The sequence below is a fragment of the Notolepis coatsorum genome, assembly GCF_963971535.1.
Source record: "Notolepis coatsorum genome assembly, chromosome: 19".
Lineage (NCBI taxonomy): Eukaryota > Metazoa > Chordata > Actinopteri > Aulopiformes > Paralepididae > Notolepis > Notolepis coatsorum.
The window spans coordinates 61,855,441-61,927,529 of NC_140183.1; the positions used below are offsets into that span (position 1 = coordinate 61,855,441).

The following is a 72,089-nucleotide window of genomic DNA, read 5'->3' on the forward strand; positions in this document are numbered from 1 at the left end:
TTGCTCCTCAAGGCTCATAGCCAGAGGCCTACTTTTGAAACAACAACTTTTGAGCTTGTTGAACACAATAAAACAATTTAATCTAATCATTATACCTTTAAATAAAACAAAAAATTTTAAAAACCCATTCTTCTTAAGTTACAGCACTTTTGATTCCACATTCTTTCATAAGATCTGAGGAAGACACAGAAATTATTATTCATTCTTTCATACATTTTGCTTTTTTCTCTTGTTAATTCCTTTTCCAAGACAGCCCAATCACATTTGCTTAATCAACTCAGTTGGTCTTCTCACCTCTCCCCCCTTTATGAACATACCATGGACATAATACCTACCACCACGTCGGACAGGGAGGGCGGAGCATCACTCAAGGAATTTTTTTTTCACCAGCTCATTTCGGCCATAATCCACACCTAATATTCTACCTATGTGCATGTGTTTAGTACTCTTGCGTTGTGTCATAATCTATACCAGTTGTTACCGTTCAGTCACCTCCCGTTCAACATACCAATCACACCACATCCCATAGAGGCCCGTGCTCAACTCCAGTCTCTGACCGTTTTCGCCCCCCCCTCCACCCCATGTCGGCCAGCCTCAGCTGCAGCCACTGTTTGTAGGCCCGTGACCTCGTCATATTTTGACCCATGACTGTATTTCCTTGGATCTACAGACGACTCTGTCAGTCTGGCGGTTTGTCCCAAACCTCCGGCCGCTGTTCTCGGGGGTATTTCGAAGGAGGGGCCAGCGTCTACAAGCGACCTCTCTTCACAATCCAACAATCTCCCACAGGAACTGACTGAACGGGTTCACACCATTGTGTCATAATCTAATGAAATGTATTCCTACACATCTTCCATGATTCCTCCACCTGTGACGGTCCGCCCTCCCCCTCGACTGAAACTGCGAGGGAACAAAACACAAAACAAATTCTCTTTACATAATATGTCATATATTTCCAAGAGAAACCAAACGGTAATCATTATGCAAACGTGATGGGACCACTTAGCTCTTGTTGACATTCCGTTGACGTTGCCAACCTCAGCCTCCAGCCTTCTCCACTCACTCAGACCATAACAGAGAAATAAGAAACAAAAGGCAAATAATCAAAAAAAAACATTCCAACAGATGTGAAAGCAGATCAATGAAATTAACCAGCTCCAACCGCAGACCACCTCAATGGTTATTTAGAAAGAAAAGAAAAGAAATCCAAAACCCTACATCTAAACCTCATCACACCTATCATTGTGATTTTGACACCTTTCAAGCCAGCACAGTCACCCCCTACAGGCTCTATCCACACCCATACAGGCCACACAATCATAGATTAAAAATAGAAAAGAAATCTAAAAATCTAAATTCAAAGATTAAAACTAGAAAAGAAATCTAAAAATCTAAATTCAATCCCTCACCCATACAAGACATTCAAAAGAAATCAAATCAAAATGAAAGTAATAAAAACAAACTCCTTCAGTAAAACAAATGATATGAAACAAATGATAAGCGACAATAATTCCCAGGTCTATTTGTGGTATAACCCAAGTGGTTTGATACACTCCTTATTCTGATAGACAAGATAACAGCCCTACTACTCATTAACGTCATTATTGTCTTATTTTACCTAGATACGACTTATACTAAAAGTGGTCTGCTGGCTCACCCAGCTGACAATCTAACATCCTGTCTATTGTTAGGCCTTAACTAGATAACAGAATCGGTTTACGATGTCATCAACAGCTCAATCACTCACTGAAATCAAAAGGACATAGACAAACACCATCGCTTTCAACATATATTACACATATCATAAACAAATACATTCAAACTCCTCCACACTATAAACATATACTTTCACCACACTCGTTAATCACTTCACATCGTTGACAAACAAAGGTTAGTTTGCTTCTCCCTCTCCTGCTCTCTCATCAGGCTACACTCATCTCTGGCTAATACAATCCACACTTAATTTCTACACTCCTACCTACTGCCAGAAAGAGTCTAGGAACTCTCCCTCAACGACAGAACCTCAAAGCATTCCTAGTACTTTGAGAGCCTACCGCTATTCCCCCTAACCAAAAAGCTAGCCTTCCAAAAGTCATAACCCCATTGAACGACTACCTCCCTGATTGTCTCACTCACTGACCCAGCTGTGTTCTGTATTAGCACGCTTCCTGTCACACCTTCCATGTCCCTTGTTGTAAAAAACAACTGTCAACTGTTATCTCACTTTCTGAAATCTTCACCTCTGACCTCTACTTCCCCTGCTTCTCTCTGATTAGCTCCGCTCCATCTTCCTGTCGTATAAAACAACAGCCATTGTAACAGCTGCACATCTCGAGCCTTGAGACCTGTTACAAAAGGATTCCTACCCCCCTGGGCAATATAACCCTTCCTGTCCCCTGCTCTAAAAATAACTCCATCTGTTATCTCACTATGACTGTTCTCTCCTATCTCCACCTGTGACCTCTCTCCTGCTGCGTCCAGTCTCACTCCCTGCTTGGCCCCCCTTGGGCCGTTTACTGCTTAGCAAAGATAGCCTGGGTCACTCCTGTGAGTTTCCGTGACCTTTCCTAAATTGCTTTACCACCCGTCGACCCTCCTGAAATTCAACAAAAGGTTAGTCATTACACACACAAATCATTTATAATAACTGCTAAAACACAATCTTACATCAAAGCAGCTTCTAAACAACCCCCTGTCACTAAATTATCCCACTGTGACCCAAGGATTTGCAAATGGCATTTAAAGATATAACATTCTAACAGTATTTCAACATAGCAATGCAACCAAATAACATATACGCCCACAAGCCTACATCACAAAATTATCACCCCCATGACCTAAGGACTTGCAGCAACATTAATCATTTCATACACCTCACCCTGGGGGCAAGCCGCCCCCCCCAGGTTTGAATAAAACACACATTCCTACTGCCCCCAGGGGAGGCTAAATCCCTTCCCCCCAGAGGCTAAGTAGCACATATTTGCAATTACACCTAGTCACAGACATTGTCTTAAGTACAGATAAAAACAATCATTTCAATCACTGTAAACACAATCATATCAAAATTTGTCATTGCAGCAATAAAAGTGTATTTCAACACAGCAAGCCTCCATCAATAAACTATAATTCCCTATGATTCAGAGGCTTGTATCAAGCATTAAATGTCCTAACCCATATTAACAGTGTATTAAAGATCTAACAATCTAAAACAAGCATAAACCCAACCTCATTTATCTCAGAACAATTGCACTCTAAACAAATTTAAAAATCACATCTTTACAAAACTATTCATGCATATTATAAATATAAGCATTTTTATCAAAAGCCACCCTTTAGCAATAAAACATCATTAGTGGTTAGTTCCAACATGCTAAGACTAAAAATTGTACACAGGATTTTCTGGGAACGTTAACTCCGTACATATGTGACATATGATTCTAATGTAGATGTATTAATTAAATATAATGCAAGCAATATGTCTTTTTCAGTGTAGAGCGCTTCCCCAACTCAGCCTGTAGCTTCTCTCAAACCCCACTATGTCAAGACTATACACTTGTATAACATACTATTGCCTAGTTTACAAGTCCAATGTGTATCTGGTATATGAACCCCAGTGTAAATTAAGGGCATGTATCATCTAATCCTACTTTAACCTGTCTCATCACATACTACCCCTACACAATTTGCAGTAACGCCACCCCCAGAACATTGTCTACAATTACACAGAATGCACAATACACAACATACAAGCACAACCACTTACAAAATGCAGAATGTCCACTAGAATGTACAATATACAAACACAACCATTTTACAAAATGCAGTACATACCCTTACCCGTTATCCCTGGCCCCTGAGCGAACTACCACGAATGAAATAGACCCAATCCACGCTGTACCGCGCATGCGCAGTGGCCAACGTTGCTCCCCGGACGATGTATTACGGCAAAGCATAACTAATATCATAAACGCCTTGTTCCAACATAACACACTGCCACGACATTCACCACGTTATCTAACCCTTCCCAAACATCATTCTCAAAACTCGAAACGTAACATATGTCGCTCGCAAACTCCACAAAACAACGGCACGCAAGCTAACTAGCTTAGCCAGCTCTAATGCGACGTTCAAGGCCCTCACGGGAGCCGTGCCTTTCAAGATCCGTTCATCCACGCAATTCGCTCAGTATCAATCCAAGCATAAACAATTCACACAAGCTTAAAATAACCAACCACTCTAATAGAAAATAACTTTTTAAAACATTCTCACCATCCAACGCCGCACACATAGTCCAACACGAATCCTTTCTCCTACCTTCTCCGCCTCACTCCATAGTACCGCGAACGTTACACACTCTCTTCAACACCATGACGTCATCAAGCAGCGACTTCTTAATATCATACACTATCGCTACCGCATCAATAATAACCCTCAAAACGGCCACAATCTCTCCACCCTAACTCTCGATCCGCCTCTTACCTGCAATCGCCGCCACAGTGTTTAATCAATTCTCTCATAACGCCATCGTAACGTCCCCAGTTTCACCGCAGACTTTTCCACAGAGCTAAGCTAGCTAGCCCCCATCACCAGTAGGACTCGCCACAGACCTGTGTTCGTTGGTCATTAAAATATCATAACAATACAACAATAAGCTCCTACGTTTCGCCAATCATTCCTAACCATAGCCATAGTCCCCCATACAATTCCTAACCATAGCCATAGTCCCCCATACAATCATTACTGAATGTTTAAGCTTACCATAGCTCCGTTGGATTCCCACTAAGTACTTATCAGTCATCTCGACCGAATTGTTTTATTAAGTACATTGTTTTCGTATCACAGCGCACGTAATCGAATCAACAGGCCGGTTTCGCTCAAGATTAAAAAGGACCACCCGATCCGTTCGATACTATGCCTAAGGACGACATATATATCTTCATTTAAATTAGGCCGATTGGTCCCTGCAGACACGTATCATCCATTATCGAGCCTTCTTGAACACGCCGGCACCCTTATCTTCTATTAATTACTACGTGTTAATCCTGTAACCGCACAGACCCCATGCGCTGATCATGTTATCTCACTCATCTTTACCATACCTGACTTGCATGTTCTGAATAGTAACAGAGCTCTGCACTCTTTCCCATATTCTCTGTACTTCAGTTCTCCCGTGGAACTATTCCCTGTACCCAATTACACACAGCTCTCCTTCCATCCAGAACAATCAAACCAATCCAACTTACCCGCGCCCTCTTCCTGAGAATAATTTTAGGGCATTTATATACTCAGAACGCGCCCCTGTCGTACACACCAGACAACCGTGCTTCCTAGCCAGAAAAGCCTTTTATCTGCCGTCATGCGACGCTAATACCAATACACCATGACCAGATAGTCTGTGCCCCACCAATACGTCATCCCATTACATGCCGTATCTTCTTGGTGCAACCCCCACGTATAGTTCATAAAGTATATTCCATACGAGACCCAACCCCCGTGGCCCGCATAGGCCGGGACCGGCCTCCTGTGTCTGAACAAACACACAAACATAAAAAGCCCACGTTTGCATGTTTACTGCACAACAAGCGCGATCTTCATACCTCCGGACATCCTAACCTAAGTCACCGCTCCCCCATCCCTGCATGCAAAAGTCATATTCACCGTGGGTCCCAACAAGTGGCGTACACAACCAACCTTCATCCTGTCTCTCTCTCCTCCATTTCAGACAACAAGCCCCTCGTCTATAACTTCAAACGCAGCAACCCCCAGCTCTTTGCCCCGTACGTCCCCAACACACAGCAAGGTCCAGATTTGTTATGACAAGACCCTACCGCACCTCTTCAGGGGGAGACACAATAGGGTGGGAAGAACGGCACCATTTCTGTGGTAAATTCCCACAGAACTCTACAATAATTTGAGGTTATTGTAGTACAGTACAATGAGATTGATTATCTGGAAGGAGGAGAAAGGGATCATATTGATAGAATTTGTTGATCTCTTCATCTGACTTAAAGCAGATGAAGAATTAAACGTGTAGGCCAGACAAACCATGAACTATAGTCCAATTCAACATTTATTTGATCAGAGCCAGAAGCCAAGGTGAATAGGACAAAAGATTATCAGAGAACATTAACAGGGCTGTCTGTGTACAGAAATCACAATCAGGTTTGCATTCTCAAACCTCAATAATGTACATAAACAGTCACTTGGTAACATAATTTGAACATACATAATTTACTGTAGGCCCCTTTTTATATGAGTAAGCCTGGTTTCTAAGATAAGTATCTTTACATTCTATTCTAACCAACCATGGGTCCATGATTTACTCACATAAAAAGCAGCACAGTCTCTCTGGTGGTGTAGCGGTGGAGCCCACAGACCCCTGGGGTCGGTTTGGTCTGGGGCTCCCGAACTACCATTTAGTGTCCTCTTATATACTATAATTTCTAGCCAATAATGGTACATTTTACTAATACAGTTGATCCAATCATGCGTCTCCTGTGGGCGATCTCCTGTGGGGGCTGGCAGCCCCCACCTCTGGGTTGCTCTGTGTGTTCTTGTTGGGTCTTGTCGTCTCACGGGTGGGGGCTGGCATGATGTCCTCTGGTGGGGGGGGGGTGTGAATACTCTTTGACCCTTTGGGCCATTACCATACAGTACTAATCTGGTCACATTAGGTGTGACCTTTGTCTATTCAACTGTCCCTGCGTCTCGTTCCTCATTTAGCCCTGCAACCACTTCTGCTAAACAGTATACAAGGCATAATGTTATGGTTTCCTAATTATTCACACCTATTATTTATGAAATTCAACTCAATATTTACCACAGTATATTAGCAGTGCACAGAGCACAATGAGAGGTCTATTAGCAGTGCACAGAGCACATCGAGAGGTCTATTAGCAGTGCACGGAGCACATTGAGAGGTCTATTAGCAGTGCAGGGAGCACATCGAGAGGTCTATTAGCAGTGCATGGAGCACATCGAGAGGTCTATTAGCAGTGCATGGAGCACATCGAGAGGTCTATTAGCAGTGCAGGGAGCACATTGAGAGGTCTATTAGCAGTGCAGGGAGCACATTGAGAGGTCTATTAGCAGTGCACAGAGCACATCGAGAGGTCTATTAGCATGGCAGGGGGCACATCAAGAGGTCTATTAGAAGTGCAGGGAGCACAACGAGAGGTATATCCGCAGTGCACAGAGCACATCGAGAGGTCTTTTAGCAGTGCATGGAGCACATGAGTTCTACAGTATATTATCAGTGCACAGAGCACATCGAGAGGTCTATTCACAGTGCACGGAGCACATTGAGAGGTCTATAAGAAGTGTACGGAGCACATTGAGAGGTCTATAAGCAGTGCATGGAGCAGATTGAGAGGTCTATAATCAGTGCATGGAGCACATAGAGAGGTCTATAATCAGTTCACGGAGCACATTGCAAAATCTACAAGGAATGCAGTTAATCAACCACTCTAGGGGTCTTACTCTTGGACTTCTCTACGCTGAAGTTATCAGTGCAAAACTGTAATCTATTACCATGAAAATGTGCGATTTACCAACCGTTGATCCTGGAAAACATGGGGATCTGGGTGTGATTTTGTGTAAATGAAGGCGTGTTCTGCATGAAGGCTTCTTCCAGCTGAGGCCATTTGGAATTCATCAAACATAAGGTGTGCATACTTCATGAACCCCATGTATTCGGTCTCACATCAATTTTTCTCAATGAGAAAATTAAGTAAATATCCATGGATATGATGGTCTAAGCTTCCTTCTGTGCTTCTTTTTTGGGGGATTGATTTAGTTTTATATCTTTGAGGAATTAAAGCATCAGGTCAGTTGGGTTTGTGTGAACAAAGATCTTGTACAAAACTACCATGATGTGATCAAACTACCAAGGTGTGATCAAACTACCATGGTTTGATCAAACTACCATGGTGTGATCTCAAAGATTTGATCACACCTTGGTAGTTTGATCACACCTTGGTAGTTTGATCACATCAGGGTAGTTTGATCATATCAGGGTAGTTTGATCACACCTTGGAAGTTTGATCACACCATGGTAGTTTGATCAAACCATGGTAGTTTGATCACACCTTGGTAGTTTGATCACACCATGGTAGTTTGATCACACCTTGGTAGTTTGATCACATCAGGGTAGTTTGATCATATCAGGGTAGTTTGATCACACCTTGGAAGTTTGATCACACCATGGTAGTTTGATCACACCATGGTAGTTTGATCACATCATGGTAGTTTGATCACACCTTGGTAGTTTGATCACACCTTGGTAGTTTGATCACATCAGGGTAGTTTGATCATATCAGGGTAGTTTGATCACACCTTGGAAGTTTGATCACACCATGGTAGTTTGATCACACCATGGTAGTTTGATCAAACCATGGTAGTTTGATCACATCTTGGTAGTTTGATCACATCATGGTAGTTTGATCACATCATGGTAGTTTGATCACACCATGGTAGTTTGATCACACCTTGGTAGTTTGATCACATCATGGTCGTTTTATCACATCTTGGTAGTTTGATCACATCATGGTAGTTTTATCACATCATGGTAGTTTGATCACATCATGGTAGATTGATCACATCTTGGTAGTTTGATCACACCTTGGTAGTTTGATCACAATCATGGTAGTTTGATCACATCATGGTAGTTTGATCACATCTTGGTCGTTTGAACACACCATGGTAGTTTGATCACACCTTGGTAGTTTGATCACATCATGGTAGTTTGGTCACAACATTTGAACGTTTTACATTTTCAGAAAACATCTGAGTTCCCCTGCTGGCGAGCGAACCCAGGGCAGTTGCATGGGAGGCAAGACTACAGAGACGCACTTTTCTGAAACCCTAACCTTAACCAAACTGTTACTTTAACCATAACCTTAGCCCTAACCACACTGTTACCTTAAAATAACTATAACCTTAACCCTAAACGTAACCCTTACTTCATATCTTAACCATAACCGTTAAGCAAAGGTTAAAACTAACCATAACTCTAACCAAAATTATAGTATTGCTATGTATGCATAAGAGTGGGTGAGTTTAGTGGTGAGAGCACTCGCCTGCAGCCACAATCATTGATGGTTTAACTCCCGATTGCTGTGTTTGTTTGAGTTTTCCTGATAACGTAAATATATGACTTACACAACACATAAATGTATTACTTATGGCTATTGTATTAACATTATGTATGTTTCTTTCCTGTGGTCGATTAGTACTTTATTTACGTTTTCTGATGAGACCGCGTAGTGAAACCAGATGCAGCGGTACCGTGAACCACAAGCGAGTAAAACTGACGATGCTGCTTCGTCCCTCTAGGAATGCGACACCGAAACGGAGAGATGTGCCACTCTTTCTTTCTTCTCTTCCTCCCCCAGCGCTGCTGTCGGACAACAGAAGCAGAGAGAGAGCCGCCGGGGCAGATAGCGGCTCATTAGCATTCCGCTTTGTTTCTGGAGGTGAGCCCGGTAACCCACGCGTCCTCTGTCGCGCGTCCCGGGGGGAACGCCTGGAGGCCCGACCTCCACTGCCCTCCTCCCATCTCCCCCCCTGATTACCTGCCGCCATTAGCATAGCACGGGCAGATAGCGCACGTCTTGTTTTCCCCCAGTTCTCTCTCCCACTGACACCTCCAATGATGCGTCACTCGCCACAAGCCCTCCACTGTGCAGTAAACAGGCGCTTCAGGCTCCACAAGCATGTACTGCTGCCAGCAGCCGGAGAACTAACGTGTGTCTGATCACTAATGAGATTGAGTCTGACCACCTAACCTGCACGGACTACAACATATAACATATGGCGTATAATATCATGCCAATTAGGGTACCTTGTGTATACTGCACCTGTGTATACTGTATACATATATTTTTTATATTCAGATCTATATATATTTTTTTTATCCACTTTTTCTTCCATTTTCTATATTTTCTCCCATCCCAATTTCGTATCATCCAATTCAACCCTCCTCTGTCACGAACGCTGTTTCTTGCCTCCCACAAGCCGGCTGCAATGTGGACTAAGTCATACTTGAGGTAACAGCAGTCGCATCTTTTCACCTGCGCAGCTCGATCTCTCAGTGGCGAGGAGTAACGCGTGGGAGGCTCACGCTGCCCCCGACACTTCCTGATTCTACTGCGCAGGCGCACCAACCGACCTGTAGGAGTCGCTGTCCACAACGCCCGATCCCCACCCATCAGTTTCCCACCCCCTAATACGGCCAATGTGTATTAGTATGAACGACCAGCTAAACTGAAAGCAATGTGGAGCGCTGGGCTCGAACAGGCAAGCCCAGCGTCTCCGTCATTCGTGGCGAGCGCCTTGCCCACTACGCCACGTAGCCGCCATTATTCAGATCTATATTTATGTCTTTCTACTATTTTCCCTGGCCATACCTGTACCTCCCATCCCCCTCCCTCATGCTGCTATGACGCTTGAATTTCCCCAAGGGGATCAACAAAGGAGTATCTTATCTTATCTTAAAATACAAAAAAGTGGCATCCCTTCCCACTTTATCCAATCAGGATAAAGAGTGAACCCTAGATATTAAAACATTTTATTTCAAGAAATCTTGCCAAGCCAAATTTGCAGGCAGATTATTTGACTTGTTTCAGGCACATATTAACCTTGTTTTTATTTCTTATTTTTGCAGTGTGGAGTTATCTCTCCTGATTGGATAAAGTGGGAAGGGATACCAGAAAATGTATTTCCTGTTTACTGCAGAGCGGAGGGACTGAGAGACCCATGTTAGTGACCAAACTCTCTATACCAGTGATGGCTGTCGGAATGTAGAGCTATTATTTTAACATGTAGACGACTTATTCTAACTGTTATGTATTACTTTCACATGGTGGAGGGATACTTACTGTCTGTGGTGTATATTCACATTGTGGTTTAAGTGTGCTGTCACTAATTGGTGGTCTGTGATTGACACACTTTTTTTTTTTTTTTTATCTACTTTTTCTCCCATCCCAATTTCGTATTGTCCAATTATACCCTACCCTGTCTCGAACACTGTTAGGCCATGCCTCCCACAGGCCGGCTGCAATGTGGACGAAGCCTTGCATCACGTGTCCCCTCCGGATCTCTCAGCGGCGAGGGTCTGCGTGGGAGAGACACGCCGCCCCCGTTGCTTCCTAATTCTACTGCGCAGGCGCACCAACCGACCTGTAGGAGTCGCTGTCCACAACGTCCGATCCCCACCCACCAGCCTCCCACCCCTAACACTGCCAATTGTGTTAGTATGAACGACCAGCCAAGCTGGTAGCAATGCCGAGAGCTGTGCTCGAACCCAGCATCTCCTGCATTAGTGGCGAGCGCCTTGCCCACTGTGCCACTTAGCCACCCTTGACACACTGTTGCTTTGTTTTTTCTTGTCATTAAAATGGCCGCTTCTTGTATTTATCACAGGTGTGGTGATTGAGGCACCATGCCCTATGAAAGCAGCTCAGAGTGCAGTCTGTAGCTGTCTCTCATCACAGGCTGTCGCTCGTGTCGCATCACTTGGTCTCCAGAGCCTCACCAGAAGTGCTCCTTCACTTGTGCTCTGAACATTTCCACCATTTTGGCCATTGTTGCCCTTTTGCCCATGTGCTTCTTTTTGTCATTTATATTCCGAACCATGGAAGCTGGAGCACCCAGCTCTCCATTATTCTTTGTTCTTTAAATAGTTAGCTGTGCAAATAAATATTGCTATTTTTGGGTAACACTTGTCCATTGTCCTGTGTCCACCATTTTACATACAAGGCCTACCGGGGGGAAACAAGCCATAGTTTCCTGACTGCTCAGGCCTAGGGCAAGTCAATTTAGGATTGAATGTAACACTAACAAAGACCACACTTACAGCACCTTTAACCCTTTCACTACCACAAGCCACTGGTGGGATAAGAGGAGATAAGGCAGCGCTCAGCTTGCATCATTCCTCACCTAATCCCTCACCTGGTGGGGTGGTCATCAAAGAGAAGCAGGCTATTCTCTGTCCTCGCTCCACAATTTACATTTGACATTTTGTCATTTAGCTGTCGCTTTTATCTAAAGCAACTTACAAGTTCTGCATAACAGGTCAGCAGGAAGGGTACAACTCTGGCAGCTAAGGTTAAGTAACGTTGAAGAAGTGTGTCTCTAGTCGATAGCTGAGAATTGGGTGGGTTTTAGATGTCCTGACTGTGGTGGGAAGTTTGTTCGACCATTGTGGAGCAAAGACAGAGAATGGTGGAACGAACTTCCCACCACAGTCAGGACAGTTAAAACCCGCCCAATTCTCCGCCGTCTACACACTTCTTCAATCAATATCTGAAAAAAAAACTCTGCTACTAAGCAATCTACCTTGCCTATTACTACCTACTAGGCTAATATGTCTATACTACTATGCACTCAAGACCATAGCACTTGGGGCGCCAGGGTGGTGCACCACGTACAGCACTGCAGTGCAACACGGCCGTCCCGGGTTCGACTCCTGGACCCGGCGACCCTTGCCGAATGTCTTCCCCCTCTATCCTCCCATACTTCCTCTCTCTCTCCACCGGACTGCCCGGTAAAAACCAATAAAATATCTATAAAATAGCCATGTCGCGGCTGAGCGCGCTATGTGGTTCGCCACTGGGGCGCCCAAAATTAAACACTGTTTGACGAACACTGTTACTTCCCCTTAGCTGCCAGAGATGTAGGCTACCCTTGACTTGCCATATAGAACGTGTAAGTCGCTTTGGATAAAAGTGTCTGCTAAATGACTAAATGTAAATGCAGAGGAAACTTTCTGCCGTTCGTCTAGTCCAGGGGTCAGCAACCTTTACTATCAAAAGAGCCACTTTTCCCCGTCCCACAAAATAAAATGCTCAGGGAGCCGCACAACCTATTTACCCTTAAAATGAAGATAACACAGTGTATAACGTTTTATATATCCCCAAGCATACCCCACATTTAGCATAAAACGCCTGACAATTGCGTACCCAAAGTAATTTGCGATTTATTATACTTTATACTTATAGCACACAGTTTGTTGCATTAATGGGATTATAAAGCAACAAAAAGAAAGATTTTGACTTTTTAATTGCTGTTTTTACCTGTTATAACAAAGAAAAACCTCAAACTCTTATGAAGAAGAGAAAAAATACTGGCTGTGTAGACCTATTTTTTAATAAAACACAGAAGAGGAGACAAAACACTGGTGTCTGTAGACCGACTTTGAAATAAAACCCTGAACTATTCAGGTATATTTGAGTCCTTCCCTTATTTGTGGAACATTTATAAAATAAAAAGTAGTCCACTTTGAAAAAAGACTACCATGTGTAGACCTACTTTGAAATAAAACACAGAAAAAGAGAAATAAAACACTGGCATCTGTAGACCTACTTTGAAATAAAACCCTGAACTATGCAGCTCTATTAGAGTCCTTCCCTTATTTGTGGAAAATCTATCAAATAAAAAGTAAATTTTTCGTTGTTCGCAAATTTCGCACCACATATCAGGCATACAGGTAAGCCTTTTGTTGACTAAATATCTTAGTTGATGAAATATGTTTTCATTTCAGTGTCACAGTATGACATCGATCTCCAAAATAAGAGAGAAAAAAAAAGAAAAAGAAAAAGTTTTTTTTTTTATTATTTGTTTTGGGCCAGGGAGCCGCAGCTGATTGGCTAAAGAGCGGCATCCGCAGGTTGCCGACCCCTGGTCTAGTCTGTCTTTATATTATACAGTCCTGTATATTGTGTCCTATATGTTACTTTTGTCACCGTGGGAAGGGGGGAACGTAATTAAATTTGTCTGTATGTCTTGCACAAATGGGAAAATTACAATAAAGTTGACTTTGACTGTCTTGTCAGAACAGCAAGCGTTACAACAGCTAGGTCATCAAGACATACGGCAAGCATTTTGCTGCCCTCTGCTGCCCCTACTGGCTGCAATGGTATTACATATATGTATTAACACAAAGACCATGGAGGACTTTGTTACATCACTACTACCTAAATAGAAACTGTTACTTATACAAAATTAAATATAATATAATAAATATATATAAAATATCTTGTCGTAAATGTATGATTATTTTGTAATCTGGGACCTCCTTGAAAACGAGATGGTTCATCTCAAGGGGTTATTCCTAATAAAGAATTTCAATATAAATAATAATACGCATTATTTGTACAGCACCTTTCATACAGGAATTGCAGCTCAAAGTGCTTCACAGCAGAGATGTAGACACAAAATAGGCATCAAATGAGCAGAGAATTTATATTAAAACCTCCCGGAAAGAAAATAAATTGATTTCGGACATTAAAACCGATAAAAGACATTTTATGTGTGTCGGCAGGAGATAGAGCGGTCGTCTGGTAATCAGAAGGTTCCTGGTTAGATTCAAGCTCCTCTCGAGCGAGACACTTAACCCCTAACTGCTCCTGATGAGCAGTTTGGCACCTCGCATTGGTAGCATCTGGCGTCAGTGTGCGAATGTGAAGCATGAGTTGTGAAGCACTTTGGATGAAAGCCTTATATAAATGCAGTCCGTTTACTATATCAAGCCGTCTCTGCCTTTTGCCTTATGGACCACGTTCACCATTTGAATGAATGAATGAATGAATGAAGTTTATTTCGAGCCATTTAGCATGTACAAAAAAAACAACAACACACAAATCAAATTACAAGTTGGCCGAAAAGGTTAGGGCTGAAGCTACAAGCTTGTAAGTGCATCATCATACATGTATAGCTGATCTTCGTTATCAACAAATTTTTCTTTTATAATAATAATAATAATTAACAATCTAAATCAAATCAATAAACATGTTTAACAATTGATCTAATCAATTTGTTTCAAAACACATGGTTAACCATCATGGCCGTTGTAACAAGCTTGATAATAATAAACAAACCTGTTCAGCTATAAAGAATGAGAGTACTGGAACAGTGTTAAATTCAAAGTGTTGTATTTAACCAAAAAGAAGATCAAAATAAATGGGGCACCCCATAGCAACGTATGGTACAACAAAAATCATCTCAAACCAATAAGAACGGTCCCGTCATCTTTACAGTCCATTAGCCCCAACATAAATGTTTACCATGTCTAATGTACCGTGTATAATGTTACCATGTCTAATGTAACCTTGTATAATGTTACCATGTCTAATGTAACCATGTATAATGTTACCATGTCTAATGTACCGTGTATAATGTTACCATGTCTAATGTACCATGTATAATGTTACCATGTCTAATGTAACCATGTATAATGTTACCATGTCTAATGTAACCATGTATAATGTTACCATGTCTAATGTACTGTGTATAATGTTACCATGTCTAATGTAACCATGTATAATGTTACCATGTCTAATGTAACCATGTATAATGTTACCATGTCTAATGTACCGTGTATGTTACCATGTCTAATGTACCGTGTATAATGTTACCATGTCTAATGTAACCATGTATAATGTATAATGTTACCATGTCTAATGTAACCATGTATAATGTTACCATGTCTAATGTAACCATGTATAATGTTCAGGCCTACCAGACCATGCAGCCTGCATGGTAGAGCTAGTATTGTCCAGCAACACTCAAACCTTTGAGTGTCCAAAAGGTGATAAGTCCTGGGTTGATCCACATCTTAGAAAAAGGAAAGGCAAAAGAAGTAATCCACTGGGAAGCACCACTGCAGCTGACCTGTCCTTGGTTACTGAAGAATCTTTTAGGAGGCCTGGCAAAATCCCTCCTTCCTCTCACAATAGCAGTAGCAAACAAAACTCCATGAGGCCATGATTTCAATCCAAGATGGCCCCCCTGATGGTTGGGACCGCCCCTAACCACACCCATACCTGGAATCTTAAAGGTCAAGTGACCCAAATATGCTGACATTGGCACATCCTAACATATTGGGCCCACACTTCATTTATCAACACATTGACATCTTCTTCATAAAGTAACGCATGTTACACATCCCCCCCACCAAGCGTAGTACCACCGCCATAAAACATCTTCATGTTCTCAACATGCAAGGTTTCATGGGTGGTGGGACTGCTATCCATGGCTACTCTGTAGTTCACTGACCCTAAATGTCTGAGAACTGTGGCTGGCCCTCTCCACTTTGGAGCAAGTTTTGCCATAAACATGACCTTGGCATCAGACTGTGGGTGCAGCTTAACCCATACCTTCTCTCCTACTTGGTATGTGACAGGAGACCTCCTTCTATTGTAGCTTCGAGCTTGATGCTCCTGGGCCTGAGCCACATTTTGCTGAACTTGTTGCAGGATTTGCTGTTGCCTTTCTAACATGGAGTAGGCCTTTTGGTCCGGCTTGGGAGGCTGATATAGAAGTCGCTCCAGAGGTCCTTTCAATTTTCTTCCCAGTGCAATCTCTGCGGGAGTGAACCTAGTACTCTCATGGTAGGCGGTGTTGATGGCAAAGCGGAACTCGCCCAACCACAGATCCCAATCCTGATGCTGATCTTTGACGTAAGAGGCCACCATGGTCTTCAGGTTTCTGTTGACTCTCTCGGTCAAGTTAGTTTGGGGGTGGTAGCTTGTGGTCAGTTTTTTTACTACACCCCATTGGGCCCCTGTCAGGTTAAAATGCTGATTCTGAGGACTTTGAAACTCAAATTACTCAAAAAGTACACAGTAAAAATATTTCATATAATTTGTACAGGTAGTCTAAGAAGTACTAAGTACAACCATGGAAGTTTCATAAACTGCTTATGGGAAAATATTTTTTTATCCCACATCAAAGTTAGTCGAAAATGCTGATTCTGGGGACTTTGAAACTGAAATTACTCAAAAAGTACACAGTAAAAATATTTCATATAATTTGTACATGTAGTCTAAGAAGTACTAAGTACAACCATGGCAGTTTCATAAACTGCTTATGGGAAAATCTTTTTTTATCCAACATCAAAGTTAGTCGAAAATGCTGATTCTGAGGACTTTGAAACTGAAATTACTCAAAAAGTACACAGTAAAAATATTTCATATAATTTGTACAAGTAGTCTAAGAGGTACTAAGTACAACCATGGCAGTTTCATAAACTGCTTATGGGAAAATATTTTTTTATCCCACATCAAAGTTAGTCGAAAATGCTGATTCTGGGGACTTTGGAACTGAAATTACTCAAAAAATACACAGTAAAAATATTTCATATAATTTGTACAAGTAGTCTAAGAAGTACTAAGCACAACCATGGCAGTTTCATAAACTGCTTATGGGAAAATCTTTTTTTATCCAACATCAAAGTTAGTCGAAAATGCTGATTCTGAGGACTTTGAAACTGAAATTACTCAAAAAGTACACAGTAAAAATATTTCATATAATTTGTACAAGTAGTCTAAGAAGTACTAAGTACAACCATGGCAGTTTCATAAACTGCTTATGGGAAAATGTTTTTTTATCCAACATCAAAGTTAGTCGAAAATGCTGATTCTGAGGACTTTGAAACTGAAATTACTCAAAAAGTACACAGTAAAAATATTTCATATAATTTGTACAAGTAGTCTAAGAAGTACTAAGTACAACCATGGCAGTTTCATAAACTTCTTATGGGAAAATATTTTTTTATCCCACATCAAAGTTAGTCGAAAATGCTGATTCTGGGGACTTTGAAACTGAAATTACTCAAAAAGTACACAGTAAAAATATTTCATATAATTTGTACCAGTAGTCTAAGAGGTACTAAGTACAAGCATGGCAGTTTCATAAACTGCTTATGGGAAAATCTTTTTTTTATCCCACATCAAAGTTAGTCGAAAATGCTGATTCTGGGGACTTTGAAACTGAAATTACTCAAAAAGTACACAGTAAAAATATTTCATATAATTTGTACAAGTAGTCTAAGAGGTACTAAGTACAACCATGGCAGTTTCATAAACTGCTTATGGGAAAATATTTTTTTATCCCACATCAAAGTTAGTCGAAAATGCTGATTCTGGGGACTTTGGAACTGAAATTACTCAAAAAATACACAGTAAAAATATTTCATATAATTTGTACAAGTAGTCTAAGAAGTACTAAGCACAACCATGGCAGTTTCATAAACTGCTTATGGGAAAATCTTTTTTTATCCAACATCAAAGTTAGTCGAAAATGCTGATTCTGAGGACTTTGAAACTGAAATTACTCAAAAAGTACACAGTAAAAATATTTCATATAATTTGTACAAGTAGTCTAAGAAGTACTAAGTACAACCATGGCAGTTTCATAAACTGCTTATGGGAAAATGTTTTTTTATCCAACATCAAAGTTAGTCGAAAATGCTGATTCTGAGGACTTTGAAACTGAAATTACTCAAAAAGTACACAGTAAAAATATTTCATATAATTTGTACAAGTAGTCTAAGAAGTACTAAGTACAACCATGGCAGTTTCATAAACTTCTTATGGGAAAATATTTTTTTATCCCACATCAAAGTTAGTCGAAAATGCTGATTCTGGGGACTTTGAAACTGAAATTACTCAAAAAGTACACAGTAAAAATATTTCATATAATTTGTACCAGTAGTCTAAGAGGTACTAAGTACAAGCATGGCAGTTTCATAAACTGCTTATGGGAAAATCTTTTTTTATCCCACATCAAAGTTAGTCGAAAATGCTGATTCTGGGGACTTTGAAACTGAAATTACTCAAAAAGTACACAGTAAAAATATTTCATATAATTTGTACAAGTAGTCTAAGAAGTACTAAGTACAACCATGGCAGTTTCATAAACTGTTTATGGGAAAATCTTTTTTTATCCAACATCAAAGTTAGTCGAAAATGCTGATTCTGAGGACTTTGAAACTGAAATTACTCAAAAAGTACACAGTAAAAATATTTCATATAATTTGTACAAGTAGTCTAAGAGGTACTAAGTACAACCATGGCAGTTTCATAAACTGCTTATCGGAAAATAGTTTTTTATCCCACATCAAAGTTAGTCGAAAATGCTGATTCTGGGGACTTTGAAACTGAAATTACTCAAAAAATACACAGTAAAAATATGTCATATACTTTGTACAAGTAGTCTAAGAAGTACTAAGCACAACCATGGCAGTTTCATAAACTGCTTATGGGAAAATCTTTTTTTATCCAACATCAAATTTAGTCGAAAATGCTGATTCTGAGGACTTTGAAACAGAAATTACTCAAAAAGTACACAGTAAAAATATTTCATATAATTTGTACAAGTAGTCTAAGAAGTACTAAGTACAACCATGGCAGTTTCATAAACTGCTTATGGGAAAATATTTTTTTATCCCACATCAAAGTTAGTCGAAAATGCTGATTCTGGGGACTTTGAAACAGAAATTGCTCAAAAAGTACACAGTAAAAATATTTCATATAATGTGTACAAGTAGTCTAAGAAGTACTAAGTACAACCATGGCAGTTTCATAAACTGCTTATGGGAAAATATTTTTTTATCCCACATCAAAGTTAGTCGAAAATGCTGATTCTGGGGACTTTGAAACTGAAATTACTCGAAAAGTACACAGTAAAAATATTTCATATAATTTGTACCAGTAGTCTAAGAGGTACTAAGTACAAGCATGGCAGTTTCATAAACTGCTTATGGGAAAATATTTTTTTATCCCACATCAAAGTTAGTCGAAAATGCTGATTCTGGGGACTTTGAAACTGAAATTACTCAAAAAGTACACAGTAAAAATATTTCATATAATTTGTACAAGTAGTCTAAGAAGTACTAAGTACAACCATGGCAGTTTCATAAACTGCTTGTGGGAAAATATTTTTTTATCCCACATCAAAATTAGTCGAAAATGCTGATTCTGGGGACTTTGAAACTGAAATTACTCAAAAAGTACACAGTAAAGATATTTCATATAATTTGTACAAGTAGTCTAAGAAGTACTAAGTACAACCATGGCAGTTTCATAAACTGCTTATGGGAAAATATTTTTTTATCCCACATCAAAGTTAGTCGAAAATGCTGATTCTGGGGACTTTGAAACTGAAATTACTCAAAAAGTACACAGTAAAAATATTTCATATAATTTGTACAAGTAGTCTAAGAGGTACTAAGTACAACCATGGCAGTTTCATAAACTGCTTATCGGAAAATAGTTTTTTATCCCACATCAAAGTTAGTCGAAAATGCTGATTCTGGGGACTTTGAAACTGAAATTACTCAAAAAATACACAGTAAAAATATTTCATATACTTTGTACAAGTAGTCTAAGAAGTACTAAGCACAACCATGGCAGTTTCATAAACTGCTTATGGGAAAATCTTTTTTTATCCAACATCAAATTTAGTCGAAAATGCTGATTCTGAGGACTTTGAAACTGAAATTACTCAAAAAGTACACAGTAAAAATATTTCATATAATTTGTACAAGTAGTCTAAGAAGTACTAAGTACAACCATGGCAGTTTCATAAACTGCTTGTGGGAAAATATTTTTTTATCCCACATCAAAATTAGTCGAAAATGCTGATTCTGGGGACTTTGAAACTGAAATTACTCAAAAAGTACACAGTAAAGATATTTCATATAATTTGTACAAGTAGTCTAAGAAGTACTAAGTACAACCATGGCAGTTTCATAAACTGCTTATGGGAAAATATTTTTTTATCCCACATCAAAGTTAGTCGAAAATGCTGATTCTGGGGACTTTGAAACTGAAATTACTCAAAAAGTACACAGTAAAAATATTTAATATAATTTGTACAAGTAGTCTAAGAGGTACTAAGTACAACCATGGCAGTTTCATAAACTGTTTATCGGAAAATAGTTTTTTATCCCACATCAAAGTTAGTCGAAAATGCTGATTCTGGGGACTTTGAAACTGAAATTACTCAAAAAATACACAGTAAAAATATTTCATATACTTTGTACAAGTAGTCTAAGAAGTACTAAGCACAACCATGGCAGTTTCATAAACTGCTTATGGGAAAATCTTTTTTTATCCAACATCAAATTTAGTCGAAAATGCTGATTCTGAGGACTTTGAAACTGAAATTACTCAAAAAGTACACAGTAAAAATATTTCATATAATTTGTACAAGTAGTCTAAGAAGTACTAAGTACAACCATGGCAGTTTCATAAACTGCTTATGGGAAAATATTTTTTTATCCCACATCAAAGTTAGTCGAAAATGCTGATTCTGGGGACTTTGAAACAGAAATTGCTCAAAAAGTACACAGTAAAAATATTTCATATAATGTGTACAAGTAGTCTAAGAAGTACTAAGTACAACCATGGCAGTTTCATAAACTGCTTATGGGAAAATATTTTTTTATCCCACATCAAAGTTAGTCGAAAATGCTGATTCTGGGGACTTTGAAACTGAAATTACTCGAAAAGTACACAGTAAAAATATTTCATATAATTTGTACCAGTAGTCTAAGAGGTACTAAGTACAAGCATGGCAGTTTCATAAACTGCTTATGGGAAAATATTTTTTTATCCCACATCAAAGTTAGTCGAAAATGCTGATTCTGGGGACTTTGAAACTGAAATTACTCAAAAAGTACACAGTAAAAATATTTCATATAATTTGTACAAGTAGTCTAAGAAGTACTAAGTACAACCATGGCAGTTTCATAAACTGCTTGTGGGAAAATATTTTTTTATCCCACATCAAAATTAGTCGAAAATGCTGATTCTGGGGACTTTGAAACTGAAATTACTCAAAAAGTACACAGTAAAGATATTTCATATAATTTGTACAAGTAGTCTAAGAAGTACTAAGTACAACCATGGCAGTTTCATAAACTGCTTATGGGAAAATATTTTTTTATCCCACATCAAAGTTAGTCGAAAATGCTGATTCTGGGGACTTTGAAACTGAAATTACTCAAAAAGTACACAGTAAAAATATTTCATATAATTTGTACCAGTAGTCTAAGAGGTACTAAGTACACGCATGGCAGTTTCATAAACTGCTTATGGGAAAATCTTTTTTTATCCAACATCAAAGTTAGTCGAAAATGCTGATTCTGAGGACTTTGAAACTGAAATTACTCAAAAAGTACACAGTAAAAATATTTCATATAATTTGTACAGGTAGTCTAAGAAGTACTAAGCACAACCATGGCAGTTTCATAAACTGCTTATGGGAAAACCTTTTTTATCCCACATCAAAGTTAGTCGAAAATGCTGATTCTGGGGACTTTGAAACTGAAATTACTCAAAAAGTACACAGTAAAAATATTTCATATAATTTGTACAAGTAGTCTAAGAAGTACTAAGCACAACCATGGCAGTTTCATAAACTGCTTATGGGAAAATCTTTTTATATCCAACATCAAAGTTAGTCGAAAATGCTGATTCTGAGGACTTTGAAACTCAAATTACTCAAAAAGTACACAGTAAAAATATTTCATATAATTTGTACAGGTAGTCTAAGAAGTAGTAAGTACAACCATGGAAGTTTCATAAACTGCTTATGGGAAAGTATTTTTTTATCCCACATCAAAGTTAGTCGAAAATGCTGATTCTGGGGACATTGAAACTGAAATTACTCAAAAGGTACACAGTAAAAATATTTCATATAATTTGTACAAGTAGTCTAAGAAGTACTAAGTACAACCATGGCAGTTTCATAAACTGCTTATGGGAGAATATTTTTTTATCCCACATCAAAGTTAGTCGAAAATGCTGATTCTGGGGACTTTGAAACTGAAATTACTCAAAAAGTACACAGTAAAAGTAGTTAATATTATTTGTGCAAGTAGTCTTGAGAAGTATTAAGTACAAACATGGCAGTGTAATAAACTACTTATGAAATAATAGAAATTAACCACATGCCATCCTTTACTTTGAAATCCTCACCGGAAGTGTTCCTCTGTGGAATTGTCTGTAGCTTTAGTGGTCGAATATACTGCGCGTCCTATTGATTCGATGTTCAATAATACTGCACATACGAAACGTCCTATTGATTCGACTAAACGTCCTATTGATTCGATGCACATTCAATGTCATATTAAGTATTTCTGTAAGATCTACTTGTGAGACTGTGTTCAAAAGTCACGTCGGTTCATTACAACAGCGTCCCAGGCTTGTTTTAATGCATTACCGTAAACCTGGAAGTAATCGCGCACTCGAAAAACAAGAGCGGCTGATTTGACCACGCAAAAGCAAAAGACGGCTCACTTGACCGCAGTCTTTGTCCTTCTAGTGTGACAATTCCTGCGAGTGCGACGTGTTCTTCGACATTGGACAAAAATGAGAAGTCCCTCCTCCACGATCCCTGGCGAACTCCGTGATGATGACAAAATTAATGCATAGGGAGCCCCGTCTCCCGGCCAAGACACAGCAATAGTTGATGACGCTATGATAAGCTAGTCTGACACTAGGTGACCATTGTGAAAGACAAAGAGATTGTGCAGTGTCCCATAGACGTAATCACACAGGCCATGGAAAGGAAAAGTATGACATGTCACGAGAACATTATGAATAAAAATCTCTTCCGTTTATTTATTTTTTGTACACAGTACACCGCAGATATGGTGTGGTTTAAAATGATATGTTTCTCTTTCTAACCATCTCTGTCAGAATGTGAGAAGCTGACTTGACTGCTGTGCTGCTGCTTCTCGCTCCATATACACCTCAGAGGTCGTCGGGCACTTTCTCCCCCCCCCCCCCCCCCCCCCCCGCTGGACGGAGGAGAAGACATCCGCCTCGTCTCACGGCTGGCTCCGCTCGGCTCACCGAGGGTGCTGACCTCTCTGGGTCGGTGCTGTGGACCCGTAGCTTGGTGGAGCCCTGCCTGTCAGACGCTTCGTCTCCGGGGGGATGAGGCTGTAGGCCAGCGGGTCTCCCCATCAGCCGAAGGCAATGTGGGAGGAATCCAGCTGGATCCTGCTCTCCGGGAGCCGGCTGACCCAGCGCTGACTGGCTGATCGCACTCAGGGTTCACCGGGCCGCTCCTCACACCTGCCAGGCGCACCCTCTCCATGGTCAACAACTGGGTCACATGTCACACATCTGGCAGAAACTGACAGCTACGAGGGATCGAGTCCTCGTCGAAATCCATTCCACTCTGAAATGCATCGGCCTTCATGTTGAAGATTCTTCGCAGTTTGCAGTTGGCAGAAACGGTGATACCGTCAAGCGTCAAGAAACCGGCTCTTTTAGACTGCCCTTCGGTGAGCGACGCAAGGTCAATGCACAAGTTAGACCAGATATTGCGTCTCAAGCCCGCGAAAGGGATTTTCACATGCAGCGGCGTAGCGGAGAACTCTTTGTGCGCTGTCGATAGGTACATTATCCTTTTCATATGGCCAACGTCCGTTATTAGAAGCTCTGCGGAGAAGTCTTTGGATTGAGGAACATTCACCTGAAGGACCAAGTAGCTTTGAAGGAGCCCAAGAGGCGTTTTGCCATCCTCTGGCATTTGCATTTTAATACCTTGGCTTCTACTGTTCAGACAGTACACAAATCCTTTCACTTCTTTATCGAACTCTTTATGTATGGCTGAGGGTCCTCCATAAAGTTTCCATTTTACCATATGATCTTTTCCCTGTGCAGTGAAGATCTCTACTACAGGTCCACCCTGGTAATCGTTTTTGAACATTTTACGAACTGTTAGCTAGGCTAGCTAAAGTGAACTGCAACTGCTGTTCGTGGTTGGTGAACGACCAGGCCCGCTAGTAACTAGCCCTATGCGCCCATTTCACTCACAATACTTTCACAAGTAACCTAACCCGACGAGAAGCAAACGTCCAGGTTTAAAGATTCCGACATAAGTGTATCTTAGCTGGCTGCTACAACAATGGTGGTTGGTGGCGTTCATGTCTCTGGTCATGTTGGACTTCTCCTTCAGCTTGGCCTGCAGCAGCGTGTGCTCCACCACGCCGATACGGATGTCCATCTGAACAATCTCCTGCTTCAGTTTGGTCAGACTCTGCTTTATCTTCACCACAGGTGCTCCATCCGACATACTGCTGCCCTTCTCTTCCATCTCCTGCTTCACCTTCTCCAGCTCCTCTGTGATCTCTGCAAGCACCCTGGTCCTCTCGGTCACCTTTCCACTCGCCTGTTGGTAGAGCTCCGTGACCTGGTTGAGTTTGGACTGGGCGTTGCGGTGTTCCTGAATGAGGTGTTCCAGCTGGTTGTTGATGTATTTCTCTCGGCTGCCCACCTTCTCCAGGGTCTTACTGATCTCCTCTTGCAGCTTGTCAGGGAAGCCCTTGGTCTCCTTCAGTGATGACTTATCTCTGTGTTGATGCATTTGGTCTACATGGATCCTCCAGTCCTTGTTGTCTGTCTTAATGGTGACCTTTAGTTGCGGGAGGACCCTCTCCACCTCCAGGTTCCACTCTGCCACGTCAACGTGTGATTCCAGAATGTCGTCCGGCTTTGAGGTCCATTTGGCTTCACTCTGATTTGTCCTTGATTTTAGGGCTTCAAGGTCAAGGACATTCTCCTCTTCATCATCCAGTTCCTCTGTCATCTCCTCTTCCACCTTACTGAGTGTAAGTTCTGCGTCATCCTCTATCACAGACTCTTCCTCCGTTTCCTCTTTTGGGTAGTTTGGCCTTTTTAAGACACATCCCTTTTTCTTCACAGCTTCCTCTGCAAGGCGACCCAACACATAGCAAACATACTCTCCAGAGCCGGCTTTCAATGTTGAAGGAGGGAAGTCCACTTTTACACCAAGAGCTCTCAAGCTCTGAGAGTATATTGGACACGGCGTTGGGGTCATTATGCTCCTCAGGTTGTACGAATGGTCTCCCTGCTGCATTTATAAGCCAGGATGCAATGCAGATGAACATAAAGAACTGCTCGCCTGGGTTGGAAGCTGTGTAAGGACTGGAAACAAAATAATGCCTGGACAGAGCCTTCATGTTGTGCTTTGAGAGGACCTCCTCTTCATAACACAAAGCACTCAACTTCAACAGCAGTTCCTCCATAACGATGAACATCTGATGTGTTCCAGGACCCAGCAGCTCATCATCCTCTCCTTGTCGGTTGTCGTCTGCCATTATGAACAGTTATATGTACAAGTTGCCCCACTAGCTAACAGTTAACGTAATCTTGGAGCTTTATGATGAATGATTTGCCACTTCGCGTAGCTAATAATCCTATAGCCATTAGCGAAGCAGTTGGCTTGTTTGGGTCTCACCATCTGTTCTGAGCCTCTTCTTCTTCTTTATTTTTTCCGGCAGTGTAAACGCAACATGGCGTATTACTGCCCTCCTCAGTTCTATACTCTAATATATATATATATTTTTTTTTAAACAGTTTTAGTACCGCTCACGACCAGCAGGTGCCACAATTACACCTTGTTGCTTTAAAGTGTTAAAAATGGGCCATGGAAACAGGCTGTGGAAACAAATGAGTAAAAACCTACTAGGAATTATTACTTTTGAAAGAAATGTCACAGTACCCAGTCTCTACACCAGGGGTGGGCAATTATTTTTTCCAGGGGGCCGAATGAGCAACTGAAAATATGTTGGAGGGCCGGGCCAAAATTCCAAACTCAATTATGCATAATATACATTTTATTTCTGTATAAAAAGCAGTAAATGGCATTGTTTTGACCCCTGGTAAGAGTGTATGTTATTATTTGGCAATTAAAAGGTGAGGTTAGCTTTCAAAAATATCATTTATTCAAATAGAATTCATTTCCAAAATGATAAACAAAATGTGAAACATTAATAACAAAGGGCATTTTGAGTTTCATATACTATTGAAACAAGGGTTTTCTTAGCTTTCTAAAGACATCACATCATCTTATAGCCAAAATAAACAAGACATGTCACTGAACTGTGTAAAGAAAAGTGTCCCAGTTTTGTAGCCTTTTTTACTTTACATTACTGTCCCATTTCACTTGTTATATTTCCACATTTTAGTGTTCTTCAGTTATTATTATTTTTGTTTCATTCAGTGTGAGAAATCCAGTCTCTGTTGAGCTTTAACAAGTCCATCAAAGTCAGGTTGCATGTCTGAGGTGGAGATGCGAAGCACAGCTGCCAGATGTTCATCAGTGAGAGAGGATTTGTACCTGGACTTGGTAAACGTCATGACTGCTGAGAATGTCTGTTCACATGTAGGTGGATCCAAAGAGAACCAACATCTTCTGAGCATGTCTCCTCATGTTTGGAAAGTTCTCCTCCTTAAGAGCAGAGTAGAAGTCTAGCAGTGATGCTGACTTAAAGTGCTCTTTCAGTAGTGAATCAGACTGCAGGTCAATGAGTTCAAGCTGAACAACTATCAACACTGCAGGTAAAGGGAGGAAACCAGCTGCATTTCATCCTCAACCTTTTTGAAATCTTGAAAACGCCTTGAAAATTCATCATGCAGTGCTCCCAACATGGATGAGTACCTCTGCCGGTGATCAGCTGATGGTTTGACTTCTTTCAGGGTTTTCATGTGTTTGAGATTGTTGCTGCCTAGTTGCCTTGAAATTAATTGCAACTTTGTCATGAAGGCTTTCACATGGCTATGCATTTCATGAGCAAAAATGCCCTTGCCACCTGCAGTTGTGTGTTCAGTAGGGATGGGTACCGTTCACATTTGAACCGATACGGTACCGGTACCTGTGAATCGATACGGGTACCCAACGGTACCTTTTTTCTGTACTTTAGTCTCTAAAAATGTAATCTACCTACCTCAGTTATGAAAAAAAAAATCAAAACTTCAAATAACCACACTTTCGACCGTTTTCGGCTTGCCCCGACTGCTTTGTTGTTGAATCAAGTCAAATCCTAGGTAAGCGTATATTGTGCGTGTGAATGTTGACATGAAAATAAAAAAGTTAAAAAAAATAAAAAAATTAAAAAATTTAATTATCAGAAGCATTACCAAAAACGACACAACAACATGTATAGATTATGGCTAGTTTGAATATAATGATATGGAACACTGGTGGGATAAATAAACAACACAAACGCAAAAGCATGCTCACACTGATGAAAAAAGAACATGTGGACGTGGCTCTACTAAGCGAAACGCACATTTTAGAGAAAGACATAGATACGTTAGCGGACAACACATATCATAATATTAGTCACTCTTCTTTTGGTACGAGAACTCGAGGTGTAGCCATAGTCGTTAGACGTAAGTTGAATATTGAATTAAAGGGAGTATGGTCTGATGCAGATGGTCGTATAACTATAGCTATGATTGTACACAAGAACAGGAAAATAGCATTGGCAGCGGTATATGCCCCAAATTTGTACGAAGAGGGTTTCTTCACTACACTAACTAATCCAAGGATGGACAAATCTTACCTCGCCTTTTCCAGCGAACAAAAGAATTCATCTAATGCATTAAAGGATTGGTCGAAGATTACAGGTGTAAATGACTTATGGCGATCACTTAATCCCACGACCCGAAAGTACTCTTGTCGAACTGCGAGACATAACACATTATCCAGAATAGATTATGTCTTTGCATCCCCGAGACAATTTGATAACTATGAAGTGGAAATGATACCCAATGCACTATCAGATCACTGTTATTTACTCCTAAAAGGAACATTTGGTATACTATCTTCCCGAGCCCCAAGATGGCAATTTAACTCGATGCTGCTTAATAACAAGGAATTCATTACACAACTCAAAGAAGCTCTTATAGTATTCCTACGGGAGAATGCAAACTCGGTGCAAGACCCCAGAATAATATGGATGTCGGTAAAGGGAATGATCAAGGATTTCACTGATAGCTTTTCCTCCAAAATGCGCAAGAATCGATGCACAAAACTGTCTGAACTGGAAACGCTTTACTCAACGTTATTTAATTCTTTAAAATACAACTCAACTCGACTAGAAAATCAAGTTAATGTACTAAAAAAAGAGATCAATGCCATATACAGACAACAATCGGAAATACAAATACGCAGCACAAGACAACAGCAGTACTCCCAAGGTTCTAAACCTAGTCACCTATTAGCCATGCGATTAAGAATTAATGCAAAATTTGCAGATATAACTACCATTAGAGCACAACAAGTACTTGAAACAGACCCTGAAAAAATAAACGATACATTCAAAGAATTCTACTCCGACTTATATAAATCAGAAACGACCTTCGATCAAAACAAAATGGACACATATCTTAATCAAATTATTCTCCCTAAACCTTCAGAGGATGATGCTAAACAGTTAGAAACACCGATCACACTAGAGGAACTCAAGAAGGCCATATCCAAAATGCAAAGTGGTAAGGCTCCCGGAAGAGACGGTATCCCACCAGAAATGTACCTTTCTTGTTGGGACATAATTGGACCCTTATTACTAAATATGATCTTATACTCAGTCAAGGAGGGGAACTTCCATAAAAACGACAATATTGCACTCATAACAGTCCTTCTCAAAAAAGACAAAGACCCCACCGAGTGCGGTAGTTACAGACCCTTAAGCCTCCTCGGAACCGATATCAAACTGTACTCTAAGGTATTAGCCATCAGATTACAAAAGCATATGACGTCTTTAGTTCATCCGGACCAAACTGGCTTCATAAGAGGCCGCCTGATCACTGATAACATAAGACGAATACTGCACGTACTAGATGCCGACAAGGACGACACCATACCTAAGGCGATGCTGTCCCTGGATGCAATGAAAGCTTTTGACAGGCTGGAATGGTCGTATCTATGGGCAGTATTAGAGAAGATGGGGTTAGGTAAAGGTTTCATTGATATGATTAAAGTAGTATAAAAAGACCCATCGGCCATGATTACTACAGGTATAATCACCTCCGGAATATTTCCGGTATCACGCTCAGCTAGACAGGGTTGCCCTCTTAGTCCCGGACTATTCGATCTATCATTAGAACCTTTAGCACAATATATAAGACAATCCCAATCCATACAACCAATCGTAATCAAGGGCACACAACATAAAATTAGTTTATATGCGGACGACGTAATACTGTTCATGCAAAACCCCAACACCACACTGCCTCATCTGCTCAAGTTGATTGAGAACTTTGGTGATTTATCGGGATTCAAGATAAATTGGCCGAAGTCGGCTTTCCTTCCACTTAACACCCCTGCAAAAAAAGATATAACCCTCCCAGGAGAGATACCTATGGTAAAACATTTTAGATGCTTGGGAGTGGAAATATTCCCCACCATAAGACAAACGGTGAAGCACAATTACACAATAATCCAAAACAAAATCAAAGACGACCTTGATAGGTGGGCAAAACTTAAAAACTCAGTACAGGCACGGATATCAATAGTTAAGATGGACGTACTACCTAGAATCAACTTCTTCAGTTCAATGCTACCGTTACCCCCTCCAGAGGGTTACTGGAAAAGCGTACACTCCTCCACATACAAATTTATTTGGAATAACAAACAATATACGTATAAAAAGATCCACCGCACAGAGAAATAAAGCAGACGGTGGCATGGCATTTCCAGATCTTTTCCACTATTTTAAGGCGTACACATTAAGACCATTGACAACATGGTTTGATCCCCAAGCATTAGTATCCTGGAGAAAATTAGAAGAAAACATAGTAGCCCCACATAGACTGAAGGACATAGCATACACTAAACTACCAATCAAGCATTGTGAACGGAAATTTGGCCCCATAATTACTCATGCGATCCGGATATGGCGTGAAACACAAAAAAAATATCCTAACCCACATAAATGGCACAATCATACTCCCTTATTCAATAACAATGCACTCTTGATTGAAAAACGACCTATAAGATTCCCTATATGGGAAGAGCAAGGCATACACTCATTAGGGGATGTTTTTAACAAACAGGGTTTTTGTAGTTATGGAGAAATATGCAACAAATTTAATCTCACCAAGTCCACATGGCTTTTTTACATAGAGTTACGGCTATGTTTGAAGTCTCACGGTGTTCCATTAGACATACCAATTGAACACCACAGATACCACAAATTCTTCTATGAAAGAGAGACATCGAGAGGTTTTGTTTCAGATTTTTATCATCAATTACTAACGTCCTCGTATGAAACCCTCCAACTAGACTCTGTCTGGAGGAGGGATATACCAGACCTGGAAAGTGACTTTGATTGGCAAGAAGCCTGGGCAAATGTCCGACTTACATCAAGGAACCCGGACCATCAACAAATCAATCTTAACTATATTCACAGGACATACTTGACTCCTATAAGACTGAACAGAATGGGTCTTAAACAAGACTCCAAATGCTCCCAATGTACAAATGGGGATGAAGGGACATTTATGCACATGTACTGGGACTGCCCACCAGTTAAGATATTTTGGAAAGATGTGACCCAACAATTATCAAAACTCTTATCTTGGAATATACCTGTACACCCCTCTGTATTACTATTGAATGATGTTTTTGAGTTTGCAGTACATCCACAGCTAAAGAGATTGGTTTTATCGGGTATCACAGTAGCTAAAAAGCTGATCGCATCACGCTGGTTTCAACCGGAAAAAATTTGCCGGAAAGTTTGGTTTCTTACATATCTCGATGTGATTTATCAAGAAATATCTACAGCAAGAATTCTGGGTCTCAATGAATCCAAAATGACAATGTGGTTAGAAGTGGTGGAGAGAATAAAAGCTAGCTTATAATGGTAGTGTCTGGTTAGGAGCGAGGGATAATGGAGGTACTATCCAAAGAGGGGTCCGGGAGGGGGGGGTTCGAGCTGGAGCATATGTGTGTAGGTTTTTAGATAACAGGTATTAGGGGTATATCCTGTATAAGACATTGGTATAAATGGTAATTTCGTTGGATATACACTGTGTATTAATGCTTGTGTATCTTATCGTGTGTTGTCATGTTTGTTTATATGTGTTTAAAAAATAATAAAAAAATAAAATACAAAAAAAATATACCTTATTATTGAGGACAATGTGTTTTAATTGTATTAAAATATGGATAAACCATTAAAAAAAACGTTTTAAATTACAAATAAAAGAATTTAAACAAACACCAGTGCATTGTTTTGCATTTTGGTTTTTCCAGGTTCCATTTAGAAGCACGGATTTCCAAAGCCAAATTGATCCTGGAGCTCTTTGATTTCCCTCAGAATGGATTGCTTCTGTAGGTTCAGCTTTATGACATATTTATAAGACTGCTCTGCTTCGAGCCTTCTGCCAGACTTGAGGCAGACTAGAGCCAGGTAGCCCCAGACCTCTGGGTTCATATTGTTTAAGCTGTTAGCCTCTGACAATGCATCATCAGCTTCACTCAGATCACCCAACCGGTAACAGGCACTCCCCAGTCCTAGCCAAGTGAGACAGGAAGGGGAGCTCTTGCAGGCACGCAGGTAGATAGTTTTCCCACTTGGAAGTAGATGGAGCCCAGGCGCAGGTAGATTAGGTGTGTGTCTGAGGCGTCCTTCACAAAGTCCAGAGACCTCTCATAGCACTTCTGGGCCGTCCTGTACTCCCCAGTCAGATAGTGACAGTGGCCGTACAGAGCCCATACATCTGGATCCTGGAAGCTGTCATTCAGCACCACCTTCAGACTTGCTATGGCACTGCAGTAGTCTGCCTTGGCCAGGTGCAGTCTGGCCAGAGTGACGTGGTAGCAGCCGGTCAGCCCTCGTTCTGGAACCTGCAACTCTTTGGACAGAGCCCTCTGAGCCATCTGCAGTGCATTGTTCTGTAGCAGGAACTGGACTGTCTCCATACAGATGGTGCTGCTGGGTTTGGCTAGAGCTGATCCAGGATCAGGCTTGTAGTCCTCTCTGTTTCTGCAGGTCTGGCTTCTCTGAGATCCTCTCACCACACTCTCTCTGTCTGGCTCCCTCTCTTCATCTGCCTCTTCCTCTAAACTCACTAGCCTGACACTGGGAGACTGGCTGGCTGCCTTGGCCTCCTTTTCCTCAGGCTGCTCCTCTTCCAGCTGTGGGTCCCCTGCCGTGTCCTCCGTTCCCAGAGAAGGTGGACTGACCACCAGGATGGCCCTCAGCTGCCTGGCTGCCTCCTGGAACGCAGTTTCCGCCTGGATGGAGTTCTGGCCCTCAAGGAACAAGCCAAACAGGGTCCAGGCCTCCACGCTGGTTGGGTCGATGCAGGTAGCTCCCTCTAAGTAGGTCTGGGCTTCTTTATAGCGCTCTGCCATCTCTGCCAGGATCCCACTCATCATCAGACTGGGGTGGTGTGACTGTTGGATGGACACGGCGTGGTGATAGCAGTCCTCTGCCTTCAGGTGTTCTCCGGTCAGCATGTAGAAGGAGCCGTAGTCAAACCAGTGGGACGGTTCAGTGGGCTCCCTGCACACCCGCTCCTGGTGATACTGGGTAGCTAGCTGATAGTCTCCGGTCAGCTCAGCCTCCCTGGCAAAGTGTCTCAGCTGTGAACAGTCCAACAGAATCTGCCCTGGGGCCTCATGGGCCTCTACTGACAGAGTCTTGTTAAGAGCCAGGTGCATGTGGTCCACCAGGAACACATACAGCTGGCTGAGGAAGGCCCTGAGCTGTTCTGGATCACAGAAGGCCTCGGTCCGCAACATCTTCTCACGCACTATCCGCACCACACAGTAGTTTAGCTGCTCCTTGAAAGCCAGGTACTTCCCAGAGTAGTTGAGCTCTCCCAGGAGCTGGGTTTTACGCTGTTCCTGTGCACTGGGGTCCAGCGGCTTGGCTCCAGGCAGGAAGGCAGGCCCAAACTGTTGCTGGTACTGATCTAGAAGTTGTCCCACCACACTGGCTACCTGGTTCTGAAACTCCTGCACCGCCCTCTCTGCTCCAGCAGGCCTGCGATGCAGTGGGGGTCTAGGAGGGATAAGCTCCATTACCCTTTTGGCCACCTCCTCCGGGGGTTTCTTGGGCACCAGGGGTTTCTCCAAAGCAAACTCAATGATGATGTAGGTTTTGGCATCTGCATACACCTGTCCCCCTGGATTGACTTGTGTCTCAACGTCGACCCGGCTGTTTGGTCTTGATGTTCTTGATGCTCTTGATGTACTAGATTTTCTGGGCATCTCCTTGATAGTCTTGCCTCCCTTCTGGCCTCCGTCCAATACCCTGCTGGGAGAAGCCTTCGAGGAGCCAGTCTCACCAGCTATGCACAGGCTGGCCTGAGTGCGGACATGCTCCTTCAGCACGCTCACCCTCCGTGTGGTCTTAGCCAGCAGTTCTGTTTCAGAGAAGGGGTGGACTCTGTAGGCTCCCCGGATGCGAGTGACCCCAGGGTACAACAGGGGACCCATGTCCACGTACGCCACACCATGAAAGGGGACCAGGATATCCTCTTCAGCTAGCGGCTTTCCCAACTTTCCTCCCTTTGCCCTTTGAGTGACGGACTTCATGATCTCAACTGGCCACACTCGGCATTCACCAATCCTCTGAGACAGACTTGCTGCACCCCATGTATCAATATAGCAGCGGCACTCTGTGTCCCAGCTGACTCTCGTGTTGGTACTCTCAGCCGTATTCTGGAATTCCCTGTCCTCTATACTAGTGAGTTCCCCATCCTCCTGTTCAATAGGCACGACTTCTATGGAGCCTCCTGGGATGCTCTGAGCTCCTGGTGCTAGCAAGGGAGCCACTGGCCACTTCCTAGGTCTGCTCAGAGCTTCTCTGTCGCCGCCTGCTTTCAGCAAGCCATGGGAGAACAACAGCCCATGCTTTTTCTCAGCAGTAAGGGGGACCTCCAGGGCAGCTACATAGTAGGTGGGAGGAAGGAGTCCAGTGCCGGGCACTGGGTTCCACTCCTCAGGGACAGAGTATGCCGTCTCCACTGTCACCCTCAGCAGGTTGGAGCTTAGAAGCTGAGCTTCAGACAGCAGGGGCTCCGGCACATTGACACTCACATCCAGACATGGTAGCTTACTGTCGCCCTCCTGTGAGGCAACCTCTCCTTTAGGTGATCCAGGAATTAGGTGCAGCGGAACAGTGGTCAAATAGCTGACCTGACCATGCAGCAGAGGGAGCAGGTCGAGAATAGCTTGGCCCAGAACTGCTGTCTTCTCCAACTTCTCTTTCTTCTCCGACTTCTGTTTCTTCTCCTTGGGCAGAATCTCTACCACTGTCAATATGATGGGTTTGCGGGCCACATTGTCGAGGGTTAACGCAGTGGTTGAACACTGGAAGCTGCATGTGAAGTTGTAGTCCACGGAATCACCCATTTCTCTCTGAGAATCGCCCAGCAGAGCACCGTTGAATTCAACCTGTACATACTTCTCAAGTTGGTCTGCTTTGCTGCCCCTCAAGTTGTTTCCACGTATGACAGTTATTTTCACGGGTATTGATTTTTCTTCGGTACTTGATACTGGGTCCATAGTCGAGACTAAATACATTATGTAAGTTAGCAAGCCAATGTTAGCATCAGCTAAAAAAGAACCATTACCAACACTGTGTGTGGTTAGGATACACTTCTTCTTCTTCTTTAGAATTTCCAGCAGTGTAGACGCATTGTGGCGTATTACTGCCCTCCGCAGTTCTTTTGATGAGCTCTTCTTCTTCTTTCTTCTTTTGAATTTCCCGCAGGCGTATTCTTCTTCTTCTTCTTATTTGAATTTCCGGCAGAGTAGACGCATCGTGGCGTATTACTGCCCTCCGCAATTCTTTTTATGGGCTCTTCTTCTTCTTCTCCTTCTTCACCTTCTTTTTCTTCTTCTACTGGACCCCGTCATCAACTACATTGTCCATTGGAGTGCAGCTACTGCTGCTACTTCCTGCCTGAGCCCCCCTCCGCGGGACCCTCCTTGCCCCCTGCTATCTTATCCTGGACTGCTTTGTCCCTCGCAGCCTTGTCCCTCGCAGCCCCCTCAGCCAATTCACTATACACCTCCTTCCAATCCAGACCTTCCAATCCCAGATGTTGAACCGCTATCCTAACAATCATCTTCACCATCTCTGTTCTACCCTTAGCCTCTGCCATACCAGTAACTACCCCTGCCACGAAGGCCACAATACCTAATTTCTCCTCCCTTCCCCTCTCTCTTTCCACCTGCTCTACCCTCACTGCCAAATGCCCTCCTTCAACCCCCTGCACCCTTTCTTGGCTACCCTGTCCTGCCCTGCTAACCGCCCCAGCATACGTCAACTTACCCTCCCTTCTCTCTCTCCGATCCGCGACCTCCTTCATCATCACCTCGCACCCCCGAAACGCTACACTATGCTCCCCACCACAACTACAGCACTTCGGCTTCACTCCCTCTCCACAATTCCCATATTCATGTTCCCCGCCACACCTAGCGCACCTCAGCCCCTTCCTACACGTGGTAGCTATATGGCCAAACCCCTGGCACCTATAGCACCTAAGAGGATTATGAACAAATTCCCTAACCCTATACATCCTACGCCCTACAAACACCTCCCTAGGAACAACCCCACCCTCGCAGGCGTATTACTGCCCTCCTCAGTTCTTATACTACGCTAGTGGTATGGTTTCCATAGTTAGGCCTCTGTGCGTATATTATATATATATCACAAATGTTCTAGAATGATCTATTATGACATCATACAACATTCTAGAACATCAGAACATTTGTGATGTCACAGTATGATGTCATAATAATACATTCTAGAACATTTGTGCAGTATGATGTCATAATAAAACATTCTAGAACATTTGTGATGTCACAGTATGATGTCATAATAGAACATTCTAGAACATTTGTGATGTCACAGTATGATGTCATAATAGAACATTCTAGAACATTTGTTGAGAAAATCACCTCTACAGTAATTAGTCACGAATGCTTGAATATTGTTTAGAATCCTGAGGCTGACACAAATCCAAAAAATAATCCTTTGAAAAAGTGAACCAACTTAGAGGGTGCTTTGTATGGTAACGGTGGTGGGAGGGTAAGTGCACCACAGCCAAACACATCATTTCTAGTTTCAAACAGTGCTCCAAGGATCCAGTTTCTGTCTTTAAACATTGTTTTACTAAAGATATATCATACAGCATGTGAGTGTAATTTCACATTCTCCTCATTTGTGAGTCATGCTTATGGCTTTCTACAAAACACTGCAGCCATTCATCAGCCTTGATAAGGTTTGCAACAATCGAAGGTCAGCATGTTCTTGCGAGGGGCCCTGTTTGCAATAAGGTTTATTATCCAGACAGATAGAAATATACACATGATGAGGGGAGGGAGGGAGGGAGGGAGAGAGGGGGCCTTATCAATAACGGCCTCCACGCAAAGGTCCCCCCCCCATTCGGGAGCACAAGCTGCCGCGCGGTAAAAGAAAGAAAAAAATAAGAAAGGGAGGGCCTTATCAATAACGGCCTGTCTTTTTCTCTCTCTCTCTCTCTATCATTCTCTCTCTCTATCTCTCTCTTTCTCTATCATTCTGTGTGTCTCTCTCTCTCTCTCTCTCTCTCTCTGTCTACCAGTCGCAGACTGTGTGGGCTGACTGTCACTCAAAGTGCTTATGGGCGGAGCCAGGCCATAACAGCTTGAAATCCTGAGGCTGAAAAATTATGGTTTTGAGTACTTGATTAGAAATATAAAACAATGCATTTTTTTGAAAAAAACCTTACAGATGTCTTCAATAGACTCACAGGAATTGTGTAAAGTTGCCCAAATAGTGCTAGGAATAGCAACACATGTCCCCTTTAATTTAGTTTACTCAGTTGTGTAATTTGGTATCATTAGTTCGGCAGTTAAGGCATCCGACCAACCCCCCTAAGGTGAAATTTATATACAGTCCTTTAACACATTAACTGCCACGGAGTTTGATCATCTTATACCATTCTCTGCCAGCACTGTAAGTCTATGGAGATGTTCACCTTCTTTGCAGGGCTATAACTTTTTAAATTGTATTGCTAAATTGACATTACTATGGCCCATTCAACATCGATTATCTATCATTCAGGATGTAGGAACGTTTTACTTTTTCATTCACACAGTAATTCCTAGAACGTGAGATATAGGCATAAATGCATATATAGATTATCAAATGCCGTTTGATACCGATCCACGCTATATTAAAAATTTCAACTGTACATGGTCCTAAACGTTATGACTGATCATGCACGGGTGAACAGGGGGGGGTAGTTTATAATTCCGTGATCGTCGTTAAATGCTTCATGTAGTATGGGTGATATATAGATCAGAGCAGTTTGTATGGATAATAATAAACACTCACGCTGAAAATGACGTCAGCCTCCTCTTACCGTTGGGCGATGACACTAGAGCAAAAAGATCCCAGTTATTTGATGGGGATCGAGGCGATCCATTTCCGGTTTGTATAATACTAATACACGCCCAAATCATGTCGAGTTATGGCAGCGATCCATATCCACAGTGTGTGGCTAGAGTCCTGCAACGATATGCGAGTGGCCGGACGTATTTAGGAGACGCACCGACATCCAACCGGCATTTCCGGTTTGGCAACTCGCCGATCATCCACCAGGGGGCAGTATTGAAGCGTTGCAGAGTTGTGCCGAGTCCCACAGCATCAGACAAGGCTCCGTGAGGGAAATATGAATACCATGGCGAAAATATGAAATATGATCAAAATAACTGTTGTGTCCTCACATTGCATGTTGTAGCTGTACTCCCAAGAGTCTCCACTATGGGGCGCAGTTAATACAATGCCCTGTTATGCCTACAGCTGAAGTGCAGAAGAATGGTACACGATGCTGTATGATGATACATGCAGAAGAAGAGTACACGCAGAATGATAATAGAACAGAGTGTACCATGTTGTAACCTAACCTGTTATGCTTGACTAAAAGACTAAAGAGTAATCCTGTATCCTGAGTCTTATTACTACACCTCTACCTACATACAAAATACTACGTACGTACAACATAACAATAACATTGTACGCCGTGATCTGGCAGAATTCGCATGAACTTGAAACCCGTTGTACGACGTTTTTGGCGCAGGAAGTGTTAAGCTCCAGCACATTGAGCTTACTCCTGAGTAATCCTAGGTAGCTTCTTCTTCTTCTTAATTTTTTCCGGCAGTGTAAATGCAACATGGCATATTACTGCCCTCCTCAGTTCTATAATTCGAACAATTTTCCTTTATCTGCTCAGAATCCAATGAGGCAACAGAGGCTGCAAATGGTTCTCCAACCTCGATCTGCCATTCACCCTCACCTCCGAGAGCGCTTTTTGAACGCCATTTCAAGCACGATGAGCTCTTCTGTTTTCAAGTCATATTCTTCTGCCATTTCTTTCCCATCTGTAAAGAGATAGTGGATCTTCCTTTTCCCGTCGTTTATCAAAGCTGTTTTCTTTGATGATTTTAGCAGATCAGTCCAGCATTGCACAGCCATGCTTCTGTTGTAACAAGACAGCACTTCCTGAAACAGCACGTAGCCATGGCAACCGAGGTCTTCTTCTTTATTTTTTCCGGCAGTGTAAACACAACATGGCGTATTACTGCCCTCCGCAGTTCTATACTTCGCCCACAATTGAGAAAAACTTAAATACGCATAGGCCTACAAAAAATAATAATAATAATAATAAATAAAATAACATTATATCCTCTGGTACAACTCTGCCTCGTGCAGAAATGTCAGCACTGCCTCTGTGATCAGCTGGTGGTTCTCATTATTCAGGCCAAAGAAAGATTTTAGAGAGAAAGAAGAAACTCCCAATTCTGATAACCTTTTATAAAAGATTTCCCTTTCTTTCCTATACCTGTCACATTCTAGGAAAACATACTTGACAGTTTCAGGCTCTCCACATTCACACCGCCCATCTGGATGTGTTCCCACAATGCTTAAGGTACTGTTCAACCCACAATGTTCCAGCCTCAATCTACACATCTTGACCCTATCGCTCCTAGACCCATATCCAGCCACGTTGATTTTGACCCGAGGCTGCAGAGAGAAATAGTGCCTCCCCTTGGTCCCCTTTTCCCACTCAGCCTCAACTCCTTTCTTAATCTTCTCTCTGAGTTCATCTCTTCCCATTGAAATGCTTATCTCTTCTTCCCTTCCCAGGCTCTGTTTGGCAAGGGAATCAGCTGTCTCATTTCCCTCAATCCCAGCATGCCCCGGAACCCAGCAAAACTCCACTGAACAGCCTGCCTTCTCAATCCTATATAAAACTAATATTATTTCCTGAATGAGATCAGGGCGAGTTTTAGACCTACCTGCACTCACAGCCATCAGTGCAGCAGCCAAGTCAGAACATATAATCACCTGGCCTGGTCCCACTTCCTCCACCCACCACAATGCCCAGAGAATGGCCAGTAACTCTGTTACAAATACAGAGCTGCCGTCAGAGATTCTCTGTCCCTTACCGATCCCTAACTGAGGCACACACCACCCAAATCCTGCCTTCCCACTCTCTGGATCCACAGAGCCATCAGTATAAACCTCCAGAGACCCTGAGGCTAAAAGGAATTTCTCTATTTCTCGCCCTTGTCATTCTCCATCAATAACCTAAATTCAATATCTCGATCAGGAACTAGCCAAAATGGCACTGGCAGCCAACGAGTGTGCTCTGCAACCCTTACCTGATGTAACCTCAACTTCCTGGCCCACTGATCAACACTGGACAAAAAAGGCTTATACTTATCCCCATCTCCTGCCCCTGAAAGTAAACACCTAGTTGGGAAAACTTTTATTCATCGTTTTTTTGGCTCTAAGAAAAATACACAGGCACTGTGATCTACGTTTTACCTTTTATGTAACTTAAAGGAGTTCACCAGGTTCAGGACACATTACAACATCATAGGATCCATATAATGGTCCACATTTATAGAAAATAATAAATGAAATAAAAAGGGTACCCAATAAAGTCTGTTTTGAGTGCACTCAATACAAAAAAGGGAATGGATATTCTGTTCCTACCACCAGGGGCCAAGTTAAAGTTCACCAGCCGACCGTTGGGTGATGGTGAGTAGAGAAGGTCAATGAAGACCACTTCAGTTGATGCAGATCCATGTTCAATGAAGGGGGTAACTTGTACTGATGTTCATCATGGGAGCAGCCCTCTCGGAATTTGCTTTCCTTCTGAAGCACCTCTCGCATGTGTGACACTTCACATCAATCGCTTGAGCCATCTTTGGCCAGTAGAATCGGGTGCGGGCCAAGTTAAGGGTGCGCTCAACCCAAGGTGGCCAACTTCATCATGCACCCCTTCTAGTGAGAATAGCGATGTACCACACCTCAACGAAAGGTTTAGCATGTTCCAATCAGTTGGCTTTTTCCTTCTAGTGTGACAATTCCTGCGAGTGCGACATGTTCTTCGACATTGGACAAAAATGAGAAGTCCCTCCTCCACGATCCCTGGCGAACTCCGTGATGATGACAAAATTAATGCATAGGGAGCCCCATCTCCCGGCCAAGACACAGCAATAGTTGATGATGCTATGATAAGCTAGTCTGACACTAGGTGACCATTGTGAAAGACAAAGACATTGTGCAGTGTCCCATAGACGTAATCACCCAGGCCAGGGAAAGGAAAGCTATGACATGTCACGAGAACATTATGAATAAAAATCTCTTCCGTTTATACATTTTGTGTACACAGTACACCGCAGATATGGTGTGGTTTAAAATTATATGTTTCTATTTCTAACCATCTTTGTCAGAATGTGAGAAGCTGACTTGACTGCTGTGCTGCTGCCTCTCGCTCCATATACACCTCAGAGCCCCCCCCCGCTGGACGGAGGAGAAGACATCCGCCTCGTCTCACGGCTGGCTCCGCTCAGCTCACCGAGGGTGCTGACCTCGCTGGGTCGGTGCTGTGGACCCGTAGCTTGGTGGAGCCCTGCCTGTCAGACGCTTCGTCTCCGGGGGGATGAGGCTGTAGGCCAGCGGGTCTCCCCATCAGCTTAAATGTCTTGTTGTTCTTACGACGCCCAGCCCGCTCGCCATGGAATGGTTTCTCACTCTCTGGACAGGTCTGGCTGGTTCAAGCACTAGAGCCGGGCCCTGTCTGCAGTGGCCTTCCCTCCGCGCCCTCTGAGGTCCCAGTGGCGATCCTCGTGGTTTGTGGAGGAGGCCCAGAGACCCGGCAGCCGAAGGCAATGTGGGAGGAATCCAGCTGGATCCTGGTTCTCCGGGAGCTGGCTGACCCGGCACTGACCGGCTGATCGCACTCAGGGTTCACCGGGCCGCTCCTCACACCTGCCAGGCGCACCCTCTCCATGGTCAACAACTGGGTACCATGTCGCACATCTGGCAGAAACTGACAGCTACGAGGGATCGAGTCCTCGTTGAAATCCATTCCACTCTGAAACGCATCAGCCTTCATGGTGAAGATTCTTCGCAGTTTGCAGTTGGCAGAAATGGTAGCTTACTACAAAAACCTAGGGGTCCGCAAGGACGACTTCAAGCTGGAAATGGTAACAACAGATGAGGTACTCAATAAACTGAGCGCCCTCCAACCTAACAAGGCCACTGGCCATGACAACATCCCCTCCAAATTCCTCAGAGACTCAGCAGCCGCCATCACCCCAATCATCACACACATAATAAACCTCTCCATAAAACAGGGACACGTCCCCAAGGACTTCAAAATTGCGAGGGTGACCCCTCTGCACAAAAAGGGCAGCAAATTAGACCCAGGCAACTACCGCCCTGTTTCTATTCTCACCTCCATCTCGAAAGTCATGGAAAAAATAGTCTACGAACAGGTCGAAAAGTACCTAGCAGAAAAATCCGTACATACTTCTCAAGTCGGTCTGCTTTGCTGCCCCTCAAGTTGTTTCCACGTATGACAGTTATTTTCACGGGTATTGATTTTTCTTCGGTACTTGATACTGGGTCCATAGTCGAGACTAAATACGTTATATGTAAGTTAGCAATACAACGTCAGCGTGAGCTAAAGAATAACCATTACCAACACCGTGTGTGGTTAGGATACACAGTCCGCGTGTATCCTATGTTGTCATGTTCTGAGCCTTCTTCTTCTTGTGAATTTCCGGCAGTCTAGACGCCCTTCGGCGTATTGCTGCCTAACTACAATCTAGTTTACAATCTTCTTCTTCTTCTTCTTTGGAATTAATGGTTGGTCGAAGCAAGACCCGGCAAATAAAAGAAAACAATAAAGAAAACCAATAAACCCCATAACACACAAAACAAAATATCCAACTCTAACATCACCACCCTATCCAAACCTAATCTATGAGTCACTCATTGCCTCCTGTGGGCTGACTCTGGCCTTCTTGATCACTCACAACCCCCTTTAACTACTTCCTCCCATGTCAACCCCTTCATTCCCATGTGCTGTACTGCCACTTTAACTATTAACTTAATCCTATCCGTTTTACTGCTAACCAACAGCATTTACTACTCCTGCCACAAAGGCCACTACATTCAACACCTCCCCCCACACCCTCTCTTTCTCCTCCTGTACTACCTCTACTGACAAATGCCCTTTCCTAAAACCCTGTTCCCTATCTTGCTTTTCCTGATCCTCCTGTACTACCCTTACTGCCAAATGCCCTTCTCTAAAACTGTTCCTTATCTTGCTCTCCCTGTCCTACCTTCCTAGCTGCCTCTGCATATGATATCCTACCTTCCCTTCTCACCTGCTGGACCTCTACCTCTCGTTTCATCACCTTACAACCCCAATACGCTACACCATGCTTCCCACCACAACTACAACACTTCAGCTCCACTCCCTGGTCACATTTCCCATATTCATGCTCCCCACTGCATCTTGCACATCTCTGCTCCCTCCTACATGACTTGGCTATATGTCCGAACTTTTGCACTTATAACACCTCAACGGTTTCGGCACAAACGCCCTAACCCTATATACCATATACCCTATAAATATCTCTTTTGGACTAACCTCACCTTCAAACTGAATTACTATCGTCTCTGTCTCCTTCTTCTCTGCTCCTCTTGTCATCCTTTCCGCACTCTTAACTTTCCCATTACGTTTGTCACTCTTCAAATCTCCTACCAGCTGCTCTATACTAACCTTGATTGGAATTCCAGTAATTACCCCCTTGCAACCACCATCCCTTTTCTCCCCTACTCTCACTACTCTATAGATATTAACTTTGCCAATGCTCCTCCCTTTTGGAGTCTTTGGCGGACTTCTCCGGCCTGTCGGTGTGACTTGAGTCTCCCGTGCTCTCTCCATTCCTCTTCTCCCAGGAGCGCTCCTTGTCCTTTTTGGTCGTCTCGTCCTCCAGTTTCCTGTAGGTGTTCTCTGCGTCCTGGCGGTCCTTCCTCCTCCGTCGGTCCTCGTCCTGGCGTCTGGTGCGCTCCTTCTCCTTCTGCCCCCGCTCCCTCTCCATGTACTTCTCCTGCACCCTGTCTCGGTCCGCGTCCCGCTCCCGGAACTCCTTTCGTCCCTCTTCGTCAGCTCTGTTTGAGGCACAGCTCCGTACACGATCGTCCTTGTTTTCGTGGTTTTGGCGCTTCTTCAGGTCGGCGCTCCCCAAGGCTCTGGTGTCTGTCATCGGCTTCTCTGGTTTCTTGGGCCTCTCCTTGGGCTTCTCTGAATCGACAGAATCATCCCCTCTGTCAGGTTTACGCAGGAGCTTGATTTTTGGTTCTTCCCTCACCTGCTCTTTCTCCTTCTCCAGGGGTTTGTCGGCTTTCCTCAGTTTTTCAGCCTCCTTGCCCTTCCTCCTCTCCTCCTCCCTCCACTTCCGATGTTCCTCGTCCCTCAGACGCTTTCGCTCCAGCTCTCTCCTTCTCCTCTCCTCTTTCTTCTCCTCCCTGAGTCTCTGCTTGTTCTTCAGGAAGTCCAGGAGAGGAGTTGTCTTTTTAGCTCCAAGCTCCTTTGATTTTGCTTCAATTTCTTCCAACAGAGTCTCTGGATTAGATGTGATTTTTTCATCCTCTCCGTTATAATAGTCCAGGAATTTCTTGTAATCAGGATCTTCCTCTATGGTTCCACATTCAGCATCCCTCTTTTCACACCTTTTCTTTGAAACCTTTTGAAAAGGTGCAAACTCCACGATGGCAGGATACTCCTGTCCTTTGCTATCGATGAACACGTGTCCGTCAAATCGATCTCGGAAGAGGACAATATCCTCCTGGTTTTTGAAATTGATGTATGCCCTTGCAAATAGGTGGGGGTAGAGGCTGGTGTCATTGGCGAAAAATTCCAAGTAGTCCACTTCTGGAAGTGGCTCTAATTGTTCCTCCAGTTCCTCCTTGGTTAGACTTGGTGGCAAACGTCTTATCACAATCTTTGTCATCATGTCCTCTTTCTTTTCCTTTGGCCTCTCCGCCTTTTCTCCATCTTCGCATTTGATTTCCATTCCATTTTCTTCCTTTGGGCGAGTGTTTTCCTTGTCCTCTTTCATTTTGTTACCCAGTTAAATTACATTTGCTTCGACGCTTATGTGTTTACTTTTTTAGCAAGTTAGCTAGCTACTAGCGTAAACTATACACTTCCTCCCTCCACAGGCAACTGATGGGGTGCTGTCTGCTCCAATAGGGTCCAGCTGCAGTGCCGGAGAATCCTCTCACTGGGCAAGCCTGTGGCAGCCACGAACCTACCTAGTACGAACCTACTTTCTATAGAAGCAGCTCGGAGGTGCGCTGTTTTAAGTGAGCGTGTGTTATTGGACTGATTGACCGATTGATTGAAAACCCCACCAATGAGCATTGGCAAAGTTGAGCCTCTTTCCTGTGTGTATATAGATATATCACAAATGTTCTAGAATGTCCTATTATGACATCATACAACATTCTAGGACATCAGAACATTTGTGATGTCACAGTATGATGTCATAATAGACCATTTGTGATGTTAGAGTATGATGTCATAATAGAACATTCTAGAACATTTATGATGTCACAGTATGATGTCATAATACGACATTCTAGAACATTTGTTGAGAAAATCACCTCTACAGTAATTAGTCACGAATGGTTGAATATTGTTTAGACTCCTGAGGCTGACACAAATCCAAAAAATTATCCTTTGAAAAAGTGAACCAACTTAGAGGGTGCTTTGTATGGTAACGGTGGTGGGAGGGTAGGTGCACCACAGCCAAACACATCATTTCTACTTTCAAACAGTGCTCCAAGGATCCAGTTTATCACTTTAAACATTGTTTTACTTCCGGTTCCGGCTTCCGGTTTAGCGTTAGAATGGAGTAGGTCGCATGTGACACAGCTGCTCACCCGTTATTTTTTTTTTCGTTTTAAAAACATATTTATAAACCATTAATGCGTTTAAAACTTGACGCATATATCAACTGAGACTATCAACTAACTATATTGACCAAAATAATCGAGATGAAACCAAAGAAAACCACAACGAGTCCAAAAACAGTCGTAGAGGTCCTGCCGCAGGAATCAGGATTCGTACGGCAGACAGCAGAAAATATAGACTTGACAGTGGCCGCTTCAAGTTCAACCCCATCAAACCGAACATATCATCCGGAAAATGGAGGAAATGGGGAAGACAATGGAGAAGAGAATGGAGGAAATGGAGAAGATAATAACTCAAAAAGTAGATGCTATTAAAGAATCTATTGAAGGCAAAATTGATGCGCTGAGAGCGGACGCCGACGCACAGATTAAACGCACCGAGGCTCTGGAAACAGTAATGGAAGCCCACGAAAAAAATTTCGCTCGCATCTACAAAGAAGTAGAGGTTAACAACGTTAACCTAACTGCTGAGATGAAGGGAAACTACAAAGAAATCAATACGGAGCTCAGCGAAATAACGTTGGAGCTTAAGCGAATCAATGAATAACAGAAAGCCAAAATATTCGAGATGGAATATCAAAAACGCAAGCTGAATATTTGTATGGTCGGTCTGGACGAGTCAGTGAGATGTGCAAACTCTGAAGAATTACAGAATTACAGAATTAAGAAACACAGAATTACAGAAAATCTTGGGAACAGAGATCCTTCCTAAAATACCAGAGGTGGAACAGTGTTACAGATTGGGGACCCGCTCCATTGGCAATAACGCTAAGCCCAGAGTGATATTGGTTATCCTGCGCCAAGTCAAAATAAAAGAAATGATTATTCGTGAAACTCGCAGGATGAAAGGCAATCTGAAATACATGGATGTACCAATACACTGCTTTGAAGATTATTGTCGTGATGTAGTGGACCTGCGTGCCAAGTTCAAGACGGTGATGTCTCAACTATACCTGGAGAAATACAGACCCCTACTAACATACGCTGCAATACTTCGCATTGTCGATAAACAAGGAGCAAGGGTTTTCCTCAACTCGCCTGAAGATGCAGCCAAATACTTGTCTGCACAACACGCAGAATAGTGTATAAATGGCCTTTTAATCTCTGTTATGCAAGGTCACCATATAGTACAATCTTTAATGAACTGAGGATTTGGGACAGAGAGACCTACGTGCTCAGAGTTTTTGAATGCTTTCCCCGTCGGGTTTATATTATTGCGGACATATTGGATTCAAGATTGGAACACTCCAGAACATACTGGAACATTCAAACAATGTAAAAATGACATATTGGAATAATCTAGAACATCTAAGCATTCTTTGATATAGGGAACATTCTGGAATATCAGCAATACGTGGTCAGTCACTCTACCAGAAGCCCCTCGGGGGAATAATCAACAGTATCTAGATGCAGAACCACAGAACCATCATAGCCGGCCGGCTGAAAGATCACTCTACACAACGATCATCGCCCACCCCGGTCAGGGGAAATGCTGCTTATACGTATTTAAAAACTGTTTTTTATTAATGGGAAATATTTCCACTACTTCTCCAATTTATACTTTAGATGTTTAAGCATAGCAATGCTCTTTTAAGATCTAAGTTAATGTTCTCTTCCTTTTACTTGTTTTTTTTTCATCCGCTCTCTCTGATTTATTGAGGCTCTCTCTTCAGTTCAATACCTTCATATTATTCATGGGTTACTATAAATTACACAAGTTCATATAAAATGTAAGTGATTAGGGCATGACAATTGAAGCTTATTTTTGGTATTTATCTTTAGTTTTATCTCATTTAAATTTTTATTTTTACGGGAAAGTGGCCAAGCCACAGTCGACATTCTACTTATGGTAGAATTTAGAGTGTTAGATCCTATGGTATACATAGGAATGTTAAGGATAATTGGATCATTCTGGGATATCCGGTGGTGCAAGGGAGGGAGTCATACGCAAAGGTTGTGTTCATGGAACACAATCCTGTATGACTCTCGGTGGGAGGGAAGGGTAGGGGATTTTTATTTGTATATATGTATGTTTTTAAGCTCGGCTCTCAATGGGACCTCACTAGTGGGATGTATATCTATTATTGCCTCGCACTCTAGAAGCATTACCAAAAATTACAATGCAACATGTATAGACTATGGCTAGTTTGAATATAATGATATGGAACACCGGGGGAATAAATAACCAACTCAAACGCAAAAGCGTGCTCACACTGATGAAAAAAGAACATGTGGACATTGCTCTGCTAAGCGAAACGCACATTCTAGGGAAAGACATAGATAAATTAGCGGACAACACATACCATAATATCAGTCACTCTTCTATTGGTACGAGAACTCGGGGTGTAGCCATAGTCGTTAAACGTAAGTTGAATATTGTACTAAAGGGAGTATGGTCTGATGTAGAAGGTCGGATAACTATAGCTAAGATTGAACATAAGAACAGGAAAATAGCGTTGATAGCGGTATACGCCACAAATTTGTACGAAGAAGATTTCTTCACTACACTAACAATGCAATGTTAGACATTCCCGATTACTCATTTATAATAGGAGCAGATTTTAATGCCATCTGGAACCCAAGGATGGACAAATCTTACCTCGCCTTTTCCAGCGAACAAAAGAATTCATCGAAGGCATTAAAGGATTGGTCGAAGATTACAGGTGTAAATGATTTATGGCGGTTACTTAATCCCACGACCCGAAAGTACTCTTGTCGATCTGCGAGACATAATACACTATCCAGAATAGATTATGTCTTTGCATCACAGAGACTATTTGATAATTATGAAGTGGAAATGATACCCAACGCACTATCAGATCACTGTTATTTACTCCTTAAAGGTACATTTGGTATACTATCCTCCCGAGCCCCAAGATGGCGATTTAACTCGTTGCTGCTTAATAACAAGGAATTCATTACACAACTCAAAGAAGCTCTTATAGTATTCCAACGGGAGAATGCAAACTCGGTGCAAGACCCCAGAATAATATGGATGTTGGTAAAGGGAATGATCAAAGATTTCACGGATAGCTTTTCCTCCAAAATGCGCAAGAATCAATGCACAAAACTGGCTGAGCTGGAAACGCTTTACTCAACGTTATTTAATTCTCTAAAATACAACAACTCAACTCGACTAGAAAATCCAGTTAACGTACTAAAAATAGAGATCAATGCCATATACAGACAACAATCGGAAATACAAATACGCAGCACAAGACAACAGCAGTACTCCCATGGTTCCAAACCCAGCCACCTATTAGCCATGCGATTAAGAATTAATGCAACATTTGCAGATATAACTACCATTAGAGCACAACAAGTACTTGTAACAGATCCTGTAAAAATAAACGATACATTCAAAGTATTCTACTCCGACTTATATAAATCAGAAACGACCTTCGATCAAAACAAAATGGACACATTTCTTAATCAAATTATTCTCCCTAAACTTTCAGAGGATGACGCTAAACAGTTAGAAACACCGATCACACTAGAGGAACTCAAGAAGGCCATAACCGCAATGAAAAGTGGTAAGGCTCCTGGAAGAGACGGTTTCCCATCAGAAATGTACCTTTCTTGTTGGGACATAATTGGCCCCTTATTACTAAATATGATCTTATACTCAGTCAAGGAGGGGAACTTCCATAAGAATGACAATATTGCACTCATAACAGTCCTCCTTAAAAAAGACAAAGACCCCAACGAGTGCGGTAGTTATAGACCTTTAAGCCTCCTCGGAACAGATATCAAACTGTACTCTAAGGCAGTGGTTCCCAAAGTCGGGGTCGCGACCCAAGGGTGGGCCGCGAGCAGCCACGGATGGGCCGCGAGATGATTTAAAAAAAAAAAAATAATAATTTTTTTTTTTTTTTGTCAGGCCACTGAACTTAGAAGCAGGCCAGGACAGTGTTTCTAGTTGTATTCTAAAATTCTATTCTATTGTATTCTAAAATGTGACTATATGGTTTTATATTAACTTAATAAATAAACAAAAACGAAAAATCTACTTATTTCAACGAACATTTCAAACTAAATAACAGATTATGCACATAAAACGCTGAAAACAACAATAGTATTTTAATGAGGCTATTATTATTATTATTTTGCAACAAGTTAGCCCTCTCATAAATAGCACATATAAATGAATAACTAACTTGAACTAACTTAATAGGATTGAAGTGATATTTGGCTTAAAAAATCGGTCACCTGACAAAAAAAAAAAAAAAAAAAAAGCCAGACGATGTGCATTGGGCCGCGGCTCTCTGACGCCTTATTTTCTGGGCCCCGGCCTGAAAAGTTTGGGAACCCCTGCTCTAAGGTATTAGCCATCAGATTACAAAAGCATATGATGTCTTTAGTTCACCCGGACCAAACTGGCTTCATAGGAGGCCGCCTGATCACTGAAAACATAAGACGAATACTGCACGTACTTGATGCCGACAAGGAGGACACCATACCTAAGGCGATGCTGTCCCTGGATGCTATGAAAGCCTTTGACAGGCTGGAATGGTCGTATCTATGGGCAGTGCTAGAAAGGATGGGGTTAGGAAAAGGATTCATCGATATGATTAAAGTATTATACAAAGACCCATCGGCCATGATTACAACAGGCACAATCATCTCCAAAATCTTTCCGGTATCACGCTCTGCCAGACAGGGTTGTCCTCTTAGTCCCGGACTGTTCAATCTATCATTAGAGCCTTTAGCACAATATATAAGACAATCCCAATCCATAGAACCAATCGTAATCAAGGGCACACAACAAAAAATTTGTTTATATGCGGACAATGTAATATTGTTCATGCAAAACCCCAACACCACATTGCCTCATCTGCTCAAGTTGATTGAGGACTTTGGTGATTTATCGGGATTTATGATAAATTGGCCGAAGTCGGCTTTCCTTCCACTTAACACCCCTGCAAAAAAAGATACAACCCTCCCAGGAGAGATACCGATGGTAAAACATTTCAGATGCTTGGGAGTGGAAATATTCCCCACCATAAGACAAACGGTGAAGCACAACTACACAAAAATCCAAAACAAAATCAAAGACGACCTTGATAGATGGGCAAAACTTAAAAACACAGTACAAGCACGGATATCAATAGTTAAGATGGATGTACTACCTAAAATCAACTTCTTCAGTTCAATGCTACCGTTACCCCCTCCAGAGGGTTACTGGAAAAGATTACACTCCTCCACATACAAATTTATTTGGAATAACAAACCACCACGTATAAAAAGATCCACCGCACAGAGAAATAAAGCAGATGGTGGCATGGCATTTCCAGATTTTTTCCTATATTTTAAGGCGTACACATTAAGTCCATTGACAACATGGTTTGACTCCCAATCATTAGTATCCTGGAGAAAATTAGAAGAAAACATAGTAGCCCCACATAGACTGAAGGACATAGCATACACTAAACTACCAATCAAGCACTGTGAACGAAAATTTGGCCCCATAATTACTCATGCGATCCGGATATGGCGTGAATCACAAAAAAGAAATCCTAACCCACAAAAATGGCACAATCATACTCCCTTATTCAATAACAATGCACTCTTAATTGGAAAACGACCTATAAGATTCCCTATATGGGAAGAGCAAGGCATACACTCATTAAGGGATGTTTTTAACAAACAGGGTTTTTGTAGTGATAAAGAAATACGCAAAAAATTTAATCTCACCAAGTCCACATGGCTTATTTACAAACAGTTAGAGCTATGTTTGAAGTCTCACGGTGTTCCATTAGACAGACCAATTGAACACCACAGATACCACAAATTCTTCTACGAAAGAGAGACATCGAGAGGTTTTGTTTCAGAATTTTATCATCAATTACTAACGTCCTCGTATGAAACCCTCCAACTAGACTCTGTCTGGAGGAGGGATATACCAGACCTGGAAAATGACTTTGATTGGCAAGGAGCCTGGGCAAATGTCCGACTTACATCAAGGAACCCGGATCATCAACAAATCAATCTTAACTATATTCACAGGACATACTTGACTCCTATAAGACTGTGCCGAATGGGGCTTAAACAAGATTCCAAATGCACCCAATGTACAAATGGGGACGAAGGGACATTTATGCACATGTATTGGGACTGCTCACCAGTTAAGGCATTCTGGAAAGATGTGACCCAACAAATATCAAAACTTGTATATCTTGGAATATACCTGTACACCCCTCGGTATTACTATTGAATGATGTTTTTGAGTTTGCAGTGAATCCACAGCTAAAGAGATTGGTTTTATCGGGTATCACAGTAGCCAAAAAGCTGATCGCATCACGCTGGTTTCAACCGGAAAAAATGTGCCGTAAAGTTTGGTTTCTTACATATCTCGATGTAATTTACCATGAAATATCTACAGCAAGAATTCTGGGTCTCAATGAATCCAAAATGTCAATGTGGTTAGAAGTGGTGGAGAGAATAAAAGCTAGCTTATAATGGTAGTGTCTGGTTAGGTGCGAGGGATAGTGGAGGTACTTCTCAAGGTGGGGTCCGGGAGGGGGGGGTTCGAGCTGGAGCATATGTGTGTAGGTTTTTTAGATAACAGGTATTAGGGGTATATCTTATATAAGACAACTAACTAAAATGTGATCTCATTGGATGTGCCCTGACAATTAATGCTTGTATATCTTATCGTGTGTTGTCATGTTTGTTTATATGTTTTGTTTAAAAAATAATAAAAAAATAAAATACAAAAAAAAAACATTGTTTTACTAAAGATATATCATACAGCATTTGGACTTTTCAGAGGTTAATTTCCCCTCCCTAAAACAATTACCTGGTGCACCTTTAATGGATATGTGGTAGTAATACATATAACAGCATATTCACATTTATTAAATTTAATTTATTAAAACCACAGACTCACTGAAATGGGCAGACTCGAACAGGAATGTGTCTGTTTGACTCATCCACTGCCTGGACACATCTACTGACAAATATACTGCATGGGAAGAACTTCGTTTCGTCTTTGAATGAGTGATGCATGATTCATTTGTGATGAATTAATTTGGAATGACTGAGTGCTGACCCGAGGAGTGTTGATGAATCTTTGTTTCCTTTTATTCAAAAGTTCAAAGTGTCAAAGTACGCTTCAAGAGAGAAGATAATACAGCCATATTTACACGATACCCAACGAAGTCAAAGAGGCTATGCTCATACACAAGGAGGCAGAGTACTATAACAACCAGAGAACCTGTTAACAACTCTATTAATTTTTTTTTAACTAATTATTAAGGCTGTCAAAGTTAACGCGACATTAACGCGTTAACTCTAAATTCCTTTAATGACCTCGGGCCCCCGTGGTTTGGGAAATCCGGAAGCAATGCACTAACGTTGATGCCGCGGCAAATAATATTATCAACAAACCCATGTTAGCACAATGCCTAGACAGGACCCTATTTTGAATGGCAAGTTTAGCTTCAAAGCCATGCCAGATGGCTCTCTCGACAGGACAAAGGTCATTTGTATCTACTGTCGATGTGAGTTGAGTTACCACCGGAGTACGTCTAGTTTAAGATACCACTTGTATGCCAAACACAGTGCCATTGCAGATAGCCCTACCCCCGTTCCTCCTCGCTTGAGGCAAAAAACGCTGGGTGATAATATGCGGGGGAAACAGCTGGACAGCGCTACAAGCCGCAAGCTAACAACAGCGGTCGCTAAATGGGTGGCTACGGCTTGCAGGCCGATTAACATTGTGGAGGATGTCGGTCTGCGTGAAATCATACGCATCGCATCCAACGACTGGACTTATGAATTGCCTTGTAGAGCCACTACTACCAAGAAGATTGGCGGCTTGTATGAAAACGAGAGAGCCAAATTGGCGGAGGCATTGTGGATGACGAGCACAGTTGCGCTCACTGGAGATTATTGGACTTCACTCGCTAATCACAGTTACCTCGGGGTCACAGCGCATTATTTTGACGAGCAGTGGGGACTTCAGTCACATGCGTTGACTGTTATGAAGACAGAGGAGAGGCACTTTGCCAACACATGCGCGGAGCACTTCATGCAGGTAGCCCGAGAATGGAACATTGAAGATAAAGTCAGCGCACTGACCACCGACAGTGCACGCAACATGATAGCAGCGTCCAGCCGACTCCCGTTTGAGCACATGCCTTGCGCAGCACACCTCCTCCAACGAGCCATCACAGTGTCTCTACAAAACAGCCCATTTGATAATGCATTGGCAAAATGCAGAAAGGTAGTGGGCCATTTCAGACACAGCGCACCAAATTCAGCAGAGCTTGAGCAGCAGCAGGTTGCAAATGGAAAATCTAAAGAGGCACTCACACCAGACGTTTCAACGAGATGGAACAGCACCCTGGAGATGAACAGGCGGATTCTGAGGAATCAAGAACCACTGAGAGATGTCCTGGCCCTACATGCAACCAAGGTCACAATGCCAACAGCAGCTGAGCTGGATAAATTGCAGAAGTTGGAGACAGTACTGGAACCCTGCAGGTGAATTATTGATACTCTCATTGATACTATGTTTGTTTCTGACTCAAAGTGCGTGTGTGTGTGAGAGAGAGAGAGCTTGGAGAGAGTGTGTGTGTGTGAGTGTGAGAGAGCTGGGAGAGTGTGTGTGTGTGAGAGAGAGCTGGGAGAGTGTGTGTGTGTGTGTGTGTGTGTGAGAGAGCTGGGAGTGTGTGTGTGAGAGAGATACAGAAGGGGCAAGCTAGAAAGAGCTGGGAGTGTGTGAGAGAGAGAAAGAGGGGTGTGTGTGAGAGATAAAGAAGGGGCAAGAGAGAAAGAGCTGGGAGACTGTGTGTCAAGTCAGCTTTATTTTTATAGCACATTTACAATTACTAAAAGCCAACCAAAGTGCTTTACAAGTAGGACATGATAAACACATACAATGCAGTAACAAGTAAAATACACTAAACTTACAGAAAAGGGTATTGAACAAAGTGTGTGTGTGTGAGAGAGGGGGGGGGGGGGGGGTCCTCAGCTCTTGTGTGGGTGATGTAACAAGTTCCTAACTTTCTTTCCACTATTATTGCAGGTACATAACAGAACTTCTCGGAGGAGAGAAGTTTGTATCCTGCTCAGTGGTGCTGCCAGCCTTGTGCCATCTGTCACAAGTCATGGATGTCTCTGAGGATGGCCCAGCATATATGGTGAAATTCAAGGAGACCTTCACAGCAGACTTGAAGCAACGCAAGGACAAAACAAACATGACATGGCTGAGGGTTGCGACAGCTCTGGACCCTAGGTTTAAGGACCTCAAGTATTTGAGCAAAGCTGAGAGGGCTGAGGTGTGGCGTTCGATCAGTGCCTTGCTCAGGGAGTGGCCTGCACAGCAGGAACAACCAACGACGTCTGAGCCACCTAAGGGAAAAAAAAGATTAGCTCTGCTTGCTCCACAGTCTTCATCGGATGAAGAGGACTGCATTGAGAAATGTGTGGAGCGCTACAGGGCGGAGCCAACTATTGACACGGAGGACTGTCCGCAGCAGTGGTGGTCCAACCATGAAGGGGCACACAGCATGATGGCCTGCCTTGCACGCAAGTACTTGGCAACACCTGCCACCTCCGTGCCATGCAAGAGGTTGTTTTCACTGTCTGGGCATATTGTTTCAAAGAAGAGAGCCTCCCTGTCTTCTGAAAATGTCAACAGGCTTGTCTGTTTGAGCAACTGGCTCAGTGCAAAGAAATAATTACACACACACACACACACACACACACACACACACATTTGAATACTTTATTTGGTTCCACAAATTATATTACATAAACAGGGAATCAAATGTATCGGGGCCAAGCAGCACTGAACACTTAACGGACACATAGCACCTCCTTCTCCACGCGGCTAAGCTGCCAATAATAGCTGAGACAGAGCAATATTTGGCAATTTGTTTGTCTTTTGTCTTTGACATTGCAGCAATTCTCAGTCAGGGCTTGTTTAGTGTGGTAACGAGGCACATGTTTACCAAAAGCGTCCAGTGCATCTTATATCCCCACTTCACACACACACACACACACACACACATATCAATCAATAAATATATATATTCGGTTTAATCTGATCCTTTGTAACAGTTATGCTTAGCCCAGTTGTTGTTATAACTAAGTCTAGTGTATTCCCAAGCCTGTGAGTTGCATTTGTTATATGCTGTATTAGGTCAAAGCTATCCAGTAGATTTTTTTGTTCTATAGTTTTTGAGTGTTTTCTTATTAAAATGGATGTTCAAGTCTCCATTTCGGATCACCTTATCATATCCGGTAACACATAGTGAGATCAGTTCAGAGAGCTCCTGTATAAATATTGGTGAGTGTCTAGGCGGGCGGTATATTGTGACAATAATAGTTGATTCTGTTTTTAGTTCAATGGCAAGATATTCCATTGACATGAACTCGCCTAGTTCTGTGATTCTAAACAAGAGTTTTGAGGAGAAGATTGCTGCAACTCCTCCGCCTCATTTATTTTTTCTGGGTATTTGAAAAAAGTTATAGTCTGGTGCTGGTATGAGCTTAATATTCTTGGAGGCCATCAAGGCATGACGCATGTTTGCTGCTAGGAGCTTTGAACCTAAGCGATTTGGGAAGAAGCCATTTCTTTGAAAACGTTCTGGGTTATTCCAGAAAACATTGAAGTTGTCAATGAATTTCAGGCCGTGTACAAGACATGCAGCCCCTAACCATGAATTAAAATTTAGGAGTCGACTGAATGCTTCTTGTCCTCTGCGAAAGCATGCAATTGGTCCACTGATGGACACATCAGTGTCTATGTACACAGACTGATGTTTGTCTAGTGTGTTCATTAAACGTGTGAAATCGTCTTTCAAAGTCTCTGTGCCAGTCTTCTTTCGCAGGATGTCAAACGATCCAGAGTGAATGACAATTTTTGTTATTCCCGGTCTGATTAGTGTTGGAAGTATTTCGGCCAGCTCTTTCACAGATGTATTGTCTAGACAGATATTTTCTGTGTTTGCCATCTCCACATACCTTGTTGTGGAATCTCCAATCAGTATGCAGTCTATTTTCTGTGTGAGGTTAGCATTTTTCTTTCCAACAGTTTTGGGGCCGTTTGTTTTTGGGCTAGGCCTAGTCTGCCGGTTCTTTCCACAGTCCTGTAGCCTTGGTGAAGCCTCGTTAGCCTTCTCAATAGCCGGCATGTTAACGCTGGTCCCGTACCTTCGGCGTTGGCTACCGCGACGTTCTCCTCGGCGCATTATAGTCTTCGCTGTTAGCCGTTCGCTCGGTCTGGGTCGTGTTTGCTAGCCGTGTCGCTCGTGGCTCTGTTTTCCTCGTCGTCTCGTCGTTAGCATGTGCTCCGATGTGCCGGCTGTTAGCTTCGCTAGCATTAGCGTGAGCTCCGGCATGCCAGCTGTTTGCTTCGCTAGTGTTAGCGTGAGCTCCGGTATTCTTGCTATTAGTGTCGTTAGCGTGAGCTCCGTTACGCTCGCTGTTTGCTTCGTTAGCGTTGTTAGCCACGCTTCTATGTCTCTTTGCTTTGGGTGTTGATATGCGTGTTTCCGAGAGTAGGTTGAAACTATTTCCTGGCGGTACCGGGGGTGAGGTCCTGGTTCGTTTATTTCTCCTTTTATCCTTGACGGTGGTCCACTGCTTTGGTTTAGCTCCTTGGTTGTGCCAAGGACCGTCTTTTGGGTGGTGCTGTTCTGTAGCTACTAGCATAGGCCAGGTCTCAATCATGGTATTGTTGGCTATATTTGTAGTAGCTTCAAAAATAGAGTCAAGGAGTTGCTCATCCTGCTGTATTTGGTACAGGGTAGAAACCCGAGCCTCCAGCTCTACAATCCTCATACTCATCTTCAAGCAGTTAGTACATTCTGTGGGAGAGCCGAGTCCCGGCATCTTCCCTTATTTCCTGTCTTTTCAGGTTAGGCTAAGCTGAAGCTAAGCTAGGTACTTAGCTGGTGGTGGTGGTGGTGATGATGATGATGATGATGGTGGTGATGATGGTGGTGGTGATGGTGGTGATGGTGGTGGTGGTGGTGATGGTGGGTCACTCACTGCACAACCGGGGTCTTTATGAAATATCATACAGGAGAGCTGTCCGTCGCTCTCTCCTAAACGGGGCAGCTTCCGTCGCCCCGGAGATGTCCGTTTCTCTCCCCTACACGGGGCAGTTCCGTTGCCCTGGAGCTGTGCTATTACTCACACGACCAAAACCACTGTCGTCTTCCGTCTCGTTAAAACTCAAAATAACAAGGAAAACCTTCCTCGTCTTTCATAAATATCCTTGCCTTCCGACATAGTCCTTTGTGTGTAGCTGATAAGACGGCTCGCTATTCCTCTCACGGAGAATCTTGCTACTCGTCCTTTCGACTGTGGTAAAAAATCTGAATAGATAAGAAAATTCACAGTTCTGGAGAAGTACCATAGGAACTGGGAGTTAACATACAGAGTAATTAAAGTTGAAAGGGCTATGACGTTACAAACGGGCGAAATAACATTATACATTATGCTCCGCGAAATAACATTATACACTCTGCTGCCGCGTTCGCTGCGCGCTTCATTCATTTAATTTGGGACCTTGCAGGGACCTCTGCTGCCGCGTTCGCGGCAAAAGGGGGCGGGGGGTCGTGGCCAATCAGAGAAAAGCTGAACACAAGTAGGTTGCCTTTAATATTCACGCGTCCTGTGCCTTGCTGTTTCCAAACCAGGCAGTGATGTTTCCAGTCAAGATGCTCTACAGCTCTGGAGTAGAAGGACTGAGTATCTTCCCCGATACTCTGAACTTCCTTAACTGTCTCAGGTGATAGAGGCGCTGTTTCGCCTTTTTTTTTTTTACCACAGAGTCTATGTGTGTTCACACTGTTGTCCATGTCAGGTCCTCTGTGATGTGGACTCCCAGGTACTTGAAACTGCTCACCCTGTCCACAATAGCCCCATTTATCCACAGTGGCGTGTGTGTCCCCTGCTGTATTCTCCTAAAATCCACGATCAGCTCCTTGGTTTTACCAATGTTCAGAAGTAGGCTGTTATCCTGGCACCAGCGTGCCAGTTCATCAACCTCCTCCCGGTAGGCCTTCTCGTCATTGTTAGAGATCAGCCGTGACGTCAGCAAATTTCACTATGGAGTTGGAGCTGTCATGTGTGTACAGTGAATACAGCAGGGGGCTTAGAACACAGCCCTGGGGGGACCTGATACTCAGGGTGATTGTGCTGGAGGTATGGCCCCCCACTCTGACCGCCTGGGGCCTGTCACTCAGAAAGTCCAGGATCCAGGCGCTCATGGCGGACCTCAGACCCAGATCGATCAGCTTGTCAACCAGTCTGGTGGGGACTATGGTGTTGAAAGCTGAACTATAGTCAATTAACAGCAATCTCACATAGCCCCCCTTCTGACTGTCAAGGTGAGAAAGGGTGTTGTGTAGTACCTGGGAGACTGCGTCGTCAGTGGACCTGTTTGTCCTGTATGCAAACTGCAATGGGTCCATGTTACTAGGAAGGGAGGCCCAGATGTGATCCTTGACCAGCCTCTCAAAGCATTTCATGACCACAGAGGTGAGTGCCACCGGTCTATAGTCATTTAGGCCTGCTGGGAAGGAGTTTTTTGGTACAGGGATTATAGTGGACACCTTGAAGCAGGCAGGGACCACGGACTCAGCCAGGGATAGATTGAATATAGTTGTGAACACCAGGGCCAGCTGATTTGCACATGACTTGAGTATTCGTCCTGTTATCCCATCTGGGCCTGCAGCTTTCCTAGTATTTACACCTATAAACGCTCTTCTCGCGCTGTGTTCTGTCAATGAGAGAGTGTGTTCCAGCAGATGAACCCCCCCTGCCGCAGCAGCCGGCGCGTTAGTGATGTCACCAGCCGGTGAGCTAACATCGCCACTGCTCGCCCCCAACCTGGTGTAAAAGGAGTTGAGTTCATCCTCCAGAGAGGCATCGGCACTCACGATTGAGGAGGGGCTGACTTTATAATCGTTATTGTTCGTACTCCCCGCCATTTACCTCTTGTGTCGTTCTGGGCCATCTGTGTCGCCATCTTATTCGCATATTGCCGTTTGGCAGCCCGCACCTCTTTGCATAACCTATAAGCTGTTGCCTTGTACTCGTCCATATTTCCTGATGCTCGGCCCGAGTTGTAAGCAGCGGTGCGAGCATTCAGGGCCACTCGGATGGAGTTGTCGACCCATGGTTTCTGGTTTGGAAAGTCTTCGTGGGGATGATAGTGTCAGCTAACGTTGCTATAAAGCTGACCACAGCATCCGCATATTCACTGACGTCACTGGAGCTCGACCGGAGTATGTCCCAGTCAACGTCATCCAGTGTGTCTTGTAATGTGGCCTCTGAGCTCTCGGACCACTGCTTGGTAACTTCCTTGAAAAAGCACAGATCGCTCAGAAGTGGAGGCAGCATTAAGAGCCATTTAGAGGAGATGAAACGCCCCGTCAGGAGGAGGAGGAGGGGGTTTTTCCCCTCAGGGACCCAGACACCAAAAAGTTTGCACTGATCATTAGAGCAGGCTGAATCACAGAGACCAACTCACCGGAGATCTTGCCTTTATCTGGAAGTTGATTACGCTTAAGTGTGTCTGGCACACCTTAAGGGGAAGTCTGATACGTTACTTATTTCAAATGATCTCTCTCTTTCTCTCTCTCTCTCTCTCGTATCCTGGCAACCACAAAGCTTTGCAACAAAAGGTCAACCCAGACACAAAGGAGTGACTCACTAACATAAATTGTCCTATCAATACTTTTGCCGCAGAAGTACAGGCTGCGACAGACGCCGGCTTGCTTTATGAACGCCATAAACCATGTGAGTCGAGGTCCTCCCTGGTGTGTGACAAACATGTCCCCTTAGCATGGTGTCGTATTTTACAGTTTGCTGTATCACGAACGTCACGTTTCAGGTAGCAATTAAACAGAACCTGTGAGAGCTGACAGAGACAGGTTCACAGACTAGTACTACTTTCAAATCTGCTATACCGTAAGCAGGGGCGTAGCTGGGGGGAGTAGCTTAGGATGATTCCAAGGGCCCAGCACTGGGGGGGGGGGGGGCCCAAAAAGTTTTTTTTTTTTTTTTTACTAGACATCACTCAGGTGTATTATTGATGCTCTCATTGATACTATGTTTGTTTCTGAAGTGTGTGTGTGTGTGTGTGTGTGTGTGTGTGTGTGTGTGTGTGTGTGTGTGAGATATATAGAGAGAGAGGGGGGGCTTTGGTAGACTATTGCATTGGTCCATTCATTGAAGATGAACGCAATGCGACATCCTTTACTAGGCTCACCCACCAACAGTGCAGGTGCTGAACTGCTGATCCGAATGTATAGGTAAAAACCATATTATGCGTTTTCATCAATAAAAAAATGGCAAAAAAAAATTCCGCTCGCATTCACTGGGGGCCTACAAATACATTCTTTCATGGGGCCCAGAATCTGGAGCTACACCCCTGACCGTAAGTATCTCAAGTCAATCCCCTTGGGGACATTCAAGTGTCATAGCAGCATGGGGGGGTACAGGTATAGGGTAAGTACAGTAGAAATAATAACATAGAACAAAGTGCAATATAATAATGACAAGAGTGACCAACATTTTCCAAAGAGTTCTCTTGGAAGACTTATCTTGGAACCGACTGAGACAGAATCAATGACAAGTTCACTCTGAGTCCCCAACGTGCTGGTAATATGTCTTAAGTGGCTCAAGTGGTTTATGTTTAGTTTTGTTTTAGTTTCCTTTTTGTATCATATTTTGGCTCTTGGTGTTTCGACGAAATAAAGAAACATTGTTTTGTTGAGAAAGAGCAACTACCGTCTCCGCACCTTTTTCCTATCCTGCATTTGGGTCCAACATACCGGTCTGAACCGTAACAACTGTATGTTCATGGTTAGCAAGCAAATGGCAAATTCCCCTTTTTTTTTTTGCTTGTCCTTCCTAATTATCTAGAAGTCAATAATAGCTTTTGTACACTTTCAAAATGTTTATAGCCTTTCTCTTTGTGGGAGAAGCTCATTTGTATTCTGACGGCTGGCTCCTCCACCCTGCACCAGATATCGCGGAGTGAAGCAAATTGCAAAGCATACAACTCTCCTTTCTAATGAAAAGAAAGGGCCTGAATGAATGCAAATGAGATAATCACGCCGCCGAAGTTCAGGTTCTCGCAGTAACGTCAACTTATCGTCGTGTCCGAGAGAGAGTGAGGTGGACAACACTGAGATCCCCTCTCCCTCTACAAATTAAATCTCCGCTGGCGGCTAGGTGGTGTAGTGGGAAAGGCGCTCGCCACCAATGCAGGAGACGCTGGGTTTGAGCCCAGCTCTCCGCATTGCTATCAGCTTGGCTGGTCGTTCATACTAATACAATTGGCAGTATTAGGGGGTGGGAAGCTGATGGGTGGGGATCGGACGTTGTGGACAGCGACTCCTACAGGTCGTTTGGTGCGCCTGCGCAGTAGAATCAGGAAGTGACGGGGGCGGCGTGTTCCTCCCACGCAGACCCCCGACGCTGAGAGATCGTGCTGTGCAGGTGAAAAGATGCGACGGCTGCTTCCTCGAGTACCGGAGGGGACACGTGATGTAAGGCTTCGTCCACATTGCAGCCGGCTTGTGGGAGGCATGGCCTAACAGCGTTCGAGACAGGGGAGGGTAGAATTGGATGATACGAAATTGGGATGGGAGAAAAATAGAAAATGGGAGAAAAAGTTGATGAGCGACCTGGAGAAATTAATTTCGACCCGCCGTTACATCTCCTCTCATCTCGTTTATGAGGGGAATGTATTGTGTCACGTAGCCTGCTGTATGTCGATTAATTTCCTTGAGTGCCACCTACGGCTAATCTCGTGTTTACGATAGTTACGTTGAAAGCCACTCACGAGATTTCTCGGATTTTTTTATTTCTTTTTTTAGCGATCTGAAATCATATTGCATCACGCCAGCCTACCCTACCCAAGGGCCGCCGGCGATCAGATGTGAAAAAAGCGCCCCCTATCGTCTCCCAGATGACATCAGGGATTTTGGAATGGACTCAATGAAAATGGAATTTTTTTTATTCCAGTCCACATTTTCCAGTCCACTGATGCAGCCGGGGTTACCAGAGTTCATTCTGGATCCTCTGAGCGCCGCGGATCACGAGTTCTACTGTATACACGTTAGATCTATACACTTATCGATTTTTTCTAATGGTGATCAGGAATTGGAATATACCAGTTGGATACCATCTGATGTCAGGTAAGGAATCTATGTTATCAGTGTTAGGATAATCAGACTCGTTTTGATGAAGATATACGCTTTTTTCTGATATGTGCTCCAGCGGTTTCACTGTAAAATCCATGAGGAAATGAAAACGGCTATTATCGGCGTGCGCCTCGAATGTGCGTGCGTGCACGTATACTATTGATCATCTAGCGTTTATTTGAAAACGATTCATAAATAGGCAGACAAATATCAACGTTCTGGAATATTCCAGTAAAAGGCGATTATCACAGAATGGGCTGTTTTTTTACCTCAAAACGGGTGCTTTTCAAAATGCTCTCAAACGGAAATGAAGCGATAAAAAACCAATCTGCCTTGACAGCACTGACTGGAAAATGATTCTTTGATAAGCGACGGGCAGATTACACATATAGATACATTATTTAAAACATAGATTAGGCAATATTAACGTTAACATTGGCGCCGATGGTGGCATTCAAGCACTAAGAACTGAGCTTTTACTTATCTGCTCTTCCTATCCTACGACCTCTAGCCCCCACGCGCACACATATACACATATACATATACACAGGGCCTGAATGAATGCAAATGAGATAATTACGCCGCCGAAGTTCAGGTTCTCTCCGTAACGTCAAGTTCTCGTTGTGTCCGAGAGAGAGTGAGGAGCTTATATCCCCAGGCCATCAGGATGCTCAATGACAATGACTCTATGTAACAACCCATCATCTACACTCACAGCACACACATCCACACTCACTTTAAGAATACAAAAGTAAAAAAAAAAAAAAAAAAATGGTTTAAGAGAATCTCAAATACATTCTTTTATTTTTTGTAGGCCTATAGTTAATTTTCTTTTACAGTTTTTGTATTTTTCTGACATGGGGGCTCAACAATAAATGACAATCAGAAATGTCAAGTTGCATGTTGTTATTCTAACCAGCTTAGTTCTGTTGCATTTCCAATTTATTTATTTAAATTATAAATTTATCAGGGATCGATAAGGGAATCGATAAAGAATCGGATCGATAAGCAGAATCGATGATGGAACTGTATCGATAAAATCTTATCAATTCCCATCCCTACACAAGATATATGACATCATGACATTTATGGCATAGGGACATACAGGTATATAGTATTGTTACATTTGTGACATATATGATATGCAAATATACAGGTACGTACCTCGGTTTTGAAGTCAAGGTTCGGTACAGGTGTTTGGTACAGTGGGAGAAAGTTTGGCTTTCCATGTTCCACTCAGGGGTGATGTACAGTAGTCTGCAGTAACTAATTGTACTTGTAGGGCTATCAACAAATATTCTATATTGAAATTAATAATCGACTTGTACATTTTAAATAATGTAGTGGCCGACTGTCATTCCTGGGTGTGCTGACAGCGTCCACGATGCACCCGCAATAACTTTTTTACTCAGTACCAAAGTTGGATGAAAGTGGAAGTGGATGAAAGTGGATGTTAAATGAGTTGAATGTCCCGAGTTGTTGCTGGCACGGTTTACAGGGTTTTATTGTTGTCCAAAGGTGAATGATAGTGAATGATGATGAACAGAACAGTTGTCAATTGTTTGTTTACGGATAAGCAGTTCCAACAGTGAGACAGGTTTGAAAGTGAATCCTCCGCAGGTGCATGGGATTACAGTGATCACCTAGGATACTTATAGAAGTGGGGCTATAATGGAGGTGGTGAGCCCCCTAGTGTTCAAACATAAATAAGACACTATAGTCTACTCTAAACGATATGATATTCTGATATTCTAGCAATAAAAATCCACCAAGTCGGTTTCTGCTTCTACAAATAATAAGAATTATATTAGATTGTGAAAAAAACAGCCCCCGGTGGGCGGTCCTTAGTGGTTAACATACCGTTGTATTTGTTCGGTACACTACACAGCCGTTCGGTACGGTATGGTACACACTGAAACGGTTCGGTACGGATACATGTACCTTTACACCCCTAGTGTCTAGACGCCGGACTGTTCCCAGACCAGGACAGACTTATGGGGATGTGAACGCTTCTCGGAGGCCTTTGCTCGCTGCGGCACGTCTCAGATCTCACTCACTGCCCACTGTCCAGACTCCAGACTGAATCACAAGTTCACAACACACAGCTTCGAACATGTTGCAAACTGTGGCTAAGGAAAAAACTGGCATCGCCGCGTCGGCCAATCAGAGAGCGTCTCCGCGAAATGCGGCTATGGAAATTCTAGACGGAAATTCTAAACGCTTGACTAGACCGCTTCAAATCGCGCCCGGATTCCAACATAATAGTCATATTTCAATGCACAACGCGTTACGCACTGATTGGCTGTGACGGATACAGCGATCGAACAGTGACGCGCACTCAGAGCGCTATCGCGTCTAGCCCGGGCCGAGAAATACAAACAAATAAAAAAATTTAAAAAGTGAGTCACTTCCTGTTCCTGAAAACGAGTATTTTTTTATTTTATATAGTAACGTTATATTGTGCATTGGAAACACAAACATACTTAAAATGAGTAAATATTATTCATTTTAAACATGTTTATATTATTTATAGGGCTATAAAACAAAAAACAAAAAGATACTTTTTCTTGTTGGCCTGAAGGGGGGGCGGCGCCCGTGCGCCCCTAGTGGCAGAGCCGCCACTGGTGGTTTGGTGTAAATGGTAAATGGTGCCTTTTTTTTTTTACATCAGTGGCGGCTGGTCACTAGAGGGCGATATGGTGCCGCAACCCCTGGTGGAAAGCGGTTTGGGATTTTTCTATAATAGTAGATTTCGACCGCAAATAATATATATATATTTTTTTAAATAAATAATAATGACTAATTCTAAGTATGTTTGTGTTTAAAATGCACGATAACATGTAATATATCAAATATAAATCATTGTGTGTGCTTCCTGTTCATCCCCTCTCTCTTCTGGGGCAATAGAAACATCGCCCACTGACTCCCAGTCAGTGTGCAACACAGCCAATTGAAAAATGCACATAGCAACATAAATGCACGTAGCAACGTACATTTTGCCAATCAGCGTCTTCAAATATGATGGACCACAAACCTTCTGGAAGGGCGCAACGACAGCTCTTCCAATTCGTACGGCGATGTTCTACCGGCAGCAAAAAAAGTGAGTCTCTCAGCCTCTGCGTTATGATATTATGATATGAAAATGTAATTGTAGTGCTGTCAGACCCGGATACTGGTCTAAAATAAAACTTTTACTCTGAGAAATTGTATTAGAATAAAATAATATAATTTTCTAATATTTTGGAGCAGAAAATATAGCAATTTTTTTTGCTCGTTATCAAGGGTGCCAATCATTTTTGCCTGAAATAAATAGTCTTTTCCCTTTATTTTCTTCTCTGAGTGCTTCGTTTACATGTTAAAATCACAACGATTTTCTTACGGGGGACAATGCCCCCACAAACCCCTACAGGGGTTTGGTTTACAAACATGTCACCTCTTTCACCTCACCTCAGTTTGCAGGTCTGGTTATATACTGTAGTTACTGAAATTTTGTTCCTCACATTTTACCCATTCACTCACACATTCACACACAGACGGCAGAGGCTACCATGCAAGGTGCCGACCTGCTCATCGGGAGCAGTTAGGGGTTAAAGTGGAGATGAAGCAGTGAACAATGTGATCCTAGTTTGTTTGTTGTGTACCTTGTGTAAGACAGGGTCCTATAATAAAATGTGAAATCCTGCTTATTTGTCTGAAAAATCAAATATAATTTCTCTGTTTTCGCCATGGGCGGCGCCATTTTGTTGCTGACGTCACAGTGTTGGTTTGGTGTATACACTGTGGGTTAGCTGCATAGTAAACATGGACTGTCGGGTCAGTCAAATGTTGCCTACCAAACAACGGGACCACGTGGTTCTTTTTGTATTGCTTCTGGCTGTTCAAACTAATTTACCGTGTGAAAGAGAGAGGAAAGTTGGTTAATTTCCACAAACTACCAGTTTGGCTGGCTGCACTCAGGCGGCGCGATCAGCCTGTTGGACAGGGAATGAAGATCTCCAGCGAACACTTCATTGCCTCGGATTATGTTGTTGTTGTTGTTGTTGTTGTTGTTGTTGTTGTCCAGAAGACCACTAATCAGCTGAAGCCTGATGCGGTTCCCTCGGTCTTCGACAGACAGACCGGCGCAGGGCCAGGCAGTTCAGCGTCGGGACCATTTAGCCTGCTGGCTACATAGCTCCACTTCTACCAGCGTCGGGACCATTTAGCCTGCTGGCTACATAGCTCCACTATTACCAGCGTCGGGACCATTTAGCATGCTGGCTACATAGCTCCAGTTCAACCAGCGTCGGGACCATTTAGCCTGCTGGCTACATAACTCCAGTTCAACCAGCGTCGGGACCATTTTGCCTGCTGGCTACATAGCTCCACTACTACCAGCCGGGTACCGGTGTTAGCTCCCGGGAGCTAGTTAGCACCAGCCGGGAGCGATGCACCACCCGGGAGCGATGGCTAGCTAGCTAGTGCATCGCTCCCGGCTGGTGCTAACTAGCTAGCCATTGCTCCCGGGCTGGTGCTAACTAGCTAGCCATCGCTCCCGGGTGGTGCATCGCTCCCGGCTGGTGCTAACTAGCTAGCCATCGCTCCCGGGTTGTGCATCGCTCCCGGCTGGTGCTAACTAGCTAGCCATCGCTCCCGGGAGCTAACGCCGGTACCCGGCTGGTAGAAGTGGAGCTATGTAGCCAGCAGGCTAAATGGTTCCGACGCTGCTTGAACTGGAGCTATGTAGCCAGCAGGCTGAGCTATGTAGCCAGCAGGCTAAATGGTCCCGACGCTGGTAGTAGTGGAGCTATGTAGCCAGCAGGCTAAATTGTCCCGACGCTGGTAGAAGTGGAGCTATGTAGCCAGCAGGCTAAATGGTCCCGACGCTGAACTGACTGGCCCTGCGCCGGTCTGTCTGTCTGTCGAAGACCGAGGGAACCGCATCAGGCTTCAGCTGATTAGTGGTCTTCTGGACAACAACAACAACAACAACAACATAATCCGAGGCAATGAAGTGTTCGCTGGAGATCTTCATTCCCTGTCCAACAGGCTGATCACGCCGCCTGAGTGCAGCCAGCCTGAGCCAACGTGCCAACAACACTGTTTTTTTCACTGGTAGTTTGTGGAAATTAACCAACTTTCCTCTCTCTTTCACACGGTAAATTAGTTTGAACAGCCAGGAGCAATACAAAAAGAACCACTGCGGTCCCGTTGTTTGGTAGGCAACATTTGACTGACCTGACAGTCCATGTTTACTATGCAGCTAACCCACAGTGTATACACCATACCAACACCGTGACGTCAGCAACAAAATGGCGGTGCACATGTTCATAAATGCTACATAAATGGACATTACAAATCGTTTCTTCTTAGAAACGCCTTATTTTTATAATGTGATTTTTTCTGTGCTTTATCTAAATACTAATTTGATGCTATGATGACTGTGTTTATCGCTATGCTTCATCTCCCCTTTAAGTGTTTACACAAGGACACTTTGACACGCTGCCCGGGAGGAGTGGGAATCGAACTGGGAACCTTCCGATCACCAGACGACCGCTCTACCTCCCGGGCCACTGTCGCCCCTGTGTATGGCTTGTTGGCTTGGCTTTGCCTGGCTTAATTTGGTTTGGTTTAGTGTGGTTTGGTTTGGTTTGGTTTGGGTTGGATTTGGTGTGGTTTGGTTTGGGCTGTATGCTCTGTAGTTCCTTCATTTGTACCGTTATAGTCAACACAACCGGGTTTAAAACGTTCACACTATCACCAGAAACAAACTCAAACAAACAACTTTCTTATGATATAGAAAAATATAGCATTGAATAGAGTAAATGCAATTATTATTATTATTATTATTATTATTATTATTATTATTATTATTATTATGACACATTATCTTTGCTTTGAATAATATGTACAGGTTGTACTCAAGGAACTCAAATCAAATATGAATGATACAACTTTCTTTCTTTACAACCAAATGTACCGCTCAAAATAACAGCGTCTAATGCTGCATATACATTAGTATTAATAGTGTTTAGTAACAGTGCTAACGCTAACCACGTCAGACACCCATGGCTATGCTGCTTCAAATTGTTTATATGTTTGTGTGTGACGTCAATGACACAGGTATAAATCACAACACCTTCATTGTGCAGTGGTGAAAATCGTGTTGGTTCATAATGCATGCATTTAACCTTTTGTAAAAGGGCATCGCTGCCTTAAGCTCAATATAACATAACCTTTAAGAGATATTCAAACACCACTTTATTTGTATTGCATTTTCTTTACATTTAGAATGACATTTGCCAACAATAATGAAAACTGATGCTATGTGCATTTGAAACTTGTACATACACTTCTAAACTATTTTCTCATCGTTTTCTTTACTAAATTTTTCTTAGTTGTTATGTACATAACAAACTGGGAAAGTTTCATAGTGATATCTATCCAAATATATTTTTGCCTATTCACCAAGGCTGTCTCACCTGATTGACTTGATTTCGGCAACAACAGATGTGATTGGAGGATCAAGGAAAGAGGACGGGGGTTTGAGCTATAGATCAATGTGACATGTTTCATTATTTTCTCTCCCTCCGTCCTTATTGATGCATTACCCATGAGTACTGGATGGCATTTTATGAGAAACTGAGTCATAGAACTCCCGAATTGGACCAATTGAAAGCAAGGGAAGGAAATAACATTAACGATTTAGTTTTTGTCTTGTAGTGATAAGAAAAAGCAGCAACATGTGTCACTGGTTGGTGTAAGGCAAGGGTAGGGCGAGAATAGTTTGAAGATGAATGAATGACTTTATTTGACAATAAATAAAATAACATGTGAGAGAAGCACAGTCTGGAAAATGCTGCCAAGGATAGACACAAAAAAGCTCAGAGCTGATTTACATTGTGGTCCTTGTAGGGGGGTAGGGGAAGGAAATGTTCAGACATGCATCATACAGACATCATAAAGACACATGACATCACAACACATCAGATATACATAACATAGACACATACAAACATGTAGAGGTGCCTTTAGCTGAATATCTAGATTAATTATAGTCCCTTTTGAGCCATGTCTTTAGGCTGGACTTACTTGAATCTAACAGCACTGTTCACTATTTCCAGGTCACTGGGTAGACTGTTCCAAAAGACAGCTGCAGAATATAAAGTTCCCCATACAACTCCTGAATCTGACTGGCACAAAGTAAGTTGAGCTACGCCTTGTTGAATAAGCATGGGTGTTCCTGACACGGCTGAAGTAGTCATTGATGTACACTGGCACTACCGCGTGCACGATTAGGTGAACTAGGCACATCCCTATTTGGTTGACTCTGTCTTCCACCTTTAGCCATCTCATGCTCTCAAAATGTGATGGGTCAAGGTGGGTTCGGGCAGGTAGTCTTAGTATTACCCTGACTAGCTTGTTTTGTGATGTCTGTAGTTTTATTTTCTGACTTTTGGGGGTGCTGTTGAACCAGGAGCAACACGAATAGTCATAGTGCCACTGTATAAGTGCTACAGCAAGTATTTTCATCACGGACTGATCTATAAACTGGGAGATTCGGGCTAGGTACCTAGTCCTGTTGTTGATAAGATTATAGTCTGCGCTAGGGATGAGCACTAATAAACCCCCCCCCCCCCCCCATGTTAACACATTGAGTGCCACGCCCCTTCTGGGAAGTGACCACTTCCGTGCCGCCCATTAAACCCATGTAAACGTAGTTGTAGTTTGTAGAACTAAACCTATATTTTATATTATCGCTATGGGTCTAATAACGCTGTCGAGTCTCATTGAGCTACTTCTGGTCAACGTGCAAAAAACAGATTCTTTTTTCATCCGTACATCGGTACATTTCCATTTGATACCGTTTTGAATATGAACATAGTCCGGCCGCTTCTGAGCAATTCCAGGGAAAAGACACGAAAACAGCGTTTTTGTGTAATTCAATAAACAAGTGTGGTAACATTGACTGTGTATTTCATAACTAATATGTGTGTATAAATTAGAAAACCAAAATGCAAGAAGCCTGGTGTTGCTGAAGTTTGATACAAGCCCAGTTATAAAAAAGGATAATTTAGTGGCGGGGGACTTGTTTATATGTTTTTTTTAATGATTAAATGACTCTGTTTACAATAATTGGATGTATGTTTTTTATGACTGTGGGATTGCTTTCATTCCATGGTTTCTCTGTGTTTGGCTGTTGACTGAAACAGGCAACTGTATGTTAATTCGACTCTGGGGGAGGGTTTAGTCTTCCCCAGGGGCTGTAGGAATGTGTGATCAATTCAACCCTGAGGGCGGCTTGCCTTTGGGGGATTAAATGTGTGTATAACCCTTTGATGATTTACAGGGGGCCTATATTCACGGAGGGAGTAGATAGGGCCTTTATGACAAGGGGGGTTTATGCTAAGGGGGGTCAGTATGCTCAGGTCACGGGATGCTCAAGGGGGGATGGTAAACCTGTTGTTTATAAACCTGTTGTTACACCCAGAGAAGGGACCTAGTCTATCTTTACAACAGGAAGACAGGTCAAGAGTGGTAATTGGAGAGTGCGGTGGGGAGAAGAGATAACAGTGGAGGTATTTTTACACCAGGGCTGTGAACCATGATCAAAGGCAGCGTGAGGGAGATAGAAAATGGCAGGAAGTGGAGAAAGGGGGGCTAATACAGGAGACAGTTGGTGAGTGAGTGAGAAAATCAATGGGCAGTCCTCAGACGCGGTTATTATGTTGAGTGGCGGACTATTTGGTGAGGGAATAATTTGAAGCGGTCTGTGCACTGGACGGCATGGATAGGTTCTAAATTTAAGATGGGTCCATCTTTGAAGTGAGGGTAGGAGTGCAGATGTAAGTGTAGATTGGATTAGCCTGAAGTGAAGTTGAGAGCAGGGACGTTGAGAGCAGGAGAGTTGAGAGAAGGGAGGAAGAAACAACTAACAATTGAATGATGATTAATGAGTTATGTTGTGTTGTGGTTGAGTGATGTATGTTGAATGACTTGAGTTTTTGTTTGCATGAGTGAAACAAGCGTGAACG

The 72,089-nt window shown here is 42.8% G+C and overlaps 2 protein-coding genes and 1 pseudogene across 3 annotated transcripts; all 3 read right to left on the reverse strand.

The window, feature by feature from the left end:
- Positions 1–24,621: 24,621 nt before the first annotated feature.
- On the reverse strand, positions 24,622–25,918 carry LOC311246518 (intraflagellar transport protein 57 homolog; annotated as a pseudogene). The gene has a single exon. The product of its transcript is annotated as an intraflagellar transport protein 57 homolog (transcript).
- Positions 25,919–31,870: 5,952 nt separating this feature from the next.
- LOC311246519 (cilia- and flagella-associated protein 70-like) lies at positions 31,871–34,974 on the reverse strand (the record flags this gene model as incomplete). The annotated part of the gene is given in 2 exon segments (XM_084336669.1): positions 31,871–32,184; positions 32,187–34,974. Coding segments are annotated over 2 exon segments (3,102 nt in total).
- Positions 34,975–43,776: 8,802 nt separating this feature from the next.
- LOC311246520 (regulator of nonsense transcripts 3B-like) lies at positions 43,777–45,042 on the reverse strand (the record flags this gene model as incomplete). Its single annotated transcript, XM_084336670.1, has 1 exon — positions 43,777–45,042. The coding sequence occupies one exon, from the start codon at positions 45,040–45,042 to the stop codon at positions 43,777–43,779; it is 1,266 nt and encodes a 421-aa protein (XP_084192796.1).
- Positions 45,043–72,089: the final 27,047 nt, after the last annotated feature.